The sequence below is a fragment of the Xenopus laevis genome, chromosome 8L, assembly GCF_017654675.1.
Source record: "Xenopus laevis strain J_2021 chromosome 8L, Xenopus_laevis_v10.1, whole genome shotgun sequence".
Classification (NCBI taxonomy): domain Eukaryota; kingdom Metazoa; phylum Chordata; class Amphibia; order Anura; family Pipidae; genus Xenopus; species Xenopus laevis.
Window position 1 is genome coordinate 73,309,239 of NC_054385.1, and position 72,089 is coordinate 73,381,327.

The 72,089-nt window shown below is 39.2% G+C and overlaps 2 protein-coding genes across 3 annotated transcripts in view; both read left to right on the plus strand.

Annotated features, from left to right (window-relative positions):
• The first annotated feature begins 5,592 nt into the window (after nucleotides 1-5,592).
• ylpm1.L (YLP motif containing 1 L homeolog) lies at nucleotides 5,593-46,158 on the plus strand. 2 transcript variants are annotated; one of them, XM_018230337.2, is made up of 21 exons: nucleotides 5,593-6,295; nucleotides 11,112-11,300; nucleotides 11,886-12,080; nucleotides 15,386-16,428; nucleotides 18,445-22,704; nucleotides 24,614-24,734; nucleotides 24,889-25,156; nucleotides 25,238-25,336; nucleotides 26,004-26,184; nucleotides 26,631-26,746; nucleotides 26,827-26,963; nucleotides 27,052-27,114; nucleotides 27,430-27,549; nucleotides 31,849-32,025; nucleotides 32,124-32,207; nucleotides 32,924-33,007; nucleotides 34,043-34,126; nucleotides 35,003-35,054; nucleotides 45,037-45,164; nucleotides 45,496-45,653; nucleotides 45,925-46,158. In XM_018230337.2, the coding sequence occupies exons 1-20, from the start codon at nucleotides 5,738-5,740 to the stop codon at nucleotides 45,640-45,642; spliced, it is 8,106 nt and encodes a 2,701-aa protein (XP_018085826.1). In that variant the 5' UTR covers nucleotides 5,593-5,737; the 3' UTR covers nucleotides 45,643-45,653; nucleotides 45,925-46,158. The 2 variants fall into 2 exon arrangements, with proteins under 2 accessions (XP_018085826.1, XP_018085825.1); XM_018230336.2 differs by having other exon boundaries at nucleotides 5,594-6,295; nucleotides 45,496-45,662.
• Nucleotides 46,159-59,417: 13,259 nt separating this feature from the next.
• Nucleotides 59,418-72,089, plus strand: part of dlst.L (dihydrolipoamide S-succinyltransferase (E2 component of 2-oxo-glutarate complex) L homeolog) — an 18,878-nt gene continuing 6,206 nt past the window's right edge. Inside the window, exons 1-10 of the mRNA XM_018230339.2 lie at nucleotides 59,418-59,574; nucleotides 67,945-67,978; nucleotides 68,054-68,102; nucleotides 68,190-68,245; nucleotides 68,346-68,420; nucleotides 69,160-69,215; nucleotides 69,297-69,408; nucleotides 70,305-70,460; nucleotides 70,698-70,774; nucleotides 71,287-71,384. Of these exons, the coding sequence (XP_018085828.1) occupies nucleotides 59,518-59,574; nucleotides 67,945-67,978; nucleotides 68,054-68,102; nucleotides 68,190-68,245; nucleotides 68,346-68,420; nucleotides 69,160-69,215; nucleotides 69,297-69,408; nucleotides 70,305-70,460; nucleotides 70,698-70,774; nucleotides 71,287-71,384 (770 nt within the window). The 5' untranslated portion in view covers nucleotides 59,418-59,517. The remainder of the gene's footprint in view (nucleotides 59,575-67,944; nucleotides 67,979-68,053; nucleotides 68,103-68,189; nucleotides 68,246-68,345; nucleotides 68,421-69,159; nucleotides 69,216-69,296; nucleotides 69,409-70,304; nucleotides 70,461-70,697; nucleotides 70,775-71,286; nucleotides 71,385-72,089) is intronic.

Here is a 72,089-nt window from a genome sequence, read left to right on the forward strand (position 1 = left end):
CTGCCTTATTTTGTTTTGCCTTGTAAATTTTATCTACTATATATCCATTTGGGGGTCTCTGTGCGCCACATAGTTTGGTATATCTATGCATATTGGGCATCAAAGTGTTCAGTAGACCTCTGGCGTTCATATTTAGGATGTTTTATGCTGATACGTTACGAAATGTGGGGCATATAATGGGGTAAAATTCAATCTTTCTGACAATTTTCAGAAATTTGATAAAAACCGTTATGTTCAGCATTGCTTTGCAGTTTGGCAGTTTGCAGTAGAAACACATATTTACCCATATTGGATTCGTCAGAATGTGTACTTTCTGAAAATATATGGCTTTCTGGGGTCTCTGTACTGTTAGGTGGTCTAATGTCGCATATTACACACACCAGGTGCTTATATTGCAGCAGCCAGCGCGTCAGCCGTGAAAATGTATATACACTATTGTCATTTGGTGGTCTCTGTGCGCCGCATAGTTTGGTATATCTATGCATATTGGGCATCAAAGTGTTCAGTAGACCCCTGGCGTTCATATTTAGGATGTTTTATGCTGAAACGTTACGAAATGTGGGGCATATAATGGGGTAAAATTCAATCTTTCTGACGATTTTCAAAAATTTTATAAAAACCGTTATGTTCAGCATTGCTTTGCAGTTTGGCAGTTTGCAGTAGAAACACACATTTACCCATATTGGATTCGTCAGAATGTGTACTTTCTGAAAATATATGGTTTTCTGGGGTCTCTGTACTGTTAGGGGGGTCTAATGTTGCATAATACACACACCAGGTGCTTATATTGCAGCAGCCAGCGCGTCAGCCGTGAAAATGTATATACACTATTGTCATTTGGGGGTCTCTGTGCGCCACATAGTTTGGTATATCTATGCATACTGGGCATCAAAGTGTTCAGTAGACCCCTGGCGTTCATATTTAGGATGTTTTATGCTGATAAGTTACGAAATGTGGGGCATATAATGGGGTAAAATTCAAGCTTTGTGACGATTTTCAGAAATTTGATAAAAACCGTTACGTTCAGCATTGCTTTTCAGTTTGGCAGTTTGCAGTAGGAACACATATTTACCCATATTGGATTCGTCAGAATGTGTACTTTCTGAAAATATATGGTTTTCTGGGGTCTCTGTACTGTTAGGGGGGTCTAATGTCGCATATTACACACACCAGGTGCTCATATTGCAGCAGCCAGCGCGCGTCAGCCGTGAAAATGTATATACACTATTGTCATTTGGGGGTCTCTGTGCGCCACATAGTTTGGTATATCTATGCATATTGGGCATCAAAGTGTTTAGTAGACCCCTGGCGTTCATATTTAGGATGTTTTATGCTGATAAGTTACGAAATGTGGGGCATATAATGGGGTAAAATTCAAGCTTTGTGACGATTTTCAGAAATTTGATAAAAACCGTTACGTTCAGCATTGCTTTGCAGTTTGGCAGTTTGCAGTAGGAACACATATTTACCCATATTGGATTCGTCAGAATGTGTACTTTCTGAAAATATATGGTTTTCTGGGGTCTCTGTACTGTTAGGGGGGTCTAATGTCGCATATTACACACACCAGGTGCTCATATTGCAGCAGCCAGCGCGCGTCAGCCGTGAAAATGTATATACACTATTGTCATTTGGGGGTCTCTGTGCGCCACATAGTTTGGTATATCTATGCATATTGGGCATCAAAGTGTTTAGTAGACCCCTGGCGTTCATATTTAGGATGTTTTATGCTGATAAGTTACGAAATGTGGGGCATATAATGGGGTAAAATTCAAGCTTTGTGACAATTTTCAGAAATTTGATAAAAACCGTTATGTTCAGCATTGCTTTGCAGTTTGGCAGTTTGCAGTAGAAACACTTATTTACCCATATTGGATTCGTCAGAATGTGTACTTTCTGAAAATATATGGTTTTCTGGGGTCTCTGTACTGTTAGGTGGTATAATGTCGCATAATACACACACCGAGTGGTTATATTGCAGCAGCCAGCGCGTCAGCCGTGAAAATGTCTATACATATTGTCATTTGGGGGTCTCTGTGCGCCACATAGTTTGGTATATCTATGCATATTGGGCATCAAACTGTTTAGTAGACCCCTATGTTTATATTTAGGATGCTTTATGCTGGTAATGATACATGGACAATACGATGCTGGAAAGTTGAAGCTTTGAGGCAATTTCCAGATATTTCACCAAAACCGCCAAATTTGGCAAAGCCTTGCGACTCAGTAGTTTGGAGCAGAAAGGCATGGGTACCCATTTTAGATTCCGTAGAATGTGTACTTTCCAAAAATATATGGGTTTGGGGGGTAAACATATATTTCTGTGTTTTTACCCCGCAAAAATGCAGTCAATGTGTTGATTTTTCATTAGCTGAAGTTACCCACGGGACTGTTTGTATGCGCTAACTTCATTTTGGGGCCTCTAAATGCCAGATACTTTGGTAAACTTATGAACAATGGCCACCAAAATGTTCAGAGGAACCCTGGCAATCATATTTAGGGTGCTTTTTCTTAGTACGTAATGACACATGGGTGATATGGTGCTGGGAAGTTGAAGCTTTGAGGCAATTTTCAGATATTTCACCAAAACCGGCAACTTTGGGAAAGCCTTGCGACTCGGTAGTTTGGAGCAATAAGGCATGGGTACCCATTTTAGATTCTGTAGAATGTGTACTTTCCAAAAATGTATGGGTTTGGGGGGTAAACATATATTTCTGTGTTTTTACCCCACAAAAATGCAGTCAATGTGTTGATCTTTCATTAGCTGAAGTTACCCACAGGACTATTTGTATGCGCTAACTTCATTTTGGGGCCTCTAAATGCCAGATACTTTGGTAAACCTATGAACAATGGCCACCAAACTGTTCGGAGGAACCCTGGCAATCATATTTAGGGTGCTTTTTCTTGGTGCATAACGATACATGGGTGATATGGTGCTGAGAAGTTGAAGCTTTGAGGCAATTTTCAGATATTTCACCAAAACCGACAACTTTGGGAAAGCCTGGCGACTCAGTAGTTTGGAGCAATAAGGCATGGGTACCCATTTTAGATTCTGTAGAATGTGTACTTTCCAAAAATTTATGGGTTTGGGGGGTAAACATATATTTCTGTGTTTTTACCCCACAAAAATGCAGTCAATGTGTTGATCTTTCATTAGCTGAAGTTACCCACAGGACTATTTGTATGCACTAACTTCATTTTGGGGCCTCTAAATGCCAGATACTTTGGTAATCCTATGAACAATGGCCACCAAACTGTTCGGAGGAACCCTGGCAATCATATTTAGGGTGCTTTTTCTTGGTGCATAACGATACATGGGTGATATGGTGCTGAGAAGTTGAAGCTTTGAGGCAATTTTCAGATATTTCACCAAAACCGACAATTGTGGCAAAGCCTTGCGACTCAGTAGTTTGGAGCAGAAAGGCATGGGTACCCATTTTAGATTCTGTAGAATGTGTACTTTCCAAAAATATATGGGTTTTGGGGGGTAAACATATATTTCTGTGTTTTTACCCCACAAAAATGCAGTCAATGTGTTGATTTTTCATTAGCTGAAGTTACCCACGGGACTGTTTGTATGCGCTAACTTCATTTTGGGGCCTCTAAATGCCAGATACTTTGGTAAACTTATGAACAATGGCCACCAAAATGTTCAGAGGAACCCTGGCAATCATATTTAGGGTGCTTTTTCTTAGTACGTAATGACACATGGGTGATATGGTGCTGGGAAGTTGAAGCTTTGAGGCAATTTTCAGATATTTCACTGAAACCGACAACTTTGGGAAAGCCTTGCGACTCAGTAGTTTGGAGCAGAAAGGCATGGGTACCCATTTTAGATTCAGTAGAATGTGTACTTTCCAAAAATATATGGGTTTGGGGGGTAAACATATATTTCTGTGTTTTTACCCCACAAAAATGCAGTCAATGTGTTGATTTTTCATTAGATGAAGTTACCCACGGGACTGTTTGTATGCGCTAACTTCATTTTGGGGCCTCTAAATGCCAGACACTTTGGTAAACTTATGAACAATGGCCACCAAAATGTTCAGAGGAACCCTGGCAATCATATTTAGGGTGCTTTTTCTTAGTACGTAATGACACATGGGTGATATGGTGCTGGGAAGTTGAAGCTTTGAGGCAATTTTCAGATATTTCACCAAAACCGACAATTTTGGGAAAGCCTTGCGACTCAGTAGTTTGGAGCAGAAAGGCATGGGTACCCATTTTAGATTCAGTAGAATGTGTACTTTCCAAAAATATATGGGTTTGGGGGGTAAACATATATTTCTGTGTTTTTATCCCACAAAAAATGCAGTCAATGTGTTGATTTCTCAGTAGCTGAACTAAAGTCCTGATCAATTTGGATGTGCTAACTTCATATTGGTGTCTCTAAATGCCAGATACTTTGGTAAACCTATGCATAATGGGTATCAAACTGTTCAGTGGACCCCTGGCAATCATATTTCAGGTGCTTTTTCTTGGTACCTAATATAGTTTGGGATATGCGGAGCAGCAAAATAAAACCTTTGAAATGATTTTTCAGAATTTTGAATTTTTTTTTGAAAAACCGCTATTTTCAGACAAGCTTTTATGTTTGGTAGTTGGGAGTAGAGAGACATAGTTACCCATTTTGTAATCGGCAGAATGTGTACTTTTCAAAAATGTATGGTTTTCTGGGGTAAACCTACGGTTTCAGGATTTCTAAAGCAGGAATCTAAAGCATGCCGTTTTCTGCCTTAGTGCTTTCAAAATTCGGTAATATACTGCCGGGAGTTTTTGCTGTACAGAAATCCTAAATCTCCCTAAAACTATACATATCTGGTATTGGCACGTTCGAGAGACATAAGGCTTTCCAAATCAGTTGGATTTTCATCCCTAAAATGAAATATTTTTCTGGTATAACTTGATATACGATGAAAAATGGTAATTTTTCATTTTTTTTTTGGTATTTAGCACTATAAATTTTTTTGCACAGGTGGAAATACATGAAAACTCAGGCAGATTTAGAAAGCTCAGTTTCTACCGAAAAAAACAATGTATAGTTTTCCTAGGTAAACTATAGGTTTCCCCTCAGAAAATGCCCCTAAAGTGAGAGAGCACAAAATGTTTCAAAAACGGCTGGCATTTCGCGTAACCAAAATGTGAAATTCTGCTGGCACTTAAAGGGTTAAAGCAATTGGAAAAAAAGTCTTTATTTCTGGGGAACCATCTGAAAACAACTGACCTAAAAAAGGGTTTGAAAGGTGAACAACCCCTTTAACAACCCCCTGCTTATTGTCATTTTCATATGATGCGACAAGCAAAGTCTGGTTTTTGTAACCAGTTTTATAAACGCCACGAAACACAACACCGTCACCACCGTAAAGTTGCAGAGTGTGGTAATCTGACCACTCCCATCTTGTTTAATAATATCTGATCTTAATTTAAATGGAAGTTCAGGATACATATTGTTTGTCGTATTGTAAATCAAACCCGAGCTAATAAACCAAACTCTGACAAATACGAACAAATATTTTCCAGTGTAATTTATTATAGAGCGGCGGTGAAAGCGGAAAAGGAAGTAATTCCTCTCCGCTGAACTTCCACATGACTGTCACGGCAGTATCCTATTGGAGCAAGATGCGTGGGAGCGTATGACGAGTTTCCGGCGAGAGAGCCTCGCAGGTCGAACAACGAAACAGAGAAGAGAGGATCTTTGCAGGGGTTGCCGACCTATTGATTGGAACGAACTGCTGCTATGTATCCTGGCTGGGGCCGGTATGGCGGCTCTTCCTCATTTTCTGCTCCGGCCGGGCCGCCATCCGCACCCAGTAGTGGCGCCTTCCAAAGCTTTAGAGAACAGCACATGGCCCAGCTCCAGCAGCTCCAGAAAATGCACCAGCAGCAACTAGAAACAGTCCTGCCTGTGGGCAACGCATCTCAACCTTCTGGGTTTCCGCCTCCGCCTGGAACGTATCAGCCGCCCAGTGGCGGCTACACGAAACGTTCATATTATGGGTCCGGGCAGTCCTATCCCTTCCCACCGCCACCCTACGCGAGCGGCATCCCTCCCCCTGGGTACCCGAATTACCCGCCTCCTCAGTCTCATCAAGCAACCCCTCCGCTACCTGAGCCCGTGCCTCCACCTGAACCGGCACCCCCTCCTGAACCGGATCAGCCGCCCCCGCCTGAACCTGCACAGCCACCTCCTCCAGAACCGGCACATCCTCCCCTTCCCGAACCAGAGAAGCGCTCACAGTCCGCCGAATCGTCGGCCCCCAAGGCTACTGATGGATCTGAGGATTTGTCTCTAGAGGTAATGAACGTATTCATTTATGGCATGTGCGGTTTATCTAGCAGATGTGGCTGGTATAGGTTGAACATTAGATGTAACCCGTTATTGAAGTAGTAAAATATCACGTTTTATTTTCCAAAATTTAAAGCAATGGCCTGATGCTTTTTGTGTCTCCAAAGAAGACTGTGAGCCTATGAGTAGGTGGCCATACACTATAAGATCCGCTCATTTGGCAAGGTCGCCAAACGAGCAAACGATCGGATTACAATACTATCAATGGGCTCAGACGGATCGCAGGATCAACTAGCAGATGCGGTGCTGGATTGTACAAAAAAACCACTTGGCCGATGGATATCTGGGCGATTTGTGGCCTGAAATTGATCAAGAGGATCTTTCCCCGATATGCCACTAATGGCATGGCTATATTGGGGGTAATCTGAACGTTAGGCCATATGGTCGGTTTACGATACGCCAAGGGGCTCTGACTGGTTGGTCGGGTTAAAATCAAACCTTCCCGATCTATATCGTGGACAGATATAGTTCGGGAAGACCCGTCGGAAGCCCCCATACACGGGCAGATAAGCTGTCAAATTGGTCTAAACAACCAATATCGGCAGCTTTATCTGCCCGTGTATGGCCACCTTTAGTGTCCTTTGGAGACACGAAAAGTTCTTACAACCTTTGCTGAAGGTCTGGGGCATTTGCACTCGGGCCCACTGTGTACAGCGGTAAGCTTCTGCTTGTACCCTCCACACTGGTCCCTTCTCCTTTTGTTTCTAGATTGGACATAAAACAGGTTCTTGGGTATGCAGCAGTGGCGGAACTACAGGGGGAGCAGGGGTGCAATTGGGCCAGGGCCTGCACCCTGTCAGGGCCCCAGTCAGCTCATGCACCGCTGATACTGGGCACAAAATTGTGTACAGGGGGGGGGGGGCTGCAAGTTCCGCACCAGGGCCCGTCCCCTCTAGTTAAAGGGATACTGTCATGGGAAAACATTTATTTTTTCTCAAAATGAATCAGTTAATAGTGCTGCTCCAGCAGAATTCTGCACTGAAATCCATTTCTCAAAAGAGCAAACAGATTTTTTTTATATTCAATTTTGAAATCTGACATGGGGCTAGACATATTGTCAATTTCCCAGCTACCCCAAGTCCTGTGACTTGTGCTCTGCTAAACTTCAATCACTCTTTACTGCTGTACTGCAAGTTGGAGTGATATCACCCCCTTCCTTTTCCCCCCAGCAGCCAAACAAAAGAACAATGGGAAGGTAACCAGATAACGGCTCCCTAACACAAGATAACAGCTGCCTGGTAGATCTAAAGCTGGCCATAGACGCAAAGATCTGATCGTACGAATCGAGGATTCGTACGATTTTCGGACCGTGTGTGGAGAGTCCTGACATTTTGCGTCCGGCGGAGATCGGTCGTTTGGTCGATCGGACAGGTTAGAAAATTTCTGTCGGCTGCCGATAATATCTCTGCGTGTATTGCCGATCGTACGATTTTCAGTGGGAGACTGTCACCAGTTTTGGTTGGACATAGATATCGTACGATTGCTGTCAGGGGCAGAACATTAGCTGATCTGTTCTTTAACTAATCTGACTGGTAAGACTTTGATCTGAATGGTTAGTGGCGGGTCGGGAGATAGGAAAGTCCGATCGTACGATGATTCGTACGATCGGATCTTTGCATCTATGGCCAGCTTAAGAACAACACTCAATAGTAAAAACCCATGTCCCACTGAGACACATTCAGTTACATTGAGAAGGAAAAACAGCAGCCTGCCAGAAAGCATTTCTCTCCTAAAGTGCAGGCACAAGTCACATGACTGGGGGCAGCTGGGAAATTGACAATATGTCTAGCCCCATGTCAGATTTCAAAATTGAATATAAAAAAATCTGTTTGCTCTTTTGAGAAATGGATTTCAGTGCAGAATTCTGATTGAGCAGCATTATTAACTGATTCATTTTGAAATATTTTTTTTCCCATGACCGTATCCCTTTAAGTTACTGGCATGCAGAATGCTAAATCATTGACCTACAGACAGCTAGTCAGGCCATGCACACAGTCAGATTTGTGTCATCAATGTACAACACTAATGATGTTTTGTTATTTTACATAAAGATTGGACTGTTCTACAGACATACAGTTACAGCTGTTGTCTCAAAAATGGAATACAATTTTCAAGCCTGTTCTATCACCGGCATCTTAATATTTGTTTAAGTTTCAATTCTCAAAAGAAGATTATTATAAGTAACATCTGTGACTACAGAATGTATGTGTATAACAAGCTGTAGCCTTATGCTAGCAGACATTTAGAAAAAGTGTAAAGCCAGCTATAGATGTTTCTGACATAATCAAGTTAATCTTCACTATTCCCTTCTCAGCATCTTTCTCTTCATTCTGTCTTCATGCAGGAGTTGGGTGTCAGATAGTCATTGACCGTTGTATCCAATATATCTTCTAGAAGGGGCTTGGTTTCCTAGCAGATGTATTAGAGCTCATTCTAATAACTGATTCTAGTAGAAACGAAATCTAACAAAATAACTGCCTTTTGCACAAATCCTGCACATAGAGACTAGAGAGACATTGTGTCTGGGGATTTTAAGAGTCCGATCTAATACATCATCTAAGCAAAAGGACCCCCTTATCAAATAAACAAATAAAAAGAATGTATAACTTTAATGTATAAAGAGTGTATAACTGTTGGTAAAGCAGAAACCTGCATACGTGCAGCTACAAGCATATACAGAAAGCAAAGTCATTGCCATAATTCTACTGAATGGGTTAGGTAATCCACCATATCACGGGAAAATGCATTCAAATTAATTATTAATAAAGCACAATAGTTGAATGTCTCCCTAAAAGAATAGTAGACACATTTTGGCACTTCCATGTCAGTGGGAAATGCTATTTGTTAAATTAGCCTTAAGTCGGTTGTTCACCTTCAAACAACTAGTTGTTTTCAGATCGATCAAAAGACATAATGACTTTTTCCAATTACTTTCTATTTTCTACGTGTCACCCTTTTTCTAATATTGAAGTGTTAAGTGTAATTTTTCACCTTTTAAAGCAGCTCTGGAAAGGGGTGGTCGCCGACCCTGTAAACTGTTCTAAATTGATATATTTAGTTGATACATTTCTTAACTTTGTCCTTGCTGAGCAGAATCTCTGGGTTTTATTACAGACAGCTGTTAAAATTGATACAATAGTTGGTAATACTGTAGAGATGCTGCTGAGAAATGTATCAACTAAATGTTGCAAAATTGTAAGTTCAGAGTCTGCACCTGAATTACTGACACTTTCCACAATAGATTGCTGTAATTCTCAAAAGACCACAAGGTTTTGAGGGGAAAAAAAAAAGTTAATTTTTAACCAGTGTAAAAGTCTGACTAAAGTGATACTCAAGTGATCGCTCATTTGGATGAAGCCATTTGGCGAAACGTGTAAGCCAGTGATCCGAGGGAACTATACTGGACTAAGGCGAACGTATCGGAGGGTTAAGTTATGCAAATAACTCTGAATAACAGACTGGAATGCCACATTGGTTTTATTGGAGGAATGCTTGTGAGTGCAATTTAGAATTATTTATAAAAATGTTATAACGCTTCGGCACATGTTACTTCCTTTTTACCCACTAAAGAATTAAGAAGATCAAATGCGGGCTGGGACGCTCAAATTACATATGCCTGTATCAACTTAACTTCTTGTAAGTATGAACACCTGCTGGACACACTAGGACCGGAGTGTGGGCTTCTGTGCAACTATAACTTTAATATCACAGGTGTAAAAAAATATATAAATAATGTCTATAGTAAAAAACCTATAGTACCACTTAAGTCACGGACTTTTACACTGGTTAAAAATTAACTCTTTATGGTGGTGCATGATCTTTGAGTATAAATATACACATGCGGGTATACTTGAACACAGCAAGTTTACTAGAAATATCATTTTGATTTCATTTTGAAATACTGCACTATATATATTTTATCTGTTTCCCCCCCCCTCAAAACCTTGTGGTCTTTTGAGAAATACAGCAATCTATTGTGTAAATTGTCATTTTTCAAGGTGGAGAAGAGCCCTGGATTGGGGAAACACCTTTCGTTCTAGAAGATCAACTATTTAATTAATTACCTGTATTACTCAGCTGCCAGACAAACACCAGAGACAGGAACATTCAACTTTAAACTTAGGTTTTAGAAAAACAATAAAAAATAAATAATGGAAAGTAATTGAAAAAAGTCTTTATTTCTGGGGAACAATCTGAAAACACCTGAACTGTAAAAAGTGTTTGGAACGTGAACAACCCCTTTAAACTTTGAGTTAAGGGGAAGGTTTATTATACAGAGGGCTTTAAAGCGGACTGGTAATTTATATTTAGAGCCGGTAAGTAGAATGTGACTTACAGATTTTGTCCTGGTTAGTGCAAGAAATTAGATATTTCTTGGTTAAAACAATAGTCAAAAAGAATGTTCAGAACAAAGCTCTGCATGTTTATAATCTTAGCAGGGGGGGCAACTGCATGTGTAATGACACATGACCTAATTAATGTATGCGGTAGAATAATGGGGGTTACAAAAGCTGGTAGTGTTAGACATAGATTGTAACACAGGATAAAGTGATAGCTCATCATGTGAGTGTGGGAGCAGTGTTCATCTGTAAAGCTCTGCAGGAGACAATAATGTAAATGTATATATTTCATGTAAAGATTAGATTGAATGGTGGTCAGCTAATAAAACTTATAAGAATCAGCAATAGTGCCATTTCTGTAAATAGTTTTTTTATCTTAAATGCAACAACTGTTTACCTTTCTTAATTGTTTTTAATTTTAATAGCAACAGCAGCATTACTGGTACACACAGCATCTACTGAGTCTGCAGCAGAAAGCAAAGCTGCGGCAGAAAGAGAACAGTGGTACAAATTCTGAACAGTCTACTATACCACAGAGGGCTCCAGCGCCACCTGAAAGTGAGCACCCACCACCACCTGTAATAAATGAGCCACCTTTGCATTCAGATGAAAAGGTAATGTTTCATAATGTAACACTGTCAGATCTTCATAACCGTAAAAGAATGGGTTAATACAGACCCCTCCAAAATACTGGCAGAGCTAAAATGTCCTCAAGTAACTTTCTTTTGTGAACACCCATGTTAAGTCATTGCTAAAGTGTTGGTGCAGTCAATAGAACACTATAGAACCTGTCTGGTATAAGAAAAAAAAATGTCGGTGGCAAGCTACAGTTAGGGACATTATGTAAGGAATGCTTAGCAATGTTTTTTTTTTCCCACCCACAATCTGGTTTTATTTATTTTAATAGCATTTGATATATAAGCAGCATGTACATGTGCTTTCTTAACCAACCATTTTTCCTGCTAGAAATAACTCTGCAATATAGTTTGGCATTAGTGTATTTCAAGTTGCAGGCTGCTGGAATCTTTCAGGTTTCCAACAGAGAAGGAGTTAGGTTGAGGAACAAATACTTTGTTTATTATAATATTTATATACATAGAGAAGCTGTAAAATAACTGTTTTTTAACTTCTGAATTTTAAGCACCCCCCACATCTTCTACCCCATTTTTCATGTTCTTAACTTTAACTTTCTATTCTAGCCAAGTTTTAACCCTCCTGAGGACCCAGAACAGGCAGAGAGACTGAAAACACTGCAAGAAGCTGCAGCCCATTGGCAACAACATGAAGAACATAGGCTGGGCTTTCAGTATCAGGGAATAATGCAAAAACATTCCACTTTACAGCAACTCTTGCAGCGTTATCAACAGATATCCCAACAACCTCCACATATAGGGGTAAGTGGTGTTACTGTTGAAAATCTATTTTTAAACTTTCATTCAAATGTTTTAATTGGACATAGGCACTATAATGTTAATTTCCTTCTTATTCCTGTGTCCATGTGTGAACTAAGAATAAGAATGAAGTAATTTGTAGTGGCCATGCAGTATGTTCCATTGCAATCCATCACAATTATTTTGTCATTTCTCTTTCCCTAGAGAATGGACATACATTCTGATGTCAGAAAAAATGTCTAGTCCTCCAAGGCCATTTAATACCTATGTTGCCAAATGGAACATGCAGTATGAAAACTGCAATTTAAAACTTGTGTGTACATCTTCTAAAATGGGATTTATCTGCAAGTAATGTTTTTTTTTCCCCTTTGAACAACCCTTCTGGTGTCCATAATGAGGGAAGATACAGGGCCTTGTGCTTATCTAGTTCTTAGTTGCACATTTTTGGAATGGTGATGCCAGTTTTCTCTCTCTGGTTCATGTGGGAATTGTATTTACCTGCCAGCAGCATTTCCACAATAAATGTAATGACCAACAAGCAAGGATTGTATGACAGTATCCCTAAACCAGTATAGAATATTTTTCCAAATTCTCATATCTCAAAAGCTAGCTATACGTGAAATGTTATGGTTATGCATTGAATGTTATGGTTCACCTGGGAGGTAGTTTCAACAATCTGATCTGTGAAAAGCAGTTTTTATTCAGCACTTCCTAGAAGCCACTGCACTACCCATATTCCTCCTATAGGTCCCCTATTCTGGCACATTCCACAAGATTTTGGGGTGATACAAATCTTGCATAAAAGTGTTCACAAAATGTTGCCTCTGTTTGCCGTGATTGTGAGTTTCAAGATTAAAATAATTTATATATTTTAAGTAAAGTTTATTTTACTGAAGTAACATGCTAGAAAAGAATTGGAAATTATTTCTTATGGTGACAGGTCCCCTTTAATAGCAAATTTGTTTTCCTCTGTGGTCATGGATGTTCTAGTGCAGTGCTGTCCAACTTATTACAGTAGTGGGCCAATTATTTCTCATACAGCAGGTTTGAGAGTCAGTTTACATTAAATTGTCATTCAGTGAAGTGTATGGAACCTTTGAGTAGACTGTGGGCTGTAAAAACCATTTAACGAGCCACATCTCACCTGTGGGGTTGTGAGGCTCTCTGTACCCCTCCTTGTGTTGGAGGGGGTGTGGTGCTTTCAGAAAGTGAGCCAGACCAGAAGCTGGTGAATTGGTTTCCCTGTAGGGGAGAGTTCGAAGGGGCATTGTGAAAAGCCTGAATGAGTTTGGAAGACCCCATTTATGGTGAAAACCCCAGAGAGGGAAGCGCTGTGAATGCGTGCTGCTGAAACACTAATGAACTCTGTTCCTATAATTTTTATGTTGGTAATAGATTGCCTGAATAATCCTGTGTTTTTGCTTGAAGATATGATGTCCCTGTCTTTATGCTCCTGGTCCTACACTAAACCTGCATACCATAGCTAATTTCCCCAATAACTAAGTGTACAGGCAGCCAGCTTGTTGCACTACCCACATGTTTCTGGCCTTTTTATATGCCCTCACTAAATTTTCCTCTAGTTTTGCAATAGAAATGCTTAGGTTGATATTTTGTGACAAAGGTTACCTGGGTGCTTTGAATTTTATATCTTTAAAGGGATACTGTCATGGGAAAAAAAATTTTTTTCAAAATTAATCCTTTAATAGTGCTGCTCCAACAGAATTCTGCACTGAAATCCATTTCACAAATGAGCAAACAGATTTTTATTATTTTAGTTATATTCAATTTTCAAAATCTGACATGGGGCTAGACATATTGTCAATTTCCCAGCTGCCCCAAGTCATGTGACTTGTGCTCTGATAAACTTCAATCACTCTTTACTGCTGTACTGCAAGTTAGTTGTGATATCAACCCCCTCCCTTTTTCCCTCCAGCAGCCAAACAAAAGAACAATGGGAAGGTAACCAGATAGCAGCTCCCTAACACAAGATAACAGCTGCCTGGTAGATCTAAGAACAGCACTCACTAGTAAAAACCCATGTCTCACTGAGACACATTCAGTTACATTGAGAAGGAAAAACAGCAGCCTGCCAGAAAGCATTTCTCTCCTAAAGTGCAGGCACAAGTCACATGACTGGGGGCAGCTGGGAAATTGACAAAATGTCTAGCCCCGTGTCAGATTTTAAAATTGAATATAAAAAAAATCTGTTTGCTCTTTTGAGAAATGGATTTCAGTGCAGAATTCTGCTGGAGCAGCACTATTAACTGATTCATTTTGAAAAAAATTTTTTTTCCCATGACAGTATCCCTTTAACATATCCCCCCTGTCTTGAGCTTGAATTTCCCTCATCTGTGTGTGTTTTGTAAATCTTTAGGATAGCCACTACAGGAAATGTGTACAAAAATTTCTGACTGTCTTGTTTTTCATCCGGTACAATCCTTTTACTCTAATAAACTGAATACAGGAGGGCTGTAATCCTCTGTAAGTATAGAGGGTGATTTCCTTACAGCAGAAAACTTTCTCATCAGGCACTCACTAGCAAGCAGGCCGGAAACCGAGGGATTGCTGTGCGCCCTGGGCCCCTTAAAATATTTTTTGCGGTGGTTGGGGTTGAAAGCGACACTGGCTGAAATGAAGTAACATGTTCCGATTTGTTGACTTTACAAAAGGAATTCTGGGAAGGAAACCGAATGTTGCCCCTTTAATTTTACAATTTACATGGGACTGATTGTCAGCCTTCAGAAAACTACATGGTTATATTCAGCCCATATGCTGGCATGAGCCTTCTTTCTTGCCAGCATTGGAACCACTATGTTGGGCCATGTGCAGGCACACATGAAGGATTTCGTTTTGGTGCTGAAATCCGCTGCATGTGCCTGCACCTGGGCCAGCACAGTAGTTCTGCTTGCAGGCAAGGAAGAAGACTGCCATGATGAGTAGAGTCTGATTCTTGGCCTTCATTTTTCTGCAGCTCGAGAATCGGGCCCATGTGGTATTAGCCTTATAAATACAGCCCTGAGTGGTTAATTTCTCTACTGGTTCCTCCCATGATGTATGGTAGTAGCCATGTAATCATGTTGCCACTTTCATGCCAGGAAACATGGCACTCTAGAAAAATAGTCCCTGCATATTAGTCACATTGTTGAGGTCCGTGTATTCTGATGGTATTAGCTTGCATCTAGTTAAGTATAGTGGTATACTCTAAACTTTTTTTATTTTACAGTATAATAATAAATATTTTAATTCTATGTTCAAACAATCCGAAACCTCACAAGTAAATGACTGTTTGTTGTTTTTTTCCTTGACAGGCTATGACCGTAGATATGCAGCTACAACATTATGAGATGCAACAGAAGCAATTCAATCTCTTTTACCAGGAATGGGAAACACAGTTTAAGAAGTGGCAGGAACTCTTGCAAACATACCCACATAAGGACCAGCTACAAAATTATGACGTACAATGGAAATCATGGCAAACGCAAATTAAAGCCACCAAATCCTTTCTGAAGGAGAGACTGAACTCATTGAAAAGCATGCAGCAGCAGTATGGGGGCAGTCATTACATAGGAGGGGTACCTATTATTCCTTCTTACCCTGCATACCCACAAGTAATGCCTCCACCAGTGCCACCTTCACTACCAGGATCTGTAAATATTCCTCCACCTTTTACTGCATCAGCTCCTTTGCCTTTCAGTGCAGCACCACCTCCTTTACCTGCAGTTCCAGTACCTCCCTTTTCTGATGGTCAGCCTCCCCTTCCTCCATTGACAACTGAACCTCCACCTCTCCCTCCAGTAACTGCTGCACCTCCTCCACCCCCTCCACCGCTCATATCAACAGATTCAGAATCTCAGCCCCCTTTGCCTCCTGTAACATCAGCATGTACACAAGCACCACCCTTACCTCCTACTCCAATTGCTGGAACTCAAAACACAACTCTTGTCACCTCCCATTCTGCATCTTCTAAATTTGATCCTGGCCAACCTCCCCTGCCATCATCAGGAGAAAATTCTTCTGTATCTGGTTGCATTTCTGGTCCTTCAGCCATTCCTGAACTTCCAGTGTCCAAAACAATAACTTCGGGAGGCGCTAGTGAAAAGAGCGTTACTCCAGGTGTCTCTTCTCCAGGAAAGCCAACAAGAGACACTGATAAGTCGTCCTTCACCGCTAGTGAAGGCAAGATGAAATCTGAATCCTCAAGAATTTGGTCTCAAGAAAAACAAACCAAACCTAATGAGGATTTAGACCAATCTATAAACAGTACTGAGAGGTCCCAGATGCCTTTTTCAGAGAGAGCTTTGAATATCGCTCAACCATCCCATCAGATGACCACAGAGTTTGATAGGTCAAGGTAAGGTTGTTTAGTCTTACATACATTCTAAATCATTCATCTGTAGCTTCTGATTTGCAATGTTATTACTATTTATATAACCACATTTATCAGCATCTTTCATGCCTGAATTTAGAGCAGTTTGTTTTGTCCTTTCACTGTTTAATGTTGTTTAGTATCTGAAAATTAGAAAGAGATGGAAAGAGATTTAAATGTTGCAAATATATGTATGTATAATGGTGAAATCTGCTATATTAAGAAATCTGTAAAAAAAAAAAAAAACCTCTTTGTACGTGATTAAAATAGCCTAAGTAGGTGTGTTTTTTTTTTTCAATTTTATTCTGCATTTTTCCCATCAATGTCTGTCAGTTTGTACATTTCTAAAGAAAGATATTATATTATTTTGTAAAAACTATACAAATTCTTTTAGATTTAATGGATCCAACTTGGAGCCTGCCTTAATGCTCACTTGAACTAGGCCCCCTGCCCTCCTTGCTCTTCGCTCTGACCCTGGATCTTCTCCCGGATACAAATAAATTACCATTTGGGTACTATTGTATAACCAGACAAAATCAGAGTTCACAGGCAATATATTCTTTTACATATCTGCAAACCATAGACGCTTGGGCCAATTAAGTGGGCCAAATGCACAATCACTTACTCTAATCACCCACAATCCACATACACTTTGCACTGCTAATATATTCCCAACTATACATGCGCTCTCAAGCTCATAGGAACAATAAATGTGCTAAAGTTGATCTTTTCCAAACTGTATTCACTTCAGATCTTACCAGTACTTGTCAAGCCACAGGATATAGCCCTCCCATTGTTCTTGCCAGGCTACAGCAGCTGCACACAAAGGCAGCATTCAACTTTTTATGACATTTCATAGTGTAGATATGAAACCGGCTACCTAGAATGCTGCTCGGGACCTGGTATTTTCCAGATAACAAATCTTTCTGTAATTTGGATCTTCATACCTCAAGAAATTCATGTAAAAATTAAGTAAACCTAATAGGCTGGTTTTGTTCATAATAAGGATTAATTATATTAGCTAGGCTCAAGTTCCTTATTCGAGAAAAAGGAAATAATTTGTATTATTTGGATAAAAATATCTATGTGAGACGGCCTTTCCGTAATTCAGAGTTTTACTGGATTATGGGTTTCCAGATAACTGATAACTTGGCTTTTCTTGGGAGAATACTAATGTACTTTTAAAACAGGACTTAAAGGAACAGTAACACCAAAAAAATTGTGTTATAATGTAATGAAAATATCATGATCTGTTTGCTTCAGAAACACTACTATAGTTCATATAAACAAGCTACTGAATAGCAATGGAAGGAAATTGAAAAAAGGCTACATGGCCCAGGATAAATAGTGGATAACAGATAACATTATGTTGTACAGAGCTTATCTGCTGTGTAATTTGAGCCTTTTCTCCACTGAATAGCTGCCCCCATTGCTACACAGCAGCTTAGTTATATAAACAATAGTAGTGTTTCTGAAGCAAACACAGCAGTTTTACCAGTGCAGGGCAACACTGCATTATATTTGTATTACTTTAAAACTATTTAATTTTTTGATGTTACTAGTTCTTTAATCATTCTAGAATGATCTTGATTTTACCTGCTATCCAAACTATATAGATTTCACAAAATTAATTATTGGAGAGAAACTTTCCTCAACTACAGAACGTCTGTTCTTTTAAAGGCATTACACCATTCATTTGTCATCAAATAAATACATTTTTCACAGTGTAGTTAGTTTTTATTTATAAATTATGAATAATCCATATTTTTTAAGCTTTAATATTTGCGTGTAACTGATTTCAGATAAGCTATTGTTTCTACTATTCAATGTAACAGAATTGTAACCCGACTTGGGTTAGCCAGAATTGGATTTTTACTATAGAGTGCTATTCTCATATTTACCACAAGCATTTTTAGCAATGCCGGTGTCAGGGAGCTGTTAACTTCTATTGTGTTTTGTTTTTGGGTTGCAATCTCATATAGTGCATTGTATCTGTTGCAGGTTTACTCACCAGAGCCATAATTTTCCACCTCCAAGATCTCAAGTTGAACCTCAAGGAGCCAGTGATGTTTCTGGTGCTCCATCAGCATATAAGGGAGAGTGTATGAAGAGTGAAACTTCTGTCCAGGGTTCTTTAGGACAGGCAACAAATAAGTTTCCAAACCCGGACCTTCAGTGGGAAAAGAGACCAGACCCAGTGTCTCAGGCTGCAGCAGACTTGCAAACATCTGATTTCCATCAAAGAGCAAAAAATGCCCCTTCAGGCACCTTAAGGCCCTTTAGTGAAAGAGAAAAAAATAATATACCGGGTCTAAAAAAAGAACTAGACCCATTTTCAAGCAGAACTTTAGAGAGAGAATTTATTGCACCAGAAAGAGACACAAAAATATGGAACCAAGCTGACATTGCCACTGTAGGCCACCCACAAAAACTAGATCCTTCAGATCATCATCCGAGCATGAGCAGGCCTCGGCAACTTCCACCTGACCAATGGGAGCGAGCTATAGAATCATCAGATAAAGCCTGGGAAAATCAAACTCCATCACTACATGGCCGGTGGCTTGAAACTGAAAGACAGTCAAAAGATAAGTGGGGAAGGCTAAATCCAACACCATCTGATAGGTGGGGTGCTTCAGTGGATGCTCCAGTAATGGGTAAGTGGGCTGAATCGGAGGGCCCACCAAAGGATTTTCCAGAAGTGTCCACAAGAAATTTATGGAAGAGATCTGACGTCCTGGCAAGGGATATGCATCATGACAATAATGACCCACCATGTGACAGACTGGATGACCCCAAAGATCCCCTATCTGATAGAATGACTGGGTCCTCAAATGATAGATGGGTTGGGCCAGAGGTGCCCCTTGGTGACCGCTGGGGAAGGCCAGAAGGGCCCCTTGGTGACAGCTGGGGGAGGCCAGATGGACCCCCTGCTGACCGCTGGGGCAGACCAGGAGAACCATTTATTGGCCGCTGGGACAAGCCTGTCACTGAGAAATGGGGCATGTCTGAGGAAGCAAAAAGTGGGAGGTGTAGCAGACCTGAAGGAAATCCTGAAGATAGGTGGACAAGAGGTGGAGGACAAATAGGTGAAAGGCGGGGTGTACCTGAAGGATCAGTAAGAGAAAGATGGGGCAGAGAAGATGAAGCATACAATGAGAGATGGGGAAGATCAGAGGAGCCTATAGTTGAAAGATGCAGTCAACTGGAAGAGCCAAGGGAAAGGTGGCGAGTGCTTGAAGATCCGCTTATTGTTAGAACTGGACCTACAGAGGGGAAGAAAGCTGCAGATACTCCCACTGTTAGCTACCAAAGTAGATTCAGAATAATGAATCAAAATGTTCAGATAGATGGTAGTAATAAAGGAAGTACACATTCGCTTGTTCTTAATAGTCAGACTCCTGATAAAAGAATGGCTCCTGTGTTAGATGAATCGTCGCGAAAGTTAGGAACTGGTAGCCTTGCTAATAAAGCCAGTGAACCAGCTAAAACAGTCCAAATGGATTGTAAAACAGGTGGTTTGACTGCCTTTCCAGGAAATAAAACACTTGACTCCATACCCAAGACTGAAATTCCTGTATCTAGTGGAGTTTCCTCATTCATAGGTCAAGCTAAAGCTGATATTATTCCTGTTCTTACAAAGGTGCAGGCTGCACCAGATCCTGATGTTAAAACAGATACATCCCAAGTCTTTAGTGATATAAAATCAGATACATCACCATCTTCTGGACTTGCTAAGTCAATCTTGCCATGCTTTGAAACCAAGCCTGATACTGCACCATCCCTTGATGTAGCTAAGGCCAATACTTCTCCAAGTACTACCAAGGATGGTAATCTGCCTGGGTCCGATCTTTCAAAGACAGCAGGTTTTGCTTCCCCTTTGCTTGCCAAAGAAGGCAGTGAGCCAGCCTCTGATTCTCAAAAACCAAGTACTTTAAGTCCATCTGGCGTTGGTGTCGGCGCACCTGCTAATGAACTCGCTCTCAAAGATAGACAACCAGCTTCTGGTCCACCTCTAAGTGAAGCCCCTAACCAGCCTAAAGCCAGTGCCCCTTTGGCTCCTAACCAGCCCGGGGCTGGGGGCCCTCCTCCTCTTCCTGGCCAGCCCAGGACCGGGGGCCCTCCGCCTCTTCCTGGCCAGCCCAGGACCGGGGGCCCTCCTCCTCTTCCCGGCCAGCCCAGGGCCGGAGGCCCTCCTCCTCTTCCCGGCCAGCCCAGGGCAGGTGCCCCTCCTCCTCTTCCCGGCCAGCCCAGGGCGAGTGCCCCTCCAGAATTTCCCGGCCAGCCCAGGGCCGGGGCCCCTCCAGCATTTCCCGGCCAGCCCAGGGCCGGGGCCCCTCCAGCTTTTCCTGGTCAGCCCAGGGCCCCCCCTCCTCTTCCCGGCCAGCCCAGGGCCCCTCCTCCTTTTCTCGGCCAGCCCGGGGCCCCTCCTCCCAGCCAGCCCAGGGCTGGGGGTCCTCCAGGCCAGAATAGAGCTTGTGGCCCAACTGCATATGGCCAACCTAGACCTGGGTTCCCTCCTCCACCTGGCCTCCCAAGATCTGGTACACCAGGTCCCTTTAGATCTAGGACTCCCTTGGGCCAGGGTTCAAGGATGGCCATGTCAGGTCCCTACAGGCCTGGAGCCCCAGGACCATTTAGAGCAGGCGCACCACCTGTTGGCCTTCCAAGGGGCGGGGTTCCTGGTTCCTTTAGGGCAGGGGTTCCATGTCCTCCCAGGATGATTGGCCCTCGTGTCCCTGCTTTTGCTAATGAGAGTCCTCCATTTTCAGCTAATGCCATTGAGCTACAAGACTTTCAGACTGTAAATTTACCTTCAGATCAAATTCTAGACGGTTCCCTTGTACCACAGGAATTTGGTAACCCTTTAAATTTAAAGGAGCCATCTAAATCTAGCTCTGCTGTCAAGAACATACTGACAGAAGATCAAGATATGTCCATGTCATCAGTTAAAGTTTCCTGCAGTGAGGTAGAAGAGTCTGGGGAAAATATTTTAAGAGATGCAGTGCCAGACTTCCCTGAAAGGCATACCCGGCATGGGGACATTGAAAATTATAATGCTGGTCAAGAACCAGACTATGCTGGTTCTCATTTACAACCGGGCCCTTTCAGGTTACATCATGGTAGGGGAGGATTAAGGGAACACAGACCGCAAGCTGCAGAACAGTGGTCTGCTCAAGGGAAAAGATTAGAAAACTGTGAAGTAATATTTGATCAAAGTGGTAGAGGTCGTTCTAGAGGACTAGTCCGTGAAAGAATTCAACCCAGACCAGGAAGTTTTGATGCTATAGAACTATTGAGAGAGAGAGATTTTGAGTCAAGGGGTAATTTTTATGATGAGAGACCTCCATTTTTAGAGGGCCCTGAATATGATCCACTGGTTAGGAGAGAGATGCCTTACAAAGATCTTAGATACGCTGATGATGAGAGACTTCCTTTGGATCTCTTGGAAATTAGAAGAAGAGAACATTTGGACAGAGTTAGACATGATGACTGGGAACGGGACAAATATATGAAAGAGAATGAATTTCTTAGAGAGCCAAGGGATGCATTTCTCAGAGATGAGTGGCTTCCTTTTCATCCCCTTCCTCCACTCCCTCTTCCTCCTGTTCCTCGTGACATAGATGTTCGGCATGATCCTTTGTGGGATAGACTTCCAGAAAGAGACCAGTACAGAGGGCCTGGTGGTGTAATGGAAAGGTTTGAAAGGCCTTATGAAGGACATGAAAGGGAGAGAGATTACTTAAGAATGCAGGAGGATTTGGACTTTCTGATACGTGAAAGGATAGGTGCACATCCTCTTCGACGACCGCTTTCTCCTCACCGCCCCCTTTCACCTTTACGGCCCCGCTCTCCACTACCTCCGCTTCCTCCTCTTGATAGATACCTCGATGATAGGTGGAGAGATGACAGAGGAATTATTGACAGAGATTTTCGTGAGCGTGGGGATCTTAGGATACTGGAATACCCAGATCGGCCAGAAATGCGGCAAGAAGGAAAAGGCCGTGAATTCCCCTCAGAAAGAATCGAGTGGAGGGAAGATTCATGGTATCCTTCTGAAAACAGGTTGTTGGAAAATCGCATGGATCCCAGTCATAATCTTGAAGCACCATCATCCGTGGTTAACCCTGTGCCACTGGATTTACCTGTTGCAGAGAGCAGCCAGGAAGTGGAGTCTGCTACCTCTTCTGCTGGAGTTTTGGCACTGAGTCAGAGACAACATGAAATTATACTAAAAGCTGCACAGGAACTCAAAATGCTCAGGTATGCAGTGGAAATATAAACACTTAGGGGATTATTTATTAAAGGTCAAGTTGTGTTTTTCCCGAAAAATTTGAGGGTAGTTTCAGGAAAAAAAAAACCTCAAATTTTTAATGATTTAAAAAAAAAAAAGAAACTAGCTTTTCAAGATTTATTATGCTCTTGAAGCTGCAAAAAGTCTGAATCTGAAAATACTCCAGCTAAAACCCGTAGAGGTCAATGGCAGAGGTCCCTTGAACCATTTGTAGATGTTTTTTAGCCTTCATAATCAATTTGAGGTATTCATTGATTGCATTCAATCAAGTTTTTTTTTTTTTTTTTACATTATGCTTTTTCATAAATAAGCAAACATTCCAGTTGTGAATTTACTCCAGGTAGAAAAAAAACCCACAAACCTCACAAACTTGACTTTTGATAAATAATCTTAATAATCTTATAATTGCTATCTGGCTAAATGTTTTATTTTTAGTGAAAGTATTTATAATTTGGCAGATGCTGATCAAGGAGAATGGAATATTACAATGATAAATAATTTTTGCCAATTCAGATTAGTTTTTTTCTAAGAGATGTCGAATAACTTTTTCTTTGGCATTTAATCACAACCGTACAAAATAATTGACCAGTAAAGTTTAGAAGCTCCCTTACCAACTTGGTTTCCTATCAAAGCATCATTGAGTTGGGAAGAGCTTTGTATCTATACTTATCACACTTTTGGGGGGGGGGAGATATATGTCAAATTAGACAAATATTTCACATAGTAGCAGGCAAACCTTTCACCTAGGAATTTGTTAAACTAATATACTAAAAGAGTGAGAAACCTACTTCTCATAAAAATGGATAAAACTGGTTCAAGAAAGACATCTTTTAGTTTAAACATTATTTATATAGATTTCTCAAATATTAAAGGATCCTGCTATAAATAATTTTCTGAAATTTTCCATTCTCTCTTTACCTTACCATTATCTGATTCTCATCCTCTGCTAAAGCAGGAGAGAAATGGTCCTTTTTTTGTTTTAGAAATAGACATTACCCCTAAGATACTTTAATCTTCTATTTAAAATTTCAAAAAAACATTTTTCAAAACATTGCAGAGACCAACATTTGATTTATTCCTTTGGGATCCGATACATTATAATAATAATGTTTGATTCTTCTTCAATTTATTTTTGCCCCAGCACAGACATATTTCACGATCTATCATATTGTCGAAAGATAGAAAGGATTTGGAAAGTTTTAAATTCCTTTTTGACAAAGAAATTCATGAGAAAAATAATGAATCTGAAGTTTTTCCCATTTTAAATTTAAAGGATAGCCTACAATTAGACAACGTATTCTTCATTCTCTAGTTCTGAAGAGTTAAAAAATGTAATGGCTGCTGCTTGCACAGCAATATATTTATACTGGATTAAAGGAAACATCCTCTTAGATAATATATTGGCTTATTTGAAATCTTTGTTTGCAAGAATGCATTAGATATCGAACTACTGACCAAAAAAACAGAAAACATTTTAAAGAGTTGGTCAGTTTATTTAGACTTATTGCAGGATAAAGACAGGTTACAAATACATTCATTCATGAATTCCTCCATTTGGCTGGTATTTTCTTACATACAGAATGATAACCATTCACATTTTACCTTATTTTAGCTTAATTATTCCTTCTATATTTTACTGTTATTTTGAGAGGGGAGAAGTTTTGAGTTCTAATTTATTTGTTATAAACAGTATTAATTTCTCAGCCATGTGTCTTCTTAAAACGGGATTGTATTCATTTCTATGTTGATGTTTTGCTATGTAATTGCCTTTGTTTCTTTTGAAAACTGTATGAACACAATTTGAAAACATAATTTCAATTTCACTTGCTGTGCATTTCTTAGTGGTTCTTGATAGAATTATACATTCATTTTCTGCAGGGAACAAAAAGAACAACTGGACAACTTAAAACACTTTTTTAGTGAGTCTAAGACTTCTGGGGAATCACAGCACCAACCACCTAAGCCAGATGATAGTGGTTCAGCCCCAAATGTTTTCCCGGTAAGTTTGCCTAAATAGGCTTTCCACAATTTTTTTTTATTTTTAAAGTCTCCCTTTATTTTTTCTTTTAATCTAAATTTCATTATGTTAGATTTCACTATTAAATTGATTTTACTCATGCTTCTACATACTTTTTCTTTTCATCAATTTTTAGGGATCTTCTCTTAAGGGCTTGGAATTGGAAAGAACCCATTCCTTAGTATCTGAGCCCATTTCCAAAATGGCTTCCCATACCACAGGATCAGTCCCACCCAGGCCAATATCAGATTGCTGGAAAGAAGACACCTTTAGTGGACTGTGGGATGATGAAAGACGATTTCGGGGTCCAGGGTCCCTGGTTGATTCAGGACAGTCTGGTAGCCTTGCACTCGGACCAAAACAGCCAGTAGCTCAACAGACTGTAGATTATGCTCATGGACGAGGTGAGTGAAAACAAATGCTATATTTGCATAGAATGAACTCTGACTGGTGTTCTAAGAATTAAATCTGTCTTTCTTTTTAAGATTCTTCTGTTGGAAAAGTTGAACAGATCCCTTATGGTGAAAGAGTGGTTCTCCTTCCAGATTCGGCATTAGAAAGAGCACAGCTCCCATTTCACAAAGGTAAGTTGCTATTTACAATTTTGCCATAATAGTATTTGCAGATGCTTTTAGATTACTTCTCTGGTCCTCCAATGGTCCTCTATAAGGGGGCTGCCATATTTGTGCAGAAATAGTCTGTTAGCATTAAAAAACTAACAGGTTGAGAAGGACAGTCAGGTTGGCCAAACAGTCAGGTTTTGGAACTTCAAGTAACAATTACTTACAATACCAGCTCCGTGAAATACGATCACCATGATCTATAGGTAACTTTTAATGTACTTTAAAATTGTGAAGAGTAGTTCTTTAGTGTCAGGATCACTTTTAGGATCAGTTTCTGTTCGGATTCAGTTTGGATTCGGCCAAATTCTGCTGAAAAAGGCCAAAACTCAGCCGAATCCCAAACCTAATTCTGGATTTAATTCATCCCTAATTAGCATAGCATTAATCATTTTGGCTGCCAATACAGATAATACTGTAATTGTAGAAGAAAAGATAGGGCATACACAGACCCTTTCTGTTCTTGGCGAAACAACTACCAATTACTCCGTGAAGGTACTGGAGAAGGAGTATTGCACCTGTTCTTTTGGTGTATAAGTGCTGTAGTGGGGAACTTTGCCACACATTATCATTCCTATTCCTTCAGAGAAAAGAATATTACAGAGTGACCAAATATGCCTTTTTTCCTTAGATTACCTGGCTGACCGATATGATCGTGATCTGAGGGAAAGGGAACACTATTTTGAGCGTCAAAGCAATAAAAACATAGACCGTCGAGAATTTGAAAGGGAGAGAGATAGTCACAGAGATCGTAACTTTGGAGAACATGAAAGGGATCGATTTGACCGTGACCGTCATTCTCGTGAAGACAGGTATCAAGAATTTACATAATAAAATCTAAGGTTAAGATCAGGTAGTATTAATTAATCCTTGTTGCCTTTACATATTGTAAACAATTTGCATAGCTGTAGTAGTGAAGATTTCAGGGTTGTTTAGTGAAATGTTTTATTTCTTCCGATTCCTATTCACTTCAACGGGAAGTTATCTTTGGGCGTTTTGTCAAAAGTAGGCAGTGCAATATCCTACTGGTGTATTCAGCTGCCCTCTGTCTCAACCATTGTTGGCCCATGAATGACTAGTGTTAACTACATACTCTTATCAGTAAAAAGAAAACTGAAGTTCAGATTGTTTCATATGAGGGAAACTGTTTATTTTAGCAAATGCAGTGTTCCTCAAATTATGTCTGTTTCTCGACTCCTGTACTTTATTGGTCAATATCTTTCCTACTCTCATTAATAAATCTTTAAAATGGTTGCAGATCTGCATCATACCGCGACAGCAAGGAAAGCTCCAGGCGTAGTGGCAATGACAAATCATCCTATGATCGGAAGTCTGATCGTCCACCGTATGACCTTGCACCCCCTCCCTTTGGAAGTATGGCATTATTAAAGGATATATCAGAAGCTCCTTAGTGGTGAAGGAGAGCATTCATTTTTGATTTTGTTATCTCATAGGTGAGCGTAGAGGATTCCCTGAAGAGAGGCCGCCTATGCATCCTCCTTTGCCAGCCCCAAAACCAGAAAAGAAACCAGAGAGTAAAAATGTGGATGACCTGTTAAAAAAGCCTGGGAGAGACAGTAGACCAGAGAGGGTGAGTGAATTATTCCAGAAGCGAACCCTTCAGTAGGTTGTGGATTAAAAAAAAATGTACAATAAACACCAGTTTTTATCCGTCTCAGATTGTCGTCATCATGAGGGGCTTGCCAGGCAGCGGTAAAACTCATGTTGCAAAGTTGATCAGGGTAAGTTAATTTTTTTTTTTTTTTTTTTTTTTAAATTCAGTTGCTTGTGCTAGCATTTGTCAGGTGTTATTTCACTTGCAGACACATTATTCCATTTTCCCATGTTAGATTGCCTGATGAGTGCTTTTAGTAGATTGCATCTAGGGCGGTGGGCCTAAAACACGTAATTGGCTAACTTCTACCAGAATTGCCAAAAAACCCCAATTTTCCAGTGTGCCACTTTGTTCACTGAAGTTTTGTTGAGACAATCCTGCTAATTGTAATTCCTCCTCTTCAGAAATATAGTAACACTTTTTTTTTTTTAATGCTTCAAAGGATAAGGAGGTTGAATGTGGTGGTCCGGCTCCCCGTGTGCTAAGTCTTGATGATTATTTCATCACTGAGGTTGAGAAGGTTGAGAAAGACCCCGATTCTGGCAAGAAAGTTAAGAAAAAGGTAATAGCATTGTAAAAATAAGATCAAAATCTTTTAGTATTAAATAAAGTGTAATAATTTTTGTGAAAATGCTTGGTTTGACTTTGACCAAAAATTTTAGTCCACCCAAAAGTTTAACCCTGCAAATAATGTTATAGAGAGGACACCAACAACTAGAAGTACACTCTTCTGTTTCTTACATAAACTCAACCCACAACCCTAACCTTCAAAAGCTTAACCCATACACGACCCTAACATGAAAAAAGTGTCCTGTGCAATAAAGTGATTCTGTGCTTACAGTCAACCATGTCGATTATAAAAAAGTGCATATTAAAGGAATTATTAAGGGTAAACATAAAAACTTGGTAAATAGATAGGCTGTGCAAAATAAAAAATGTTTCTAATATAGTTAGTTAGCCAAAAATGTAATGTATAAAGGCTGGAGTGACTGGATATAATAGCAAGAACACTACTTTCTGCTTTGCAGCTCTCTTGGTTTCCACTTATTGGTTACCAGGTAGTGACCAATCAGATACTTGAGTGGGGCACATGGGTCATAACTGTTTGCTTTTGAATCTCGCCAGCATGCTGAGGATCAATTGCAAAATAACGAAACAGTTATGTCCCATGTAGCCTCCCTTCAAGCCGCTGACTAACTCAGTTAGAGAGCTGAAAAGCAGAAAGTAGTATTCTGGCTATAATGTTAGATATCCAGTCACTCCAGCCTTTATACATTACATTTTTGGCTAACTAACTATATTAGACACATTTTTTATTTTGCACATACAATCTATTTACTCAGTTTTTATTTGTACACTGAATTGTTCCTTTACTATCATGTGCATTCATAATATATGTTACTTATGCCATGTATACAATCCACAGTATATGCGATAATATGATATATATTAAAATACATTAATGCAATGTATAAAAGATGACATGTCACATAAAACATAAAAAAATGCGCTGCGCAGATTGTTACTCTTGTTTTTTGTGTTTTTTTTGTTTACTGGCTAAGTTTCATAATTATCTATTCTACTACTCTAGACCCACATGAATAGCCAGATATAGTATATCACTTTCACAGTCAGGTTTGTCAGTTACAGGCACAATGAGCATACAGTGAAGTAAAGTCAATATGGTAAAAACATACAATTAATTGAAATGCATCTAAGAGAAATCCAAATATCTCCAAATACATTGGTTCACAGAGAACAATTCAAGGATAGTGAGTATTGGTTCACAGAAAACAGTTCAAGGATAGTGAGCTATTCAGGCCCCTAGGGGCCATAGAGTTCAATTCATATGTCCAAAAAAGAATTAAATGTAAAAATTGAACCATTGATGTGGAACAAATTTTTTTTTTAAATCAGTTTAAATCCTTCAGGGCCTCAAAAGCTATTGAAGCCACATATAACAACAACAATAAAAAAGTCCTTTATGTATTCATCCGTGTGAGTGTGCTTCTCTACGCGCTGCAATCCCTGTGCTGGAGTGCCAAAGGTTACTAATACAAAAAGAGGTAGCCGGAGAGCACTTGTTTCTTTAGTTAAAAGGTCATCTCTTTATTTGCAGACATTTACTGCACAACATGTTTCGGCTACACAGGCACCTGATGAAGGCCTGTGTAGCCGAAACATGTTGTGCAGTAAATGTCTGCAAATAAAGAGATGACCTTTTAACTAAAGAAACAAGTGCTCTCTGGCTACCTCTTTTTGTATTAGAAGCCACATATAAATTAATTATCAGATGGCATTACACTCCGGTACGATTAAGCAAATGAGCTCAAATCAGTCCAGTTTGTGCTGGAGGTGCAATGCCACAGAAGGTACCCATCCCCATGTTTGGCTCACATGCTCAGCCCTTGAACAATTCTGGGCCCCCATAATTACTATAATTAATAAAATAACTAATTCTAGTCTGGATATCAACAATCCCACACAAATGTTATTTGACCTCTCTATTATAGAGGACAAAATAATTTCAAATAACCTTACTCTACACTTAATGCATCCAGCAAAAGCACTTATACAAAAAAAAATGGAAATCAACAGAAGCTCCAATGCTCGTAGAGTAGTTTTCCGCTGTGGAAGATATCAAACAGATGGAAGAAATTATCCATATAATACATAATAAGAGTACTCTGTTTTGGGAATTGTGGTCTCCCTGGATACATTTCTGGGAATCTTTAAACCTCTAAATATAATAACGTTGGTATTTTCCACTGGTTATTATTGCTCGTTAAGCGTTAACTAAATGAGAGAAAATATTCATGACACAACCGTGGGTTATTTTATGCTTATTAGTCTTATAATGCTCTTGAATTGTTATTAATTGCATATTGATTAATTGTTATCAAGCTTCCCCTCCCTTTTTCTTTTTGTATCCCCCTTCTTTTTTCTTCTTCTCTTCTTAATAATTTTTGAAAACTATAAAATAAAGAATATATATAATTCATATGTCCAAAATGCCTCCCTTTGTAATAAAATACCATCAATGTTGCCACCTTTTGGTAAATCTGAAACACAATCAATAGGCATACATGTAAATTAAAATGTATGCCTATTGATTATGTTTCAGATTTACCAAGAGGTGGCAACATTGATAGTATTTTATAACAAAGGGATTCATTTTGGACATATGAATTGAACTGTATGGCCCTAGGGACCTGATTAGCTCACCATCCTTGAACTGTTTTCTGTGAACCAATGCATTTGGAAACATTTGGACTTCTATTAGATGAATTTCAATTAATTGTATGTTATTATAGTATTATTGACTGTATTTCACTGTATGCAGCTTGTGCCTGTAACTGACATACCTGACTGTGAAAGTGATGTATTGTACCTGGCTATTCAAGTGGGTCTATTTCGATCACATCTAGGTTCACTTAGATTACATGCACTTGGGCATGTCGTGTGGTTAAATAAAAGATCTTGGTTTAAATCTGACATTATGCTGCTACTCCAAAACACTTTGCTATAGGCACCATCTCTCCCTTCTATACCAGTTCTCCCACAGTCCCTTCCCAGAGACTATTATCCCACTGTTACCATAGACACCATCTCTCCCTACTATACCTGCTATCCCAAAGCCACAGTCTCTACCCAGAGACTATCTCACTGCTACTATAGGCACCATCTCTCCCTACTATACCTGCTATGCCATAGTCTCTTCCCAGAGACTATTATCCCACTGCTACTTTAGGCACCATCTCTCCCTACTATCCCACAGCCACAGTCCCTTCCCAGAGACTATTATCCCACTGTTGCTATAGGCACCATCTCTCCCTACTATACCAGTTCTCCCACAGTCCCTTCCCAGAGACTATTATCCCACTGTTACCATAGACACCATCTCTCCCTACTATACCTGCTATCCCACAGTCACAGTCCTTTAACCTTTCTACCCCAAATTTCACATTGCATGTACCGTACCTGTGCTGTACATATGGAAGTCCAGTGGGTGCTGAAGTACAACTCTCAGAAACCCATAAAAACAATTGTAGTATATGAGTGTAACCAGTAGCAGTGGTGTGGTGAAAGTTGTAGTTCAGTATTTGCTAAACAGATATGCCTACGTAAAATAAAGTGAGGGTCCCAAGTCCCTAATGAACCACGTGCCCTTACCTTGGCTGTGTCCTGCAGCCTGGGGTGTGGTAATAGGAAAGGTGGGCAGGGCGGTCTGTTACAAAGAAGCCACTCAAAGGAGAGGATGACAGAGCATGATGCTGGAAAGGCGGGGCAGTCTTAAAAGTACCCGGGTCCGGAAAGGTTAGTGGGAAAGGGTCTGGTGACTGTCACTCTAAAGAAGATGATCCCGGCAAGGTGGTGGAGCCATGTGATGTATGGGAGGAGTTTGGTGACTGGAAGGAACTGCTGCTGCTGGAAAGTTCTCGGGAGAGCTGGAGACTGCTGGACTTTTCCCTGACTCGTGATATTATAGATAGAGCCAGGGAGGTGTCAGTGGCCAGTGCTAACCTCGTACGTCGCAGCTGAACGGCCAGTATAGGAGGAGCGGGTACATGTGGGGTCACTGCTCGGGGCACGAGGGTAGCATTGGGTATTTTAGTCGTGCTGCTCTGCTCCACTCTTCAGCCCAGCCGGGCCCCAGATTGCGGTCTACCAGGAACATTACTGTGATCTACTGGTAGGCCGCAATCGACGTCCTGGGCACCCCTGTCCTAGACCTTATATGTAAAACCTTTTTAGTTTGGATTTCAAGTAGCGTTTGAAATTTCATAGGGATGGAAAATTTCTTGTTTAGATGTATGATTCTATGAGACAAGTAGTTACTAGAAAATATGTTTCTTGACAGGTGATGGAGTATGAGTATGAGCCAGAAATGGAGGACACTTATCGAAGCAGCATGTTTAAAACATTCAAGAAAACACTTGATGATGGCTTTTTTCCATTTATCATTTTGGACAGCATTAATGACCGTGTTCGACATTTTGAGCAGTTCTGGAGTGCAGCTAAAACTAAAGGATTTGAGGTGTGTTCTGTATATTCAAATCAATGGCAAAAACAGCAGAGGATTATATGGGGAGAGTATTTCAGGCCGGATATTAATCCAAATATTTCACTATACAGGTTTATCTTGCTGAGATGAGTGCAGACACTCAAGTATGCGCTAAAAGAAATGTACATGGACGCAAGCTTAAGGAAATCAGTAAGGTAGGACAAGTACATGACACCATCACCAAAATTATTTATAGTTGTAGCCAAGACTTATGATGTGCCTTATACAAATAAAGAAGCATTCTTGTTGAATAATTATGTTTTTTAGGTGGTAGTATATTTATAAATGAAGGGTGCTGACATTTACAATATAATGTACTGATTATCAGACTTTTTTGGGTTTCAGGCCCCCATTTTTTTCAGATCATGCCAAAAACTTACTACCAAACAGTAACTAATGCTTTATACAATACTTAGTTTTAGGTGGCTTGTAATATCTTCTCTCATGGCCCAAAAACACACATACACACATACACACACACTTTCTTCAGCTGCAGCACAATGAAAGCCAGATGATCTCTGGGTCAAATCACTCAATATTATTCTCGACAGCTTTCTTTATTTTATCTTGTGCAATCAAATAATTCCGTTGGATGTCAGCATCATGAAAACAGCTACGTTATTTAGCAACCATCATGAGAACAGATAATCGCCTTCATGTAAAAAAGCTTTTGTATTTCGTGCCTTGTACTTCTGCCATTTCCTCTGAGGAAGAAGCTGATCTAATATCTATGGTAGCTAGGTAATAAAACATGAGTTCTATACCAGAATTCACACAGACTCTTCGATTATAAATGACAACATACGGCTTGTTTACTTTGTTCTTTTGAATTTAACTTGACATAAATCCACCACCACCAACCCCTCCCCAGATTTCTGATCACTGGGAGACTGCACCTCGGCACATGATTCGACTTGATGTTCGATCACTGCTCCAGGATGCAGCCATTGAAGAAGTAAGTGTCATAGTATAATTTTTTTTTTTTTTTTTGAAGGAATACTGTATGTTTAAGTAGTTGTCCACGGTTTTACGAATTACAGGGGAATACCAACATAGTGCTGTAGTATCCATTTGTACAGATTTTTAGCAACTGTAATACCTTTATAGATGTCATCACAGACTCCATTGAACACTAGGTCATAACTGGAAAGCTAATTATAAATAAGTTATTGACTAATCATCTTGATACATGGGAAGTTTAAAGGGGCGCTGTGGTATTTATAGTTAGTAAATAGTTTTGTTTGTACATGGAGGTTAATGTCAACTTCTCATTATGAGGTAAGATGGCAGTTTTCTGGGTATTTGATTCAACCCTCCTCAATTTTTTGCCATGCTGATTTAGCACTCCTCTTTCAGAAGCTGCAGTGTTGTTGCACTGCTGGGATAGGGAAAATACTATCTGGGCAAACCCCCTCTTTTGAGTGAAATCTGCACTCACTTCCTTATCCGCTGATGGACCATGTATAGGCTCACATGGTACATCGGCAGATCAGAATTTCATACCTGCTTGATTCCCGAAAATACAAATACATGGATATTGACCAGGATTGGCGGTGAAAAATAAAGATCAATCAAAAAGTGCCCATGCCAAGCCATGTCCTCACAGAAGAAAGCGACAGGAAAGGAAAAATTTCAGCCAGTGTGTGGGGGGTTTTGGGGGTAAATTATTACGTGCCTCCACTGCCTCTCTCGCTTTATTAGAACAGCTGTTGCTGAAGGCAATGGTACTGTGTGATTCTGCAAAAAAACGAGCAGTCCTACCTGCCTCATGTTCTCAGTAAAACTGATTGCAAAAAGGTTTTGGCACACAGCTAAAATATATATTGAGTTGTCCGCATGCCCAGACCTAACCCAATACATATGCATCCCTTCAATCTTGCTTCTCAATCCACTTCACTTCACTTCACTCCCCTTTAAAAGTTGCATTTGTTGCAAAAAAATAAGTGTTACGGAGACAAATGCTTGAGATTTGCCAATTTTTCCCATATAGGTTGAAATGGAAGATTCTGAACCTAGTGTAGAGCCGCAAAAAGAAATCAAGAAGCAGCTACCAGAGGAGGAGGAGAGTGATCGGGTAGGATTGTTTTTAAACCACTGGTATATGTTGGGTGTATTTTGCCCCCTTTTGACTTACACAGTCTGGCATGAAATTAGGAAGAACTGCAGCTCCCCTTATTTTCTTACCTGTCAGGGCTTTATCCACCCTACAAAGAGAGGCATTGGCAAATACAATTAAGAGTTTGGGTAGACTGACTTCAGTCTGATAAGATCACAACTGTCCCACAAAGTGCCTCACAAAATGCCATATATGGCCAGATGATCAGGAATTGTGAATTGCCAAACTTGGATGTGCCTGGTCACCTTTAGCACTTCCCTTGCACTTGATTTTCCTGTATGTTTCTTTGCAATTCTTTCATATTTTCTTTTATTACCACTAGTGTTCAGGTTATGAGGTGGTTGAGCATTTTCTCCATATAGTGCCATGTTTGCTGCTTTATCTATGGTTTGACCTTTATGTTGCCTTTTTAATATTTTACCCCAATTCCCTGTAGCTTCTTGACAATTATTTTAATTCTTGTTTTTTACTTTTATTGTCCTATCATCTGTTTTTTTCCCATATTACCATGTCTTGCTGGCATTGCTCCAATTTGACATATTTTGACATATTTAATATATTTGCACTTCCATTGGCTGAGTAATACTTCTGTTTACTGAATACCACCCATTTCATTTTTTGTTTTGTTCCCTGAAACCTAAGTGTCTATCTCATCCCCCTATTATATCATGTCATGTCTATTATATATTCTAATTTAGTTTTGCACTTCCAATGTGTTAACACTTTTTTTCTTTTTTTCCTCTTGGTTTTACTAATGACTGTTTTATATCCAGTGTACAAACCACTAAAAGCTGGGTGTATTGCTAACTCTTTTAGCTTCTCTCTGTAATCTAGGTATATATTTCAAAAAGCAAATGGGAAATGGATACTTCTGAAGCCAAGCTTGGTGAGTATCCAGTGGGTGCTTTTGTCCATTTCAAACCCAATTCAGTTCTATCACACACATTTACATTTTAAACTGAATTGGTAATGAAATAAGTAAAACCTCAGTGTGTTGAAGTGATACTGTTGACAGAATATGAAAACCATGTACAATGTTGTGTAAAATGTATTTTTGTAAACGTTTTGACTTTTTTAAAAAATTTTATTGCTAAAGAAATGGTTGTTGTATGCATTTCCTGCTACTCGCTATTCACTATTTCCTGCCACTATTCCTGCAGGCACATATACACATAATCACCACCGTTCTTCCAGGCACACATACACAACATTTCCAGTAATCCTGCAGGTGCATTCAGATATATTTTCAAGTAGTCTTGCACTACTATTGTAAAAGACAAGACAATCAAATTTGTGGCCTTTTGTAACTGTAAACCATGTTTATTCATAATAGTGAGAGCTGAGAGAGAGAGAGAGAGAGATTTTTTTATATATATATATTTTTTCCAAAAAAAACCAGCAACACCGGGATATTTTTCAAAATCAAAAAGCATGTCTTAGCCAACGTAACGTTTCGGTCCCCACTGGGACCTTTCTCTCTATTTGTGTGTGTATCGATATAATCTATATATTTATGTGTGTGTATCGATATGTATATAATATAATATTTTACTTAAAGGTAAACTGAACAACAAAGCCCTGCCAGAGATTATTACAGACCAATAATTGGTCAGCAATGGATCTGGGTCTGCCATTAGTTCCTCAATGTTTTGGAAAAATAGTTATAGCATCTATTTGCTTGTTAATCTTGGTGGCCAAGTTCTTTATTGTGGGTCAAGGATCAACAAACTTGGTTTACCAAAAAAAAAAAAACATTTTTAAATACATTAAACCACAACAGATTTTAAAATCCCAACACTCCTGTCCATGTCATTACTAAGGGGGTTATTTATCAAAGGTAGAGTTTTTATATACCTCGTATGAACTCACAACTGGAATGGTTTATTTTTTAAGAAAAAACTCGATTCAGCAAATTCAAATTGCAAAACCTGAAAACTCGATTTCATTGAGTTTTCGGTGAAAAAAAAAACTCCACTTGATGGAGTTTTCAGGGCAAACCCCTCCCAAAATACTCGAACATCATGAAGGCTATTAAGATCTTTAGAAGGTTCAAGGGACCGTTACCATTGACTCCTACATGACTTTGACAGGTTTTATCTAAAAAAGATTTTCATGGAAAACACAACTTAAACCTTAATAAAAATGTATACATTTATGATTACTTAAAAACCTGCTAGAGTACAAAAAGGAGAACTTAAATCACTCCACAAAATTAAGCATACTTAATAATACTTAAAGCAGTAAAAGCTTGCTACAAATAATGAAATTCCACTAGATTTGGTTTGGCAAATTATATCCCCATGTGTTATTAAAGAAAAGAGTCCCTAAATTCTATTTGAATGTATATATTTGTAATATGTAAAAAATGTGATTTCTGGATACCCCAAGATATAATTTGTGCATACTAGTATTCATGGCTAACATTGTGCCCATGCAAAAAAAAAAACCCATTATGTTTCACAAAAGCATTTAACACTAACCTCACAAAAATCCTAAACTATTTTAGTAAGTACAGAAAAATAAGAATTTAAAATACTCAAAAACTTGCACATCATTTTTACTAAAATTTCGTAAAATAGATTTATAAGTTGCATTTTACAGCATGAGAATGTAATAAGTATGGATGCACCAGTTCATCGTAATAATTTGATACCACTTGCATACGGTTACTGTTCATAGCTATAAACATGTCTGATACTTCAGCCTATGCAATATAATCTGAGTAACTGTTCACTTCACGACACAATACATATAAATTTAAAAAAAAGAAACAAAAGAATTCAAAATAGGAAAAGCCTTTTTACACCAAAGGCACCAAACTAAACTATTTATTAACATTCCTTCATCATTCCTTTCACTAGCTCTGGAGCACAAAGGCAAAATGTTGTAAATATTCTGAAATCTGATTTAAAATGATAACCATAATTAGGCTTCTAAAATGTAACCTCTAAAGATCCAAAAATGTAAATTGTGTTTCTGCAATAAAAACTGAAATTGCAGGGCTTGTGTAGCAAACATACTGATATAACCCCTACAAGTTATATCTATTTGAAAATAACTGGTTGGAAAGAATACAATGTTTATACAGCTCTATGAAAAAATGGCAAAAATCAAATATTTGATTACATTTGTGATTTGAGGGCAGTCTGACCATACACTGGATAAATATTGTGCTAACTGTATTAATATGAATATCCGTGTTTTCTCAATTGCTAAAGAAGTATGCAGCACTTTCTGGAAGCTATCTAATGTATCTGCCAGTACATTCAATGCAAGGAATTCCTAAACTTCATAGCTGTCACTTTTTACAAAAAAGTTGCACCTTAAAATGAAATACCCCTTTTTCCGAACATCCCGGTTGTGTTCTTTGTAAAGATTTATTGGTTTCATAAGGTGTCTGTTTTGTATGGTCTCCTTGCATAGTGAGCAAATCGCCCCTTAAAGGTCAACAGAAGTATTTTAAAGGGGTAGATAGTGCAGATCATTCCTTTCTCTCTACCTATGTTATGTACACAGGTGTAGCTGCACACAGTCCAACACCATGCCTGTCAGTCTAGCTGCATGAAGAAGCAGATGTGAGTGCATCTGCATCTCTCTGCCTGTGTGCAAGCAAGAGAGAGAGAACGGATGGCCCATGGCCCTAGGTTAGACCCCCTCCCAAGCTAGGGACAACAGACCCTCAAATCTGCTTTATTTGCCTACCTGTTATTGAAAAAAAGAGAAATGAGGCCAAGATGGCGGTTGCAAAGTTTGAAGTCCTCTTCCCGTCATTCTTAGCCAGGAGCAAAGGATTGTCCAAACTTTCAGCACATGTAGTGAACACCAAGTTACCTTTATGTTTTCACAAACACCCTATCATATTGCAGCTACACAAATTATAAATTTCTGATCTAAACAAACAAAACACATGATGCACATTGTCAACACTCTCTATATACACTAATGCCTGTGTATGGTACTCTAAAAATAGACTAAATGGCAAAAGACATGTTGAGTTTATTTCTCAAACTCTTAAAAATACACTTTGATGCCACAGCCAAATAGCCGCACATGTCGAGTGTCTCTTGCTGCAGAGTAAGTAGTCGCTTGGCAATAATACTCTTGCTATCGTTTAAGAATATGTTTAATGTTCCTGTCATTTTTACTTGTGGTATTGAAAGGGGTTAAAAGGTATTTAAAAAATTGGGGGCTTATGAATCAAATTGCCTCTGTTTCCACATATAATGAAAATTTTTCTGTAATTTACTTGTGATTGCCAACTGCTGATTTGGGAGATAGTTGAATACATTTTTACAGTGCCGAAGTATATGAACTAAAATGCATACATTCAAAAACAGCAAACATTATTTTAAAATACATCTAAAAGAGAATTAAAAAGTAGTACAATCAGAGAAAATATTATGTACTAACGAGTGTAACTGACTTTTAAATATTAATATGCTATATTGCCAATTCTAAAGGTACAGGTATCTCCAAACAGTAATATAATTAACTATGCCATTTAAAGCATTTGCTTTTAAAGAAAAACTTTTTTGCTCTGTGTTTGTAATTTGCCACAGCCGTTCCATCCTATTAACGCATAAGAGGCAACATATTCTGCAGCACTGTATGGTAGTTGGGTGTTTATATTGAATATGCAGGTTACATACAAATATTGATCAATACTGAAGCATGAAAGATGACCTTGCTATGTAAATCAAATGTGCTTAAAACAAAGCTTTCCTAACTGTATATGTGTGTATAAGTGTGTGTTTTTTCTAAAGCTATGTAAACAAAGTAATCTGGCAGATAAGTTTGGCTACATGTTTAGCAGCAACATTTCCAAGTATACACCCAAATCCTGTTTTTGCCAGTTGTTGAAATGACCAGGACAGGTTCAAATGTCTGGTAATTTCAAACAATCACATGAGATTTGATATCTGCAAGCCCAGGCCTATTACATCACAGTAATGGCCTACCACTTCCTTGTAGTATTACTGAATTGGTCACCCATGCTGTAGGCAGCTTAAAGGATAAATAAACCCTATATCCCAAACCATGTATGTATATGTTTGGCATATCTCCCCCACCCAAATCACGTCATTTGTACTACATATATGCATTTTGTTTGCCAGCGCCATCACATTTTCTTAAAACAAATAGCGGCCAGCAGCCATTTTCATTGCTGACATTTACATCTTCAAAGAGCACATGTGTGTTGTAAAGTTAATGCAATCAAGAATTTAGGCTTACACAGGCAGAACTTGCTTTTGAAAAAAAAAAATTCTGTTCGGATTGTCGAATGTAATGGTTAAACTGAGCTCAGAATAAAAATTAAGAGCAGGCGCTAGAGTTTCTATGGAAACGAACAATGACCTCTCATCATTGGTTGCTAGACTGGATGGTGTGTTTAGTAATCTGAGTTGAGAAGAACTGAGCATGCTCAGTAACCAACAGTCAAAGTAGGGACAAGGGAGCTTGAGGAGAAGGAATTCTAAGTTAAGTGGATCCTGTGTCCTTACTATTAGCGGTTTAACAACAGTTCACTGATGAAATGTTTTTGTGGGGGTTTACATATCCTTTAACAGAAGTCTTCCAGTTCTGACACTGCATTAAAAGTTCACTGCTCCTTGCCCTGCTGGATGACATTAATCTGAGGGACAGATGTCATTACATGGGGTCTAAATAACGAGCCGTCATTGCACCACATTCTTCCAAAAAAGAACATTTCTTAGTGTAAGTGTGAATCCCATTTACCCTAAAAAGAAAATAAAAACATTTTTACTTAGATTTGAAATCATAGTGAGCATAGAAAAAATGTATACCTATAATAGGATTACAAAAAACTACAACCTAGTGTCAGATATTGTCACCACTGATTCTCTTTAATACATTTATGAAAAAGAAAAAGCAAGTGGTAAAAACACACCCTAGTATTGGTAAAAAAAATTATTTCAACAAAATACATTTTAATTAAAAATCACTTAATTCTGTAGGTACACTTCCCCTATAAAAATACAATTCTTTTACCTTAAGAGCAACTAATAATACCTGACTGGCTGGCCAGATTAAATTAGAATCAAACAAAAGCTAAATCTAAAAGAAAACATCTAAAAGCTGCAGTTTTATATACTCCTGTTATAAAGCATACATATAAAAATATCACCAAAAACATGTTCTATTGAATGAGAAATACATTCAGGCAGTTTATCTTGGTAGTTATGATGGTAGATAGGGTAATTGTGTTTAGCCAATTTGACTTAATCTTATGACAATGTAACAGGCAGGACAAAAACTTCTGCTAACTTTCTGCAGTAAAACACAAGTTCTGACTGTACATAACATATAAATACACTTTTAAATATATCAATATGTTTGGAAATAGGATTTTTTCTCTGTAAGCCAAATAAACAGTTGTTGCAGACAAAACTGTTGCATCGGTATGCGCAACCACCAACAGTACTGTGCCAGGAGACCAAACAGCTTATATTTTTTAATGTAAACCTAAACATAACCTAATGTAAACTTAACCTAATTACATGTCAAAAAATCTTAGCAAATTGGCATATACAGATCAATAAATATTTTGGTTTTCAGAAATTAATTAGGCCAAAATTTTGTGATGTACCAATTCCTTTACTTACATGTGACATAAATAAGCAAGGTAAAATATGGGTTCCAGCTGTGTGGTTTGAGATTTCTAGGACTTAAATAAATGCATTTTATTTTGTGATTATCCGATGGCACATATTATTAGAAAAAAAATTAGTTCAGGAATACACGTCACCAGCCAGGATATTGGTATCCTGGCGACATACAGTATTTGGGATATAAGATAACACAAAAACATATAAAATTTAGCACACATTGCGTAGAAAATACAATGTATGCCATAGGTCTTAAAGGAGAACTAAACCCCCCACTGTGAAAAGTCCCCGCTGGCCCCCTCCCTGCCACCCCCCTGCTCAGTGTTATCCCAGATTTGTGTCCCCTTGTAGGATTAATGACGCACATGCAGAGTGAGCACAGAGGAGCTCATGGGCGCCATCTTTGGTGCTCCGGTAATTACGTAAAGTGAGCGCTGTATTGGTGCATGCGCAGTTGGAGCAATCTTCTGGTTCGCGACAACTGTGCATGCCCCGGAAGTGACAGAAATTGTGGGGGTGAGGAAGAAGACCCGAAGACTACCGAAATGCCAAAAGATGGCGCCCATGAGCTCCGCTGCGCTCACTTTGCATGTGCGGTCAGTAATCCTACTGGGGACACAACACTTACCAGGGGGAGGCAGGGAGGGGGGCAGTGGGCACTTTTCACTGTGGGGGTTGAATTCTCCATTAAACTACTTGTGCTAAGTGTAGTTCTCTATTCTATGGCCCATCTCCTATAGAGTCATTTGACACCCAAGAATCAAAGAAACACAGCCATTTAACATGTTGCAACCAAAACTTTCATATTTACAGCTTCACTGCAGTATCCTTTACAAAATATATGCACTACATCAGTTATTACTATATTCTCTGACCAAGTCTAGATTACATTTTAACCTTCAGTGTGGTGGGGAGGGGAAACTTGGGAATTGGTGATAAGGGAGGGTAATGGTGGGTCACTATCTGTATTCCAATATATGGTAATTTTTTGTCTATATGCTGTAAACATCTTTCACATTGATTGTTCATCTGTTCTCCTTTCCTATAGAATGTAACATGTCAAATGAATTGTCTTGCATTGTCTACAATTACATTCGGTGTTTCTAAGTGGAACTGAGAGATCGCTATGCTGTAAAGCTGATTTCCGGCCAGGTCTCTCACAAACATTGATGCATTAGTCAATTTTTATTTTAAGCAAATTAATTCATTTAAATGATTTATTTTCCTCTGTTATTATAAAACATTACTTTGTACTTGATCTTAGCTAAGCTACATAAATCCATATTGGTAGCAAAACAATCCTATTGAATTTATGTAATGTTTTTTATTTTTAGTAGACTTAAGGTGTTATCCAAATGATAGAAAATCCTGGATAACCCCAGGTCCAAAGCATTCTTAATAATAGATCCCGTACCTGTATCTGGATCTGGTTAGGTGCATCTGGCCACTAATAGTGGTTCCCATGCAACCCTAGACATCCTCTGTTCAACTGAAATCAACATAGTGCTTGAAATATAAACCTTACCCAATATTTAATAAAAGGCAATATGTTTGCTAAAGAGCAGTAACCCGTAGCAACCAAAAAGATGTTTTTCTTTTTTTAAACAAGTGACTAGTAAATACAATCTGCGGATTGATTGCTATGGGTTACTGCTTCTGGGCAAATCTATCGTCTTTTACTACATAACCTCCTAAGTGTTTTACTTGACTGCCTCAACAGCCAGTTGCTGTTTTCTCTTGGGCACCTCTAATTGCATTCCTACTGTGATATTTCCAAGAAGAAGTCAGGTGGTGAATAGCCCCCCCCTGTGCTTCCTCTATAGCTGTAAAGAACTCTATAGCCAAGCTCCTACCTGCAAGCGGGGAGGCAGGATACAGGGGGACAAAACGCCAGTGGGGTGGTGGGGGACCCAGTAGGGATCACTGTGCACTGGATCCATTTGAAGATTTTACAGTGGGGGGGCGTGGTGCACACTATTTACGCCAATTATTTTGGAAGTAGTCAGCCAAACAGTGCCCCACTCCATAGCAGTGAAAACTTTTCTTGGTTTTCTTGTTGCCTGGACAAAACCACCATAAGAACTATGGCACATATTGACCCAACATTCTGCCGCCTCATATCTGTGTGCAGTCCGTTTACACACTGTGCAGATTTCAGCTATATGATTTTTTCACAAAAGCCAAGAATATCAGTAAATCTTTATAGTACATGAGCCATGATGTAATTGGTTAAAATCTGTGCTTAGTGATGTAATTTCTTCATATATGTCACGACTAATTGAAACTTGTGTGTAATAATAATGTATCCCTGTTGCAAAATATGATGATATTGAAAATCACCTTATATTTCTCCTTATATAATATTGTAATATTTCATCTGCACAAAACTTTGCTTGATTTTAATGTAGGGAATCTCAAACTGAGACAATGGGTTACATGTAATTTAGCATTATAAGGATGTATGTTATTACCACTCCTTCCATTGTGAGGTTGCCATGGTAATTTCTACCACAGTAAAGTCAAGAAAATGGAAATCGATGGACAGTTTGCTACAGGTTACTTTTAATGGAGCCTGTGTTCAGTGAATTTTGCATTAATATTGCATTGAATTCAAGTTAAAACAGCTTCATATTTCAACTCTGTGAACTGCAACAATATTGCATATATGGTTTTTTTTTTTAATAGTTTGTTTTAGCCTGCTTAATGATGATTTTAGAATTAGAACTAGTGGTGATATTACCCTTAATTATGTAATCTGAAAGTTTGAGATGTGTGTGTAGATGCTGGGGCAGGTGGAGTATCCAGCTTTTTGGATTACCAGACCATTCACCTGGGCCCCTGCAGATTTAATTTGATGACAAAATACCCCATATAGTGCCACACATTACAAAAACACTTTTAAGGCAGAAAACCAAATGTTTCAAAAAATAGATTTCATACCTGCATTTTTGTTGACTGAACCTTAAAATGGACATGTAAATTGGAAGCAGCACTTCATTATAACAATGCTGATGCTCTACTTGGTTAACACTCCTCTGAATGAAATGATCCCTACTGTGCTTTGAGTAGTTTGTAAGGAATTATAATTGCACATGGTATATATCGCTCTGAATCATTGGCTGATTTTATTGGAGCATATTGTGTGCACTACACATGGTACACCACCAGTTTTAATAATTTGCTTATGTGAAAGGCGCAATTTACATCTCTACTCACACTTTCTCAAGCAAATAATGCGTAAAAGAGCATTAGTGAATAACTCGTTTTAATAAGGTTTTTTTATATATATATATAAAAGAAGCGCATTAAAGGAGATGTAAAGGCAAAATAATAAAATCCCATTTTTACTTTAATGAAAAATAAATCTATCTCCAATATACTTTAATATACTTTAAAAAATGTGTACCATTTTTATAATCCTGACTGTATGCAGTGAAATTCCCCCACCTTACTTCCCAGACCTTGAGCAGCTTTGTTTGTTTTGTTTAAAAGATGTTCCTGTTGAACTACTTTAGTGTGCACATTTAAAAAAGCTTATAAGCCATATATATTCTGTTGGACTGCAGTATATTTATTGGATATCCACTGCAGGTACTACCTGTCCTTTGGGAACTAAATTGGCATAAATTGTCATAAGAATTATTTTGTTATCAATTGATATAGTTTACAGAAGCTCTTTTGTGTCATTTTGAGGCTAATAGTTTTCTAGGTGTTTTATCCACCAGCAGAGAATGCCGAAAATTGTATTTTGTGGCTCAGATCTGTCTGCACAAGGTTTAGTGGACAGGTCATTTTACTTGTTGGAAATAACTGTAACGTGTGGATCGACCGCACACCCTTGCCTCACCCAGTAAGATAAGCTTGGTGAGCGACGATGGAGATTTCGGCACCCACCAAAGGAGAAAATTCAACGGCACACAAGACTGCTTTGTGCAGGGTAGGGCCTGGCCGTTTATTAGTGTGGAAGTGCAGGTTTTCGGGGCCACACCCCTTTATCAAGACTTGATTAAGGAACGTGGCCTCGAATCGTTGCATTTCTGCACTAATAAACGGCAACGGTTTGCTCTGTACAAAGCAGACTTGTTGGAAATAGTCATAAGACAAAAACCGCAAAGTTTCATGTTCCATTTTATTTACTCAAATATATGTAGTGCCACACATTTGACATTGGTAATTTAAAAAAAAAAAAAAAAAAAGCTCTTCTGTGAGACTGTTTTTGATGCAATTGTATTATTTCCTCAGATAAACTCGATGGTTTAAAAGGAAGCAAAAGGAGACGAGACTGGGAGTCTGCAGGCAACCGCTTGGAAGACTATTTGCAGCTTCCGGATGATTACGATACCCGAGAATATGAGCCTGGCAAGAAAAGGGTAAACTCTTGGTAGAGAATGCCAAATCACAACTTGATAACATCTGTTTCTTCTTTTAATGGCAAAGACATATTTATTGTTGAGATGAGCAAATATGGCTTATAGCCTCACTTAATTAACAACTAAAAGGACAGAAGACTTGCTCTAAATCTGCTGAATACATTACATAACACTGATGCTCACACTAAATCAAAAGAAACTTTGGTCTCATCCATACTATAGAAAAGCCGTCATTTTGTCCTAAAAATCACTACCACATCTGTGTTTATAGATGCAGTGAGCTTTAAGCAACAAACTTATTAGTGTGTTTTTTTTGTTTTGTTTTTGGTAGGTGAGATGGGCTGATCTAGAAGAAAAGAAAGATGCAGACCGTAAGAGAGCTATTGGGTTTGTAGTTGGCCAGACAGATTGGGAGAAGATTACAGACAAGAGTGGACATCTAGCAGAGCGAGCGTTGAACCGCACCAAATATATTTAATGTTATTTCATGTAAGAAAAGTGAGTATTTGATGTAGCTTTGTAATTTTTTTCCATCTCTGTCTTGTTGTGAAGCATAACCTATCTCGTAACTGAAAGTAGTCCCAGTGAGCTGTTACCTGTGTAGAAGTAACAGCGTTGCTTGTTTGTTTTTTTTGTATTTCCTGTCAAGCCCCAGATACCAAGCTAAATTTGAGCTGTAGTTAAACCTGATTATTTGCTTAGTTTGTCCATTTATTATGTCATTAAACAAATTACTGAGAGAAATTTCTCTTTATTTTAGGTCTTATTTAGAAGATGGCAGTCAAGCTTCTCCTGTTTAATTTCCAAGAAGAATATTTCATTTTGTGACTTCAGTAGTTTCCTGGTTACCCTAAACAGCAGAACTGGCCTTCAATAGTTATTTCATAGTTGCATGGTATCTTTGAGCTGTGAACATTATCCATTTTATACTGTATGTCTCCTAACGTGTTGCTTCTGTATTGCAAGTAAAACAATAAATATCCTTGGACACCCACACTGTCTGTGTGTATTTACTTTATCTTTGGCAAACCCCCAGGAGCACGAAATATCTGAGCAACCTAAGCAGCATTTCGGGGTTTTTTTTTTGGTTTTTTTTTATTTTACACTGAAAAGATTCAAGACCAACACTATTTACATTTAGAGCATATTTTCAAAAAGTGCCATATCCAAAAAAGATGGAACATTTTCAAATGAATATATACCTTGTATACATTGTGGGACAAAGACTCCAAGAACATATTTTTTCTAGTAAAGGTACAATGTGATATCTTCTGGTCTTCAGAAAGCTTGTAGTTCGCAATTTTTCTTAGCAAATATATCTTCTGGACAAGAGGACTCCAGAATGGATTCGTCTGGATGAAAGGACCCCTCTTATTTGGAATCTGCAGTTTATAAAAATGAAGCCGTCTTGTGTAGTTTAAGCAAAAGTTTTAATGCTTTACGAAGAAATGAGGTGTTTGTAAAGAAGCTATAAATTGATGTTTTGTATTTTATTGAATTAAACACATTTAGATCACTGCATGTATTACTGTGCGTCTGTTTTTAAAAATCCTATGCCTAGCCATTAATTATCAAATGGACAGCTTTTATTTTATTTTATATATTGGGCGTCCCTTAGGCTAGTGACACAAGGTGTTTTTGCCAGTAGCAGAAAACTGCTCTGAACCATCCTGTGGACGTAAGCAAACAGGAAGAACATCCATTTGTCAATCCACACATGGGATTGAAATCCAAATCACCTTGGGGCACATTTACCTAGGTTCGAATATCGAGGGTTAATTAACCCTCGATATTTGACCATCAAAGTTAAATCCTTCGACTTCGAATATCGAAGTTGAAGGATTTACCGCTATTCCTACGATCGAAGGAATAATCGATTAAATCCTTCGAATCAAACAATTCGAAGGATTTTATTCCATCAATCGAAGGATATTCCTTGAATCAGAAAATTGTTAGGAAGCCTATGGGGACCTTCCCCATAGGCTAACATTGACCTCGGTAGGTTTTAGGTGGCAAACTAGGGGGTCGAAGAATTTTTTAAAGAGACAGTACTTCGACTATCGAATAGTCGAACGATTTTTATTTCGAATCGTTCGATTCAAAGGTCGTAGTCGAAGGTCGAAGTAGCCCATTCGATGGTCGAAGTAGCCATATTCGAAATTCGAACTATTTTTCCTCTATTCCTTCACTCGAGTGAATGGGCCCCCTTGTGTTAGCTTTGGTATGGTGGTTTGAAGTGAACTGTTGTTTAGTCTGTCGGTGGACAATATTCGCTTTAGTGTGGAAGCATCGGAGAATTGTGGATTTATTATAAATCACATTTATATTCTTAATTACTGCCTGGCCCAAAGTTATCCTAGTCTTAATATAGATGAGAATTTAATGGGGGACTATTGAGAAAATGAAAATGTTATATAAGCTTCAGCAAACTGAAATACGAAACTTTCTAAATACAATCAATTAAACGTTATGTACAGTTTCTGAAATAGTCAAGTTCATCTAAACTATTCTTTTCTCAGAATCTGTTTCTGTTAATTTTCTCTTAATGCAGGAGTTTGGTGTCATCATTGACAGTTAGATCCAATATATCTTATAGGGGGGTTCCTTTTGCCTAGAAGATGTATTAGAGCTCACTCTATTAAAATCACCAGACACCTTGGGGCAAATTCACTAAGATTCGTAGTTGCGCCAGGCGTAACTTCGCCGCTCTTCGCCAGGCGTAGTTTCGCCTGCGCTCCACAAATTCACTAAAATCCAAAGATGCGCTCAGGGGTAGCGTAAGGTTGCGAAGTTGCGCTAGCGTTGATTCGCTAAGCGAAGCGAAGTTATGCTAGCGATGGTTAATTTGCATACGGCGCCAAATTCAAATTTCAATGGAGGAATACGTACATTCACTACAAATGCCTGGGAAACCTTCAAAACATCAAATAAATTTTTTTTTTGCCCTACACATGTGCCCACTGTATAGTTAAGTTGCCATGAGTTGGGAAATGTAGGGGGGAAGGAGGGAAGCCCCAAAAAAAATTTCGATCTTTTTCAGCCTATCACCCATAATATAGAAAGAACGCCAGCGTTTTTTGGGACTTAGAAAAAAATTGAACTTTTTTTGAAGCAATCCCTATCTACTCTATTGCGCTTCGCCTGGTCTGAGGTGGTGAAGGAAGTCTAGCGTAAAAGGTAGCGTTCAGTACACTGCGCGCGTTAGTGAATTTGCGTAGTTACGGCCGTAGCGCAAATTCGCCAGGCGTAAGGGTGCGAAGTAAGACTAGCGAATGTACGCCAGCGTTCGTTAGTGAATTTCTAAATACACCTGCTAGGAAAAGAAGCCCCCCCCCCATAAGATATATTGGATGTAACTGTCAATGATTATCTGGCACCCAACTGCTGCATAAAGACAGAATGAAGAGAAACAGATGCTGAGAGAGGGATAGTGAACATAAATAGGATTATTTCAGAAACAATGCAGAATGTTTCTCTAGCGACAATTCTTTTTCTTTTGAACAACTATCTTGTGGTCCTGAAAGGATTACATTTCTGCCTCTCAAGAAAGAGACCTCCAGATCCTGCACACCTTGAATATTTTTTTTCCAGTGGATAGACATCATAACTTTAATCCCTTTGGATAAGAATATAATTACTCCGTGACTGACAGCATAACTTCTCTGGTGATTATAAACACTTGCAAGTGCACATTATGAATTATTATGCCAAACCTTGTAGATCTGTCTGACACAAAGAAAAAAATAAAATTTTGAAACTTTACATTTTCTGGAATATTTTATTATATCCAGAGTAATACACATTTTCTGTAGTGTATTAAATCTTTATAGTTTTATGTTGTATAAACCGATAAAGTGGGTTTTCCAATATATACACCACCACACATACTAGGTTTTTAATTCTGCATCTTCTGGGTTTTTTTTTTCACACTTATGTCTTTAATGTCCAAGCAAGACTTTACTTTAAATATTTTGTATATTTGCCTCCTTTATATGAATAAATTGCTGATTTCAACCTAGTGTGTAGGCCATTTATTTTGCTATGTGCAAATATTGTTAGGTGTGCGTCACAAGAATTCCTTTATATATGGCATTCATTCATACTTTACCTTCTCTGTATATAAGGGAATGCCACCTACTCTCTTTATATATTTTGGTCCTGTCCTAAGAGTGATTTTCTCCCATAAGTATAATTGTATTCCTGTAGGGTAACACACTTCATGATGAGTGGTATTAAACTTGTGTTTTTTCACAGACCCAAATGAAAAAATGGAAAGTAGAAGGATGAAAACATTTAGCCTGCAGTTAATTTACATGAGAATTACATATGTGAAGCTTCCAGTACAAATGGGAGACAAAACTCACTAATAAGCATTACCCAATCCCTTCTTTTCTGAGGTATAGGGGTTTATACAGCGGATGTGGGGGAGGGTTTAGATTTTTTTTTACCATTCCTCTGCAAACTCTGTAGGAGTACTAGGTTATTAGAAAGCTTAGGAAGTTAGTCCATCTGTAGCTATGCTCCATTTTATTTATATGATATTTGGCTAACTTATTAGAAGGGAATTGTAAGACATGAGAAAGAGTGGGAGTTGATAAGAAAGGTTTGACTAGCTAGCCTGATAGTGTTGCCACCTAGTACATTTTTAAAAGTTTTGGCAGAAAACAATGGTGCCTTTGCTACTTTTTTCAGACATGCCACTGCTTTTTGTTTCTAAGGGAAGAGACAAACGTGAAGATTGGGGGAGATTAGTCACCCGGCGACAAATCTCTCCCGAAAAGCCTTCTTGCCGGATAGAATCTAAATTGCCGGCGGGATGGCACTTGGAACGCTTCGTTTTCTAAAGTCGCCTGAAGTTTCCTTGTGCGGAGACGTCTGAAAGGAAAACCCCTTGAGTGCCATCCCGCCGTCAATTAGAATCTTCTTGGGGAGATTAGTCGCCCGAAGAAGAGGCAATTTGTCGCTGGGCGACTAAATCTCCCCGAATCTTCTCATGTGTCTATGCCCTTAGTGATGCTGCTATAGATTGTATGTGACTGGATGTTGGAATGTTACAGCAGTATTCAGAGGGGGGTATTTCTCCCAAAGTTTACCTCCCCCTCTAAAGTCCAGTCTATGAAATAATCTCTCTCATAACTGGGGGCAATGTCTAAGGAAATGTAACAATTGAAACAAATGTGTCCATAACCACAATTGGTCCATTTGGAACTTGGAACACTGATCCAGCTACTTCAGGAAGAACTATCAAGCATGGTTGATTGCAAATAATACAGGAAGGTGACCTTCTCCAAACCACAATAAGCATCACAGAACAATCGCCTCTTCAAAGACTGTAGGTAATCTAATTTAACTTCCCCCCCACGTATGGATATTCCCATATACATATGGGTGACATATAGGTACTAGAAGGGTTGTAAGCATTAACCCATACTTCTATGAATCTAATTCAACAGACCTGCCAAGTTCACCTGGATACAGATGTTTGCATCAGGACACTGCCACTGCATATGGACTATCAAGCACAACATCCCACCTTCTTTCCAGAAAGAATTCATTTGAGGGGAAATTTTTTTTGCTCAAGAATATCTTCACAGCTTACGAAATTGCTACCAGTAAACCTCTCAATTCTAACCTGCCTGGCTGACATTTCCATGAACAACTTGTGGTTTTCATCTTGGATACATGCTTTGTGCACTAGGAAGCCACCCTTCAAAGATGATGGGCAAGTCAAAATATTTTGCTGAATTCTGTGCTTTATTGCACTGGCTCACATTGCTACGGGGAAACATTTCTCATCAACTAGCGTCTGTCTCAGTCATGCAGATAGTGCTAGACCAATCACAGACCACCTTGATCATTCAGTGATTGAGTTGGCCATAGCCACTGTCATCATCCTTCGCATCATGAACTAAATAACAGACTTTCATCAGTTAAGCCACCCTTTGACCAAGCTTACCCCCTTTGGACGCAGGCCATTTCTGGACTTGAATACGAACAATGGGAGGAAGCCACAGACAATGTCTCTAACTTGCTAATATCAATAACAGACAGGCTCATAAAATATACATTCGTCCACCAAACTTGCATAATGCCCCTCAAGTTGAAGAAATTTGGCAGGAGACAGGACCACATCTATCCACGATGCAAATCTCCTGTGGCCTGCTTTATAAAATTACTTATATTCACATGCAGAGTGTCAGTTGCTATATACAGCGATATGATCCTCCTACCTGTACAAGCCTATGCTTGACCCGACATCACTCCTATGCCATAATACCAGACACTGTATTGTAATTGTTTGTTTTGTGTTTGTTGTGTTAAAATCAATGAATCTTTTACCTTCAAATGGCAGAGAATTAGATCCAGAATACACTTACGCTTGTGCTTGAGCTATTCTCACGTGTGTTGTAGACATGTTCTCATCAGACTGTGCTAATCCAGATAGTCCAGAAGAAGGTGGTGTTGATCTTGGTCTTTTCAGCTACAACAAGATTTGTTTGCTTTTTGTCCTTTTGGCCATCCAAGCGACATTATATAGTGATTTTCACCAATTTTTAACATTAACTACTTTTTTCCAACCTGGGGAACCGTACTGTTAAAATACATAATACAGTTTGTAAAGCATTTTTGTACAATATTCAGTGGTCTGTATTGTATATTAAAACTAGAGTTTTTGCAGAGAAGTATAGATCTGGATTTCCACGTCTGGTTCCTTGGCATGAATGCAAGAATTGCCAGTATTAGTTCTATTTCTTTGGATAGTCTTCCAAGCCTAAGATAACTCGCTTAACAATTATAATCATGTAAAAGTCTAGTCCTGATGATGTAAAAGGTCTAGTCCTGAAGGCCTTACTAAACTTGTATACAATTTCAAACATATAAAACATTTGTATATACCAGTTATCTGATCTGCTCATATTTCTGAATTTGGCACTTTTTATGAAAGCCATCTTATTGAATTGTATACCAAACAAAAATGTTCTTCCCACAGTTATAATAAAACCGGTTTGGTGCACATAGGCACAGCTTGCATTATATACAAGTTATCAAGAAAGCTCCGAATTACAGAAAGGCTCCCATATATAATCTCCATTATAATAAAATAATCCAGATTATTAAAATTGATTTTCTTTTACTCTGTAACAATAAAACGGTAAACTTGTATCCAAACTTATATATATATAGAGAGAGAGAGATTGTTGTTGGACCTCGCACACCCTACCTGCTGGGCGGAACAAGGATGCCTGGTGCACAAAGGTAGATGCTTGGCCACCTCCCATAGTCCAATAGAAAATACCAATGGCACACAGGTCTGCTGAAACACTTCAAGTGTTTATTACGGAGTGCAGTGGACCTGTGTGCCATTGGTATTTTCTATTGGACTACAATCTGAATCTGCCACTGAAGAATAAAAATTGTTTCTATATGAAGCATTGAGCTTTGACCGTTCATCTCAGAAGGAATGCTAAAGGATGAGTAAAGAGATATTTAAACTTACTGAGTTGAGTCATTAGTTTGTTTGCTCTAGACTATATTTAGTCTTGCTATCCTGGGTACGACCTACAGCTGAACATTGTAAGATGTTTGGTTTTGCTGCCTGAATGAAGTGTCTTGCACAACTTCATGATTGGAAGTTATATTTACTGTTATTCAAAATAAAGCAGCAATTCTAGTTAAGCCAAGAACCTGGGCTAATGATGTAGGTCTGTGTGTTACAATTAGATTGTTACTTTTACAACTAAAATATATCTTGTGCTTTATCTAATAAACAAAACCTCCCCAGCTGTTGTACCCACATGGGCTGCATTATTATAACTTCAATATTTACACTGTACAGCACATTCAGAGAACATTTAGTCAATAAGTCTTTGCCCCACTTGTTTAGTTCATGAATTTCTGATGCCCAGCTTTTGTGCCACAGCTTCATTTGGAAATATGTTACAGATTGGACAAATTGGAAACATTCAGTCAAGAAAAGTGCAGTGGCTCCATTCTCTGACCTGAATAGGTGCAGGGTGTCGGGAGAGGACCGTATCAAAATAGGCCCTTGCCCCAACTGGATCTTTAAATCTGTAGGATTGATATCTGCCATATTTTCTGAAAGCTAGCTATCCTATCCTTATGTCGGATAGGGCCCATGCACAGCCAGATAAGCTGATTACTTGGTCTTAAGGGGTCGAAATGGCAGCTAAAATCTGACCGTGTATGACGAACTAAAGTAGAATCAAATAGATCTCAGCGCTTTGTGCTTGATTTTGAGGTTTGAGAAGGAGCCAGCACTTCAGGATGGAACTGCTTTGAGACAGCTATTGTTTCTCCCCTTCTCACGATCGAATCGAATTCAAAGGATTTAATAGTTCGATCGTTCGATTTTACTTCGACCGCAAAATAGCCAAATTCGGTGAAAAAAGTTTGAATTCAGTAATCGAATTCAAAGTATTTTAATTCGATGGTCGAATTTCGAAGTATTTTTAACTTCGAAATTCGACCCTTGATAAATCCGCCCCTATATGTGTACTTACAAGATTTTCTGTACACTCCACAATGTTTTAAGGACTGGTTCCACATTTTTGTTTGGACAAGAGCACACATTGTGAAACAACTGTGGTCTTACAGGATCACTGGATGGTCCTTCAAAACTGTCACTTGTGACATAAAGGTCCACATGGTCAGGCTTTATGGTCAAATTGACCTAAGTGCATGACCAAATTAGGGCTTGTTGGCCCAGCTTTAAAGATTTTTTTTTATTAAGGGTGATGAAAGCAGGGGCTGCCATCAGCACAGTGCTGGAGATATTTTTTGCTACATAAATACAGCAGCTATTATAAAGCCCACAGTTCTTCAATATGAGTGTCTGAAACTTTATGGCCTGCCATGTACCCTCATTAGTCTGATAAAAGAAGAAAAGAATGGGGGGGGGGTGATATTTCTGGAAATATAGTAAACTCAGGAAGACACATTTCCCCATGATGGAGACTCAGTTTACTGTTTTAAAACACTATACCATTCAGAGATCCAGATATCAGTTACTTGCTATCAGTGATGTTAAAGGAACAGTTCCGAGTAAAAATAAAAACAGGGTAAAATAAAAAATGTTTCCAATAAAGTTAGTCAGCCAACAATTTAATCTATAAAGGCTGGAGTGAAAGGATATCTAACAAAATAGCCAGAACACTACTTCATACTTGACATCTCTCTCTTAGTCATCGACTTGAAGGACGGGGCTATATGGGACATAACTGTCAGTGAATTTGCAATTGATCCTTAGCATGCACATGAGATTCAAAAGCTGATGGTTATGACCCATTTGGCCTCCCTATATTTACTGATTGGTTACTGCGTGGTAACCAATCAGAGTAATGCAAAGCAGCAAGAAACTAGCATTCTGGCTATTAAGTTAGACATCTATCACTCCAGCCTTTATAGATTACATTTTTGGCTAACTAACTATACCGAAAACATTTTTTATCTTCACACTGAACAATTCCTTTCACATTTGGGGGCAAATTCACTAACCTGCTGAAATTCATCATCGGCAGCTTCGCTCACATCGCCACACTTCACCAGGTGAAAACGCTAAAATGCGAAGTTGCGTCCAGGCCGCCAAATGATGGCGAAGTTGTGCTAACATTACTGCGGCAAGCAAAGTGAAGTTGCATAATCGTTGGCTAATTTTCATACAGGGGGAAGTTAAATTTCAATGGAAGTATGTGTTGCAGCAAATACATTACACTACACAAGCCCAGGGAACCTTAATAAAAGAAAATAGAATTGTTATATTGCCCTACACATGAGCTCACTGTATAGTTTATGTGCCATATGTTAGGAAATGTAGTGGGGAAGCTGGGTACCCTAAAGAAAATTATCATCTTTTTCAGCCTATCACCCTGAAAAACTAAAAAGTTTCCAGTGTTTTTTGTGACTTAGAAAATTTTTCAAATTTTGGAGGAACTCCTATCTAGGGAGCGTAGGGAGATTAATGCGTGGCTAAAAGATTGGTGTAGGGAGGAGGGTTTTGGGTTTTTGGAGAACTGGGCTGATTTTTCAGTCGGCTACAGGCTCTTTGCTAGGGATGGGCTGCACCTCAATGATGATGGGGCAGCTGTTTTGGGAGAGAAGATGGCTAGAGGGTTGGAGGAGATTTTAAACTAGGTGTGGGGGGGGAGGGTTCAGTAAAAGATTCAGTGGTAGACAGGTTAGATGAGATAGTGGGCAAAGAAAGGGAAAATGGGGGAGGAGATTTGGCTAGGGATACTGTTAAGGATAGGGAGGACCACATGTCATATGTTCAATATGGTGCCAGTATTAAATGTATGTTTACAAATGCAAGAAGTCTGACTGGTAAAATGGGAGAGCTGGAGCTGCTGGTGATGGAAGGAAAATATGATGTGATTGGTGTGGCCGAAACATGGCTGAATGAGTCGCATGACTGGGCAGTAAATATCAGTGGCTATACTTTGTTTCGGAGGGACAGAGGCAATAGAAAAGGAGGAGGGGTATGTCTGTATGTTAGGCAGGATTTAAAAGCTCATATAAAGGAGGAGGTTATGTTAGAAAATGAGGGGCCAGAAGTCGTATGGGTGGAGTGCTTCACCAATTGTAAAGAATCCAGCAAATTAATTGTAGGAGTATGCTATAGACCCCCTAATGTAAGTGAGGAGGAAGAGACAAAGCTCCTAATGCAAATAGAAAAGGCTGCTAGTTTAGGTAAAGTAATGATAATGGGGGATTTTAATTACCCAGATATTGACTGGAGCAACGGTACTGCTAGATCAGTTAATGGGAGCAAGTTTATAAACTTATTGCACGACAATTTTTTAGCACAGGTTGTTGAGGAGCCTACCAGAAAAAATGCTATTCTTGATTTAGTGATCTCAAATGACCCAGAACTTATAGCAAATGTGCAAGTCATTGAACCCCTGGGCAATAGTGACCATAATGTTATATCTTTTAATGTCTGGTGCAAAAAACAAAAATATACTGGGGCAACAAAAACCATGAATTTTGCCAAAGCTAATTTTAGTGCCTTGAGGGCTGCCCTACAGAGCATTGATTGGGGCATTAGGTTTTCAGCTAAAAACACAGAACAGAAATGGTTGTCCTTTAAAATGATATTAAATCATTACTGTTCTCAATTTATTCCCTTAAGGACTAAACGTAGAAGCTCTAAGAATCATCCTGTGTGGCTTAATACAGAGGTAAAGATGTTAATGGGAAAGAAGAGAAAGGCATTTAAAAACTACAAATCTGTAGGGACAGAAGCTGCATTTAATGAATATAAACACTGTAATAAATGTTGTAAATCAGCAATCCGGAAGGCTAAGAAAAGAAATGAAGAGTTAATTGCGGTGGAGGTGAAAACTAACCCTAAAAAGTTTTTTAAATATATTAATAGTAAAAAGATGCAGGTTGAGAGTGTTGCTCCATTAAATAATGGTACCAGTATGGTTGTAACAGATACAGATAAGGCAAATGTGTTAAATCAGTTCTTTTCTTCAGTGTATACAATAGAGGAGTCTGGGTTCACAGGCTCACTTAATAACTGCACGAATGGTTCAGCTCAATCTAGTCAGTGGCTGACTCAGGATATGATTCAAAAAGCTTTAATACAAATTAATGTAAACAAGGCTCCAGGGCCTGATGGCATACACCCCCGGGTTCTAAGAGAGCTTAGTTCAGTTTTAGACCAGCCCTTATTTCTGATTTTCTCAGATTCACTGTCATCTGGTATGGTGCCTATGGATTGGAGAAAAGCTGATGTTATTCCAATATTTAAAAAGGGATTACGATCTCAGCCTGGCAATTATAGGCCAGTAAGCTTGACATCTGTGGTGGGCAAATTATTTGAAGGCTTGTTAAGGGATCACATACAAAATTTTGTCCTATTGAATGGCATTATGAGCAACAATCAGCATGGCTTTATGAAGGATAGGTCATGTCAGACGAATTTGATTGCATTTTATGATGTGGTAAGTAAGATTCTGGATAGTGGGGGGGCAGTAGATGTGATCTATTTGGATTTTGCCAAAGCGTTTGATACTGTGCCCCACAAACGACTGCTTTCTAAACTAAGGTCTGTTGGGCTTAATGAAGTTGTTTGCACATGGATAGGAAACTGGCTACAGGATCGGGTACAGAGGGTGGTTGTTAATGGGACATTCTCTACTTGGAGTAAGGTTCTTAGTGGGGTCCCCCAGGGCTCAGTATTGGGTCCACTTTTATTTAACTTGTTCATTAATGACTTAGGGGAGGGTGTTGTAAGTAATGTATCAGTGTTTGCAGATGACACAAAATTATCCAGCCCAATTAATTCCATCCAGGATGTGGCATCCTTGCAACAGGATCTTGACAAACTGGCAATCTGGGCAGCTAAGTGGCAAATGAGATTCAATGTTGATAAATGTAAAGTCATGCACCTGGGATGTAAAAATATCCAAGCCACTTATACCCTTAATGGGACTGCACTAGGCAAATCCATTATGGAAAAGGACCTTGGAGTCCTTGTAGATGATAAACTTGTCTGTAGCAAGCAATGCCAGTCAGCAGCATCAAGGGCAAATAAGGTCTTGAGCTGTATTAAAAGGGGCATAGAGTCACGGGAGGAGGGGGTCATTCTTCCACTGTATAGAGCACTTGTAAGGCCCCATCTAGAATATGCCATACAGTTTTGGTCTCCATCACTCAAACAGGACATTATTGTATTAGAGAGGGTACAGAGAAGAGCAACTAAGCTGGTAAAAGGTATTGAAAATCTTAGCTATGAGGAAAGACTGGCCAAATTGGGGATGTTCACGCTGGAGAAGAGGCGCTTAAGGGGTGATATGATAACTATGTATAAATATATAAGGGGATCATATAACAATCTCTCTAATGCTTTATTTACCAGTAGGTCTTTCCAGCTGACACGAGGTCACCCATTCCGATTAGAAGAAAAGAGGTTCCGCCTAAATATTCGGAAGGGGTTTTTTACAGTGAGAGCTGTGAAGATGTGGAATTCTCTCCCTGAATCAGTTGTACAGGCTGATACATTAGATAGCTTTAAGAAGGGGTTGGATGGCTTTTTAGCAAGTAAGGGAATACAGGGTTATGGGAAATAGCTCATAGTCCAAGTTGATCCAGGGACTAATCCGATTGCCATTTTGGAGTCAGGAAGGAATTTTTCCCCCTCTAAGGCAAATTGGAGAGGCTTCAGATGGGTTTTTTGCCTTCCTCTGGATCAACTGGCAGATAGGTAGTTAATAAACAAAAAAAAAAAAGGTTGAACTCGATGGACATGTGTCTTTTTTCAACCTTACTTACTATGTTACTATGTTACTTACTCTATTGCACTTCACCTGGTCTGAGATGGCGAAGGCAAGTCTGGCCTCCGCATCTTAGTGAATTTGCGTAGTTACGTCTATTCGCCAGAGCGTAAATTCGCCTGGTGTTAGAGTGTGAAGTAGCGCTACAGTCTATCTCCTTCGCTAGCGAATTTACGCCAATGCCCGTTAGTAAATCGGTGAAGTCCCGAAATGACGTCACACGAAGTTTCGCCAGCATTAGTCACTTCGCCCTTTAGTAAATTTGCCCCATAGTATTCATACTTTCAAAAGGGCCCCAATAGATTTAAGCCTATAGTCTTCCAACCATTATCATCATCCTTTATAGCAAATATATATAGCAGGTTGGAAGATCTGAGACCTGCATCTTAAGGGAAGTTGCAGACAGGGAGATTAGTCACCCAGAGACAAATCTCCACTACTTTGGGCAATTAATCTGACTAATAATCCCAATTGCCTTGACACCAGCAAGAATATGAATTGCCGGCGGGATGGCATACATTCCCGAAGTTGCCTCACGAGGAAATTTAGGGCAACTTTGGTAATCTGAAGCGATTCGTATTCTTGCGATGGGAAGGCATGCAAAACTGTAATAACACATAAAACATGACCCTTAAAACCACCAGAAATGTGTTCAAACTTTCCATAACCTGACAAACGTTTTGCCTTGCTACTTGCCGCAGATCTTTCTCTCCCCCCTCCCTTATCAATATTCAAATGTTGGGAGGTGTACACTATTTTAAAGGGGTTGTTTAAATGAACTTCTAGTGTCATGTTGAGAGTGGTATTGTGGTTAACGTTGGGCATACACGGTATTATCTTCATGGTTTCTCCTAAGGGTTCTCCGCACAAAGCACTTATAACGCCATACGTCAATCCACACATGACAGCGCCCTATCTCCTTGCCGCGGCTCGTTGTCTCTACAAACGTAACCAAGTAATGCCCTTACCGGAAGTGACGATTCTCCTATTCCTTCACCGGGGTCATTGGAACGGCCCTGTTTCCGGCTTGTCCTTGAGCTGTGTCCGCAGACATGCTGTCCCGTTGCCTTACCCGGGCCCTTCGTCGCCCTTTGACCGCACTCAGACGGGTATGTTGTATCAAAAACAATGTGTCCCTAATTCAGTCATGCGAATGCTTATTGCAATTGTGATTCCAGAAACTACCGTGTCCTCTATATCTCTTGTACTTCATGTCACTGCCCTCTTGCACTTTCTGCTGTCAAGTCACAAAGTCAGGCGAGGCTCCTTATACTGTAGTTGTTGGGAATTGTTTTCACGTGGCGCTGAATGAACTGCTGGTATTGAGTGTGCTGTTAGTTTTGTGCCGGGCTGGGGCGCAGCGTTACGTAGACCCGCAATGTGTAACTTGTTTTAAGGCGCCTCTTGGGCATATTTTGTATGTGCCCCAAATTATGCGCTGTTACTCCAGAGAACAGCTGCCCAATACAGTTACTTACTGATTAAACATGAACCAAAGTCTGTGATTGGCGTCACCACCCTTTATATCTCTTGTCCAGGAAAGAACATTCGCCAGATAAAGTTTTGTAAGTGTTGTGTTGAGAGCTGTACTGATTGTTGCAATTTCACTTAAAGGAGAACTAAATGCTATAATGTATCAGAAGATACATTATATCCCAATGACCTCAAATTGGCATGTATCTATCAGTAAATATTGCATTTTGACACCATTTACCTTGTCACTATTTATTTGGTACTGTTTGTCACTGTCACTCACTTAAGTGAGTGACATGCGGAACATCTGACTGTAACAGGAAGAAGTATGGGAGTAAAATACACAGCTCTGGCCATTCCTAGCTGACAAACATGTACATGTGTCCTTGGTTTGTGTCCTTGGTTTGTACTGTAGACGGGAACAAAATGCTTTGCTTAAAATGCAACTGATTCAACATGGGATTATCCAATGGCAACTACAGATTGCTTCGATTGGTACTGTAGCCCTTGGATTTACTGGCTGTTGGTAAATCAGATGCAGCTGCCAAGTGAGTAATCTGCAGTTCATGCTACACTAAATGGATGCAGTGCTCCACCCAGAGAATGTTCTATTAAAGGAATAGTATGAAAAATAAAAACTGGATAAGTAGGCTGTGCAAAATAAAACATGTTTTCAATATTATTAGCCAAAAATGTAATCTGGAAAGACTGGAGTGACTGGATGTCTAACATAATAGCCCAAACACTACTTCTTGCTTTTCAGCTCTCTTGGTTTCCACTGATTGGTTACCAGGCAATAACCAATCAGTGATCAATCAGTTATGTCCCATGTGCTCCCCCCCTAAAGGTTGGTTCACTTTTAAATTAACTTTTAGTATGTTATAGAATGGCCAATTCTAAGCAACTTTTCAATCAGTCTTCATAATTTATTTTTTATAGGTTTTTAGTTATTTGCCTTTTATTTTGGATTCTTCTCAGGTTTCAAATGGGGGTCACTGACCCCATCTAAAACCAAATGCTCTGTAAAGTTATACATTTATTGTTATTGCTACTTTTTTATTACTTATCTTTGTATTCAGGCCCTCTCCTATTCATATCCCAGTCTCTTATTCAAATCAGTGAATTCTTGCAAGGTTAATTTAGACCCTAGCAACCAGATTGCTGGAATCGCAAAGTGGAGAGCTGCTGAATAAAAAGCCAAATAACTCGAACCCCAAATAAAAAAAAAAATTAAAACCAGTTGCAAATTGTCTCTGAACATCACTCACTACATCATACTAAAAGCTAATTAGAAGGTGAACAACAACTTTAAGTTCGCTGACTAACACAGAGTTAGAGAGCTGAAAAGCAGGAAGTTCTGTTAAGATAGATATCCGCTCACTCCTGCTTTTATAGATTACATTTTTTGCTAATTAACTATATTAGAAAATTATTTTATTTTGCACAGCCTATCTATTTACCCAGTTTTTATTTTTACACTAGTGTGCCTTTAAAGGGGTGGATCACCTCAAGTTAACTTTTAGTATGTTATAGAATGGCTAATTCTAAGCAATTTTTCAGTTTATTTATTTTAATTATTTGCCTTTTTCCTCCCACTCTTTCCAACTTTGAAGTTGGGTTCACTGACCCCATCTGAAAACAAATGCTCTGTAAGGCTACAAATGTATTGTTAGTTCTAATGTTTATTACTAATCTTTCTTTTCAGCCCCTCTCCAATTCATATTTAAGTCTCTTATTTAAATAATTGAATGGTTGCTATGGTAATTTGCACCCTAGCAACCATATTGCTGAAATTGCAAACTTGAGAGCTGCTGAATAAAAATCGAAATAACTCCAAAACCACAAATAATAAAAAATAAAAACCAGTCGCAAATTGTCTCAGAATATCACTCACTATAAAATGCTTAAAGTTTACTCCAATGTGAACAGCCCCTTTAAAGCCACTGTGAGGTGATCCTGGCAAGAAGTGATACATTTGCCATTGTTTGTTTTTTTACTGTAGGCTCATTATTATCTGATAATATAGCCTGCATGGCTGAAAACCTCTATTCTAATGCCAAGCCATACAAGTGATTTTATAACTTAAATTGAAGCGATTAATATTTCATTTAGCTTCTAGCACTGTACATTGTAAGGTATGTGAGTGCTTTGGCTTTTCTACTGTTCCAAACAGTAACTGAAATTAGATTTTTTTGAAGTGGCATATCACTTAATATGTGTTTCTTTTGGTATCAATGTTTTTTTGCCCTTAAGAGGCCACACTGCAGCTTTGTTGTGGTAATTAGGAAATTATGGGTTAAAAAACCCACTTTCTGACTGTTTAGATTTTTACCTGATCCAAAGTAATTTGATTCAAACTGGAGGCCTGTGCATTGGATAAAGCCCTCCAGTGATTTTTTATGTCCTACAGAATGCCAGGTGGCTATATATACTATTTTGCATTGCATGATAATACAATCTGACCCAGGCTTGTGTTGGATAATTAACCTAGTATGTGAAGGAGATTGTAAAACATTGACCGAACATTATTGGACAACCGGCATTTTATAATAATTTTAATAATTAGTTAGCCAAAAATGTAATGTATAAAGGCTGGAGTGACTGGATGTCTAATATAATAGCCAAAACACTTCTTCCTTAATTCTGCATACACAGGGCTGAACAGTGTGGTAAATTTAGTAACAGACAAAAATGCTGTGAACTGTGACCAGCATAAATACAGTTTCCTGACAGCATTCACATACGGAATATAAGTAATTGAAAAGCCTGCACATTAAGGGTGAGTTCATTACACTGACCATACAGCTTCTGTGTGGAGTCAGTCTGAAGAACAGCCCTCACTTCTGTGTCACTTAAGTTTATTGTAGGCGAAACGTGGCCATACACCTAAAGATACATTAGTTTGGTAAGGTTGTCAAACATGCAGATCTTTTCCCGATGAGACAATTTATAAAGCTTTCCTGTAGATATCAGGAAGATTTTGCCAAGATATCTGTGAGGGAGGGCCCATACACAGGCAGATAAGTTGCCGATTGGTCTGAAGGGGCTGAATCTGCAGTTTAAGGGCAATGACACATGGTGCTATTTGCTACTCAGCATTTTTTTGCAGCTGTTAAACTCCAGAAAATGCCCTACCATAGACAATACTGAGAATTGCCTCTGCTGAAACACTCAAATATGCATGTTAAGGCATTTTTGAGCAATTAGGCAATTTTAGTGTTTTAGCAGAGAACATTTTCCCCAACCTTTTGAACCCGTGAGCACCATTCAGAAGTAAAAGGTGTTGGAGAGTAACACTAGTATGGAAAATGTTCTTTGGGTGCCAAATAAGTGCTGTGATTGGCTATTTGGTAGCCCCTATGTGGATTGTTAACATTGTTTGGCAGTACACCTGGTTTTTATGGAACTAAAACTTGCCTCCAAGCCTGGAATTCAAAAATAAGCTCCTGCTTTGAGGCCACTGGGAGCAACATACAAGGGGTTGGAGAGCAACATGTTGCTCAAGAGCTACTGGTTGGGGATCACTGCGCTACGGTATAGTATGTTTTGGCGTTTAGTAGCTGCAACAAAACGTTGAGTGAGAAATCGCATAGTGTGTCATTGCCTTAAATCTGCTTGTGTATGGCCTACTGCAGTGATCCCCAACCAGTAGCTCGTGAGCAACATGTTGCTCTCCAACCCCTTGGATGTTGCTCCCAGTGGCCTCAAAGCAGGAGCTTATTTTTGAATTCATGGCTTGGAGGCAAGTTTTGGTTGTATAAAAACCAGGTTTGCTGCCAAATAGAACCTCAATGTAGGTTGACAATCCACATAGGGCATACCAAATTGCCAATCACAGCCCTTATTTGGCACCCCAAGAACATTTTCATGCATGTGTTGCTCCCCAAATCCTTTTACTTCTGAATGTTGCTCGGGGGTTAAAAAGGTTGGGGATCCCTGGCCTACTGTATAGTGGAGATAGTTAAAGGGCAAATTAACCCCTAAATTATGTGCCCATATTGTAAAGATCTATGTACTTACAGCTGGTTGCATCTCACTCGCTATTACCTTTGATTTTACTCCTTATTGGGAGCTGATCGACATCTCTGCTTGTTTCTGCTCCCTTCAACTGCTGTTAATTGCCAATTTGTGCATGTGCTATGATAGAATGCTCCTGATTTATGCATGTGCAGTCAGCACTGTAATGGGTAAAGTGCAAACGTGTATATTATGGAAATACGATTCCCCATGATGTCCTTCTTTAATAGTAACAGAATAGCCACTATGTGGCCCATACAAAGGCAGCGGTTTAATATCTGCAGAGGTCAGCTGCACAGTATTAGTAAAACTTAAATATTACATTGATCACTTTACTTTTCCTTTAGGAGTGATCAAATGGGCAGCCAATGACTGCTTGTGTATAAGCATCTATATAGAATAACGTTAATCAAATACAATAGCAAACTGAAAACTCCTGCTTCTAAGTGTTGACATAACAGGAACTTTAAAACCACTCAAAATTTTAATTACCGTAATGTACATGGAGTAATTGACTAGAAAAGTTGTCTAGTATTACATCTCTTTCCTTTTATAAAACCAGTTTTTGGATTGACATCCCCTTCAAAAGTTTTTTTTAATTGTATGTTTGTGTTTTGTGGGTGCGTTTGTGACTGGCTTTAGTTCTACATCTTAAGCTTATTGGTACCTTAGTATTTCCAAAAACTCTTAACCTCAAACTTGAAAAAGAGTACAGGTATGGGATCCGTTATCCAGAGAACCATAAAGGTGCCCATACAAGGGCAGATAAAGCTGCCGATATCGGTCGTTTGGACCGATTTGACAGCTTATCTGCGCTTGTATGGGAGCTTCCGACGGGTCTTCCCAATCGATATCTGGCCACGATATCGATTGGGAAGGTTTGATTTTTAACCGACCGACCCGTCCGAGCCCCTTGGAGCATCGTAATTCGATCGTTCGCCCATACGGCCGAACGTTCGAATTACCCCCGATATAGCCATGCCGTTAGTGGCATATCGGGGAAAGATCCGCTCGTTTGGCCATGTCGCCAAACGAGCGGATCTTTGAGTCTATGGCCACCTTTATCCAGAAATCACAGAAATACAGATAGACTCCATTTTATCCAAATAATCCAAATTTTTAAAAATTATTTCCTTTTTGTCTATAATAATAAAACAGTACCTTATATTTAAACCAGCCAATTCCATTTATTTATTTATTGTTTAAATTATGTTCTAGTAGACTTCAGGCATAAAGAGAGCTTGGAAAGCACTTCTTGCACATTAAAACAGGCTAAAGCTGGCCATAGACACACAGATTCGATCGTATGAATCCTCGATTCGTACAATTTTACGGACAGTGTGTGGAGAATCCCAACATTTTTCGGGAGATCGGTTGTTTGGACGATTTGCCAGGTTAAAAGATTTCTGTCGGCTGACGATAATATCTCTGCATGTATTGCCGAACTGATGATATCGCTGTAAGCTTCACAGTAGAATTTGTTAGGCGTACTTTCGCACGATTGCTGTGATGGGCAGGACATCGGCTGGTTTGTTCTATTTGCTGCTTTATTTTATCTGAATGGTTAGTTGCAGGCCGGGAAAGGGCACTGACCGATCGTTTGTCCAATATTCTGCTCGTCTATGGTGCCCCATTCCCCCTTGTGGGACTGCTGTAATCTTCAACCTATGGCACTTCAAACACTGGAACATTACACTTTGAGCATATGAATTATGTTTTTATGAACCAATGCTACTACTATGTTGATTTACATGAGTCTGTTTAAAATCATGACAAATTAAACAAAACCTTTATGTACAGTTTATTACTACACTGCAGTTGTTGAGTTATTCTCTATCACCTTGCTGTTCTTTTTTGATACCCATGGATTGTGAACTAAGTTGCTGGAGTTATGGTACGTTCTTTACAATAAGTTTAGAATAAGTCTCTATTGCAGGAAGGTACAAGAAAAACTGTAACAACCTCATCAATTTAATACATTTGGCACCATGCTTGTAGGTTACTACAAAAGGGGGGCTTAAAGTGCCCATCGTAGTCCAATTGCTATTGCCTTTAGGAAGGACATAAGAACTCTGTGCTCTCTCACATGTATATCCAGGGCCGCCATCAGGGGGGTACAGGGGGGACTGTTGTCCCGGGCCCTGGTGGTTTGGGGAGTTAAGGGGGGCCCGGCCGTGCTGCATTAACTTGCACTTACTTGCATTTACTTGCACAGCCGGGCCCCTGCATCAGAGCTCCGATGACTGGCTTCTTGTGTTCTGATTCGCCATGAAATGTAAGTCCCGGTAAAGCCACATGCGGATTGGTTGGGAGAAGTTTGAACCTCCCCTCTACTTTAACCAATCACCATGCGGGTTTACCGGGACTTACATTTCACTGGCGAATCAGAGCACAAGAAACTGAAGATACCGGCATCTGAACTCCCTGGCTAAGGTATGTGCAGTTTTTTTTTTCTTTTAACTTGTGGGGGCCCTGACCAATTGTTTATTTGTTTATTTTAAATGTATGGGGGCCCTGGATAATAGTTTTTTTTTAAATGTGTGGGGGGCCTTTGCTATTTTTTTTTTTAAAATGTGTGGGGGCCCTGACCAATTGTTTTTTTGAAATGTGTGGGGGCCTTGCTAATTGTTTGTTTTTTAAATGTGTGGGGGCCTGGCTAATTGTTTTTTTTAAATGTGTGGGGGCCCTTTGCTAGTTTTTTTTTTTTAAAGATGTGTGGGGCCCTGGCTAATTCTTGTTTTTTTAAAAAAAAATGTGGTGGCCCTGGCTAGTTTTTTTTTTTTTGTTAAATGTGTGGGGGCCCTGGCTCATTGTTTATTTTTAAAATGTGTGGGGGCCCTTGCTAATTTTTTTTTTTTTAATGTGTGGGGGCCCTTTGCTAGTTTTTTTTTTTTAAAAGATGTGTGGGGGCCCTGGCTAATTGTTGTTTTTTAAAAAAAAGTGTGGTGGCCCTGGCTATTTTTTTTTTTTTTTTAATTTGTGTGGGGGCCCTGGCTCATTGTTTATTTTTAAAATGTGTGGAGGCCTGGCCACAAATGATTTTTTTCTTTAACCACCACCTGACACCAAAACTTGTAGGAGGGGCCTGGGCACCAAAGTTATTTTTTTAACTCGTAGGGGGGCACTTAATGTTTTAATGCCTGTGTCTTGTGTGGCCTTCATACTAAGGGAAGGGTGGCGAGAGGGGCCCAGAAAATTTTGTTGTGCGGGGCCCCGTGATTTCTGATGGCAGCCCTGTGTATATCTGTTTGTGTCTGTTTGACTGCAGTATTTATATACATACGTATCTACTTATTTTGAGCCATCAGTCTCTCTGCAGAAAGCCAAATAGAGAATCTGAGTAGCACCCACCTGTCCCTGCCAGTGTCAGCCTTAGTGGATGTTACATATATTTTATGGGAACCAGAGACAAGTGATTAGGGATGTATTGATCACAGCAGTTCTTCCCGAGAGCACCCTGTTAATAGCTTTAGATAATGACTAGTAGTTGTACCAGAACACACAGACAAAATCATGTGGCTGGAAGGAATTAAAATGAAATACGTATATTCAGATATATCACTTATTATTTAAAAATATGTGTGTGTTCTCAACACAAATTGACCAAACATTTGACAAACTTTTTTTGGATTACAGTACCTGCATTTTTCTCCCAAATGTGCTCTCTATAAACAATGTGGAATGATACAGTGTAAATTGTAAAAGCAGCGCGCGGCTAAAAATGTTTTACTTCCTTTATATTATGTGACTTTTTTTCATAAAACAAAGATTTGGATTGGCCAGGCAGAAGGATTTGGCTGCATTCGAATCCTGCTGAAAATGGCTGAATCCTGGGCAAAATATAAAGAACAAGTACTAGAGCCCATCGAAAAATATGGCTAGGAATGATCTTATCTCAGAGTAGTTTTACCTTGTGCTTTGACCAGTACTTATGCTTTCCCTAGTAATAAATTAAAAAAAAAAAAATTCTCTCTCTGTTTTCCACTTAGGGCCCTGGTGAGGCACAGAGTCGCCCTCTTGTTGGTGAGTAACTTTTGCATATGTGTCCGTAGTCTGTTTCAGGACATGTAAGAGATTCATTATTTGCTTTCATTTTAGAGATATCTGGGTGCTGTACAACACCAGTTACTGACTGCGGGAAGCCCAGGTAAGTCTAACAAAAAGTTAATGGTGCCAGATACACTTTTTTTATTTTTTTTTCTGTTGTCCTTCCTTATTTCTGTTTCCTCCTCAGAGTATCTAGCTCTGTTTTGAGCCAAGTCAGATTCTACAGAACCTCCCTTGTCTACCGTGAGTGAACACACAAATAGTCTGTTCGATGCAGAGAAAATAATGTATATTTTCTTTTTTGTTTGTTTGTCTTCTAAACCATTTCTACTCTTATGTGTAGGGCAGGATGCTGTAACAGTTAATACTCCAGCATTTGCAGAGTCTGTAACGGAAGGAGATGTCAGGTGGGAAAAAGGTAAGTACAATATCATACCTCTATAAAGAAAAAAACGGCTGGCTCCAATCTCTTCTGGACTATTTGTATGTTAATGGAACAAAACCACTTCTAAACTTGCTTACAGGGTAGAAGCCCCACTAAACGCTTAATCAATTAAATTAAAGCAAGCCACAAGGTAATCCTTACCAAGTGGAAATGTATGACCTGGGTGTCCAAACCCCAGGTCCGTCGCTAGAATATTGCTTCCAAAAAGTAGAAATCAGCAAAAGAACTTGTCACTCACCAAATTAGCCGAGTGGCCCGGGTGCCGTGCCCCGAACCCGTAGCATAGGCAAAATCAATCTTCAAAATAAATCTGCACCCACTTTAGGACGCAGATCTCTTAACTAATATGGAATAAAGTTACAATTTTTAACCTTCATTGCCATGGTCGCAGGAGTGCGTGCAGATTTATTTTGAACAATGTCATACCTCCACCTAAGCATTAGAAAATACTGGCCAATTACAGCCATGCCTATGACTATAGACCAGCAGTCTGCATCGGAATATGTTAATAGGGTGGTTCATTTACAATGAATTTGAATCTGTTCAGTACAATAAAATAGTGTTTATCCCTGTTAAAAGCCTGCACTCAATGTACTGCTGTTGCATAGCAAAATGGCTACTACAGCTTTTAACTAACTTTTGGGGCTTTTCCTGATGCATCAATTTGCCTAACACCTTTTTGCTAATATTGATACCATGTTGTATCTTGCAGCTGTTGGTGACAGTGTCTCTGAGGATGAAGTGGTGTGTGAGATTGAAACTGATAAGGTTTGTGTACAAATTACACCACATCTCTGTATATTTATGTTTTAAACACCCTAAAATTCATACAGCACTCTGTACTCTTAGACCTCAGTTCAGGTACCATCCCCATCTGCAGGGGTAATTGAGGCTCTTCTTGTCCCAGACGGAGGAAAAGTTGAAGGTGGAACACCACTATTTGTGCTGAGAAAGTCTGGAGGTATGTGAATAATTGTGAGACTTTAAGTCAGACAGGGGAGCTGATGAGATGGTTCTGAGGAGAAAAATAGAGCAAATATATGCTTCAGACCATGAGATTGGGTCTGCTTTTTGTTTTCATCCTCTTGTTACTTCTGCATAAGTTAGTGCACAGGATCATGTAATTTCCACCTGTTATGAATGAATGGTGGATCCAGGCCAGTTTTTGCAATGTGTCATTAGTACTTCCCAATACCAAATAGCAAAATATTGACATGCTGTTTTAAAGCTTGGTAGGTATAGGATGGCCCTGTTGGGTAACAGTATCATGTGATCTTATCGGTTAGATAAACTTCACAATGTATTGGATTACATCATCCGGCAGGTATGGGATGGTCAATCAATCCATAAAATGAAACAAACTTAATTGAATTTATTTAAAACCCAAAAATTGTTGTTCTACTGCTAGAGCAGAAGGAAAGGATCCTGGGTCACAGCTGATAAGCATTTTGCTCACCCTTTCTTTGGCTCTTAGTGTCTACCTATATATGATCTCTTAATCAATATCTGAATTATAAGGATGTGACCCCCATGTCAGAGGGTATATGGATTCATTTCTGTTATCCATGTATTGTCCGGTAACTGGACCCCCTGCATCTTTTGGTCCACCATCTGAAAAAATAACCTGACCTTGACCAGTCTTGTAACAAGACAAAAGCACCACTTACTTTCAACTGCTGGAATCTCTGATTAAAAGTCTTGAGACCAAATGTTTCCAAGTTAACCCTTCTAATGCTACAGTAGTTTTGCTCTTGCATGACCAATGTTTTAAATGGCTCTTTGTTCATTGGTTTGGTTGGAGTTATTGTAGTCCTTTGTATGTTTGTTTGATTTTCTTTATTCCTCAACCTTTTAAAGCTGCTCCTTCTAAGGCCAAACCAGCCGAGACGGTGGCAACTCCACTTGCCCAAGCACCTCAACCTGCTCCACCTTCTGCTCCCTCATCTGGGCCTATTCCTACTGTCATCCCACCAGTGCCTCCTGTATCTACACAGCCTCTGGAGTCCAAACCTGGTAAAATGGGTGGCAGGGTATATTCTAATTATCATCTAAACTGGATATGCAGTAGTTTTTCACATTGGTTTTATAGTATCTTTACGACTAAAGATATATTAGAAGATGAATTTATGTTCAGTGAAGTGTTCAAGAAGAGCTTTGTGGATGAAAGGGACTATTTTATATAGAAACCACGTTAGTTGGGGAAAGCATTGTTGGCTCAGTGTGGCTTTTATAATTTAATTTATTATTTAGTGTCTGCAGTAAAGCCATCTTCTGCTTCCGTTATGGCTGATGCTACCCAGCCAGCAAGTGCACGATCAGAGCATAGGGTAAGTTTGCCATTGTTACAGATTCTGCTTTGTTTGTTCCTTCAAAATGTGACTTTTTTTTAAAATAACAAGCTGGCTGACATCTGCCTGGCAGTTCACAAAGACCTGAGCAGGTCCAAAAGGTCATATTACTAATAGGACAATTGACTTTGTGGAGTGCATGACTGTCCTACTTTATAGTTTTTATTGCAACTTTCAATAGACCAAATTGAACCACACCAGAAAATCTGCCCGTGGGTACCAGTTTTTTCAGCGTGTTTTTTATCCAAATTCCATCTACAGTTATGCTGCCATTAAAATCCACATTAAAGGAGCCATTCAGCATGAATCATCTTTCTAAGTCATTAACAACCAAGTATAGAGTAAAAGGTCTGGCCTGGCTGGCATAAGATTGAAGACAATTGCTTTTGTCTCCCTGCAATGTACGGTTACATAGTGTATCACAGTTGTATTTTGTGGGGAGCACAGAGAGTTTATCTAGTTCAGAAAGGGTGTTTCTTTTACACATTAAGGTGAAGATGAACCGAATGCGTCAGAGAATTGCACAGCGTCTGAAAGAAGCACAGAACACTTGTGCCATGCTGACAACTTTCAATGAAGTTGATATGAGGTCAGTGTAATTTGTAGGGTAAGGGTCGAGGACAGATGTACTGCTCCATAAATAGTTTTCTTCAGAGTTACTTTCTATTTTATGTTTGTACCTGTTTTAGTGAAGTTAAAAATTTCATTTGTAACTTTCTTGTGTCTTTCTGAAGCAACACTAGATGGGGGTCACCGACTCTTCTAAATCGATACATTAATACATTTCTTATCTTTGGCCCTGCCTAGCTGAATTAGCTTTCATAAAAGTCAGCTGTTAGTTGCTAAAATTCTACTGAGAAATGTATCCACTAATGTAGCAAATTGTAACAGTTCAGAATCTGCACTTGAATTACCGAGCTGCCAGACTGAAACACCAGAGACAGAAATATTAAAAAATTTTACATAAAAAATCCCTTGTAGCCATTTCCAATAATACATCTATACTGCACAAAGTTAACTGTTTTAAATGCTTTATTCAGAGTACCATGCTAAATATCTGCTTCAGTTTGTGCAGTCTTCTGAAATAGGACAATATGCCCTCAGCTACATGCTATGTGCGAGATCCAAATCTTTTAGCCTGACTTCTACAACTGAAAGTTACTTGCTGCACTGCTAGAAGGGAGTTGAGCCTGCTTCAAAAATTGTTTGTTTACGTTCGTTGCATATACGCTGGAGAAGAGGGGTGTGTAGTCATTCTTGTCTTCTTGCCTATGTGTGATGTATTGCACTGAGA

Coding starts and splice junctions, on each gene's coding strand:
- ylpm1.L (XM_018230337.2), top strand. CDS start 5,738: ATGTATCCTGGCTGGGGCCGGTATGGCGGCTCTTCCTCATTTTCTGCT. Junction 22,705..24,613: donor CAGGAACTCAAAATGCTCAG/GTATGCAGTGGA, acceptor CATTTTCTGCAG/GGAACAAAAAGAACAACTGG. Junction 27,115..27,429: donor ATGTTGCAAAGTTGATCAGG/GTAAGTTAATTT, acceptor AATGCTTCAAAG/GATAAGGAGGTTGAATGTGG.